Below are 72,089 nucleotides of genomic sequence, written 5' to 3'. Positions count from 1 at the left end.
TACGACTTAATAGCTGTCCTAGGGTGGTACTCAATGTCGAACTGGTTAAGTTCGATTGCCCACTAGACCATCCTTCCTGCAGCCTCGGGATTGTTCATAGACTTCTTAATAGGTTGGTCCGTTATTACCAAGATGGGGTTCGCCTGGAAGTAGGGACGCAACTTGCGTGAGGCTACAATCAATACGAATGTAATCTTCTCGATCTGTGGGCACTTAGCTTCTACCCCTTGGAAGGCTTGACTGACATAGTAAATTGGGAGCTACGTCTTGTCCTTTTCCCAAATCAAGGTTGCGCTCATAGTTGTAACTGACATTGCCAAATATAAATATAGGTTTTCTCCCTCCTTGGACGGACTCAAGAGAGGTGGATTGCTCAAGTAGTGCTTGAGTTCCTGGAAAGCTTTCTCACATTCGTCGATCCAGGCGAAGGCCTACTTCAGTGTCTTAAAGAAGGGCAAGCATTTGTCCATTGCTTTAGAGACCAACCTGTTGAGTGCTGCTATCCTTCCTGTGAGCTTCTGGACTTCCTTCACGGTCTTAGGCGACGTCATGTCTAGTATGGCTTGTAACTTCTCTGAGTTTGCTTCTAACACCATGAATCCTAAGAACTTTCTTGACGCCACTCCAAAAGCGCACTTGCTAGGGTTCAACTTCATTTGATATTGCCTAAGAGTTGTGAACATCTTGTGGAGGTCGTCCAAATGACCAGATTCCTCTTTGCTCTTGAAGAGCATGTCATCCACATACACCTCCATGTTCCTCCCTATCTGTTTACTGAACATTTTATTTACTAACCTCTAGTAGGTTGCTCTTGTGTTTTTCAGTCCGAAGGGTATCACCTTGTAGCAGTACAACCTTTAGCTTGTGATGAAGGTAGTTTTCTCTTGGTCTTTTTTAGCCATTTTTATCTAATTGTACCCCAGAATGCGTCCAAGAAAGTCAGGAGCTTGTGTCCGGCTGTGGAATCCACCAGCTGATCTATTCTTGGCAGGGGAAAGCTGTCTTTTGGGCAAGCCTTGTTTAGGTCTGTGAAATCTACACACATCCTCCATTTCCTATTTGCCTTCTTTAACCGGACGATGTTGGCGAGCCAGTTCGGGTAATAGTCTTCTCAGATGAAGGCTGCCGTCAGGAGTTTGTTGACCTCGTCTGTGACTGTCTGGTTTCATTCTAGAGGAAAGGCTCGTCATCTTTGCTAAACGGGCTTTTTCTTAGGATCCACATTCAGCTTGTGTTTGATAATTTCTATGGATATGCTTGGCATGTCCTCGTGGCTCCATGCGAAGATATCCAAGTTCTCTTTGAGGAATTGGATTAACTTCTTCTTCATTTCTGTACTCATTGTCGTCCCTACTCTTGTAGTCTTCGTTGGTTCTCCATCTACCAACTCTACAATTTCTAGGGCTTCCACCTTTTCTTCTTCTTTCTCTTCTATCATCCATGTATGGTTTTCCTTCATGGCTAACACTGTTTGGTAACATTCCCTAGCCAGCACTTGATCTCCTTTTACTTCACCTACACCATTTTCTGTTGGGAATTTTACCTTCAAGTAATAGGTGGACGTGGTTGCCCTCCAACGATTGAGTATAGACCTTCCAATGATCACGTTGTATGAAAAAGGACAATCTACCACCAGGAAGTCCAACTGACGAGTCAATTGTCGCGGATATGATCCCACTATGACCGTCAGTGTCAATATGCCTTTGGGATACACTCTGTCCCCACTAAAGCTACCGAGAGGGGACTCAAAAGGACTTAACCTACTTGGATCCAACTTTGGCTATTGAAAAGTAGAGAGGTAGATGATGTCTGCAGAGCGACTATTATCCACGAGGATTCTTCTTGTATTGAACCCTTCTATCATGAGCATTTTAACCAGGGGGTTATCATGTGGCTGCTTCACTCTTCTGGTGTCTTCTTCCGAGAAAAACATGTCCTTGTCCGTCCGTTTCTACTTCAAGGATGGTATCCTGTGGATGTTGTTCACCTGCCTCTGATGTGATTTCTTGAGGGGTCTGAATGATCCTTCTGTGGATAGTCCTCTTGCGATCGTCTTGATCTCCCTGATCGAGCTTTGTGGATGATGTAATGCATGATCTCGTCACTGGGTGAGGCTTTGTGTTTGTCTTTGTTGTTGTCTCTGGATCTCTTTACAAATCTCTACAACTTCCCTTTTCGTATAAGTTCCTCTATCTGCTCCTTCAGGTCCCTACAATCTTCTGTGTAGTGGCCCTGATTCTTGTGGAAACGGTTATATTTCTTTTTGTCATGCACATTGGGTGACGGGTGTAATGGCCTTAGCCATTTGAGGTAGAGCTCATCTTTAATCTGCGCCAAAATTTTATTAACAGGCATAACTAAAGGAGTGAATTTTACCGTCCGAGAAGTTTAATAGTCTTTCCGTTTGTTCCCGTCAGCATTCTGACGATCTGTGCGCTCCATTTTTCATCCTCTCCGACCGTCTTCCTTTCTTTCCCTCTCATTGGACTTCTCCACATCTTTTATCGCCACTAGGGCATCTTCGACATTCATGTACTTCTACGCATTTAGGAGCATCTCTGCCATTATCTTTGGGGGATTCTTTGCGAATGAGACCACGAACTCCCTAGACTTCAATCCAGCTTTAAAGGTTGTTAACTGCACCTTGTCATCAGCTTTAACTGCACCTTGTCATCAGCTTCGTCAATCTCTAAAGTTTATTGAGTGAAATGCTTCACGTATGACCTCAGGATTTCCTTTTCTCCTTGCTTGATGGTGAGTAAGTGGTTTGCTAGCCTCCTCTAGCGTTGTCCCCCGAAGAAGTGGCGTAAGATGGAATTGCCTAACTACTCAAAGCTATCGATGGACGATGTTGATAACTTCGTGAACCACTCCCTCGCAGCCCCTTTAAGAGTGGTGGGGAAAGAACAGCACAGTATTTCATCCAGAGGTTGCTGAAGGCCTAGAGTCGTCTTAAAAGTGTTGAGGTGATCCAGAAGGTCTTTCAATCTGTTGAACGGTTTGAGTTGAGGCAAGCGAAATTTCGACGGTGCTTGGCATTCCAGGACTGCTATCGTGAAAGGTGAATATGTCGTCCTGACCACTCTATCCAGGCTTCAATCCATTTTTCCCTTAATGGCGCTTCTTAGTTCGTGCATCTCCTTTCTCATTTCCCGAAGAAGGTTTGAGCTCAGTCCGTCTGAAGTAGCTGCTTGCCAGCGGTCACTTTTTCTTTGGATGTCTCCCTCGTCGTCCCGGTTGGTCCCAGAACGATTGTCTTCTTATTGAAGTCGCAGCCTCATCTCCTAGTTCTACCTAGTAAGCTCTTCCACACTAGCTGTAAGTGCCTGGATTTGTAGAGCCAATGCTGCTGAATCTTGGTTGGACTTCATCTGAACTTGGGAATTTGAGTGGAACTACACTCTCGAGCCTAAGTGCAAAAATGTTGTCCCCACAAATGGCGACAAACTGATGATGCGAGAATTGCCAGTAATGTAGGTTCGTCTAGATGAAGTAGGGACCTCGTCGCTGTACCTGCAAGTGAAGTGGAAGACTTTCTTTAGGTGGTTACTGGTGTGGTGCCTGCCACAGAGCCCCTGATGATAAAGTCAGTGTATAGAAACCATTTTAGGAAGTAAGAAAACTTGGAATATCAGAGTTACGTGCACTAGTAAATTCTTGGGTGTGTATCTATGTATCTTGTCTGGTTCTGATGAGTGTGTATATATAGCTTCATAGTTTCTAGCCGTTGGGCCCTTAATTGTGGCTTTAGTGCTCTTTTCATAACGCCTCAAGGCTTATTAATACAGGTTTTGATGAGCTTCCAATAGTCTAACAACTAATTGGTAATTGTCCAAGGCATTGAAACTTTTTATTAATGACTTGCTTGCCCTCGTCCATGTCATGGCAAGGTGGACGAATGTGCTTGATGAGGTTGTCTGGGCAAGAGAGTTCGTCGGTCCCATCAGATAACATACTCAACAAATGCTACTTTTAGGTAATACATAACCAACTAAAAAATACTCCACATCAGACTCAACAAACTATCAAAAAACAATTAACAATATTATTGAAATATTATTCATCAAAAAGTCTTAAATTTTTTTTTTTTTGGGCTCTTATCGATCCTAGTATCTTTACTCTCACATCTCTCTCATGTCACAGATAGGAGCTTTAGAGACTTCAAAGCTTTCAAAGCAAATCAAACCATTATGATGCATACCATGGTGGCTTGATGGTATGTTCTTGGAAATTGCGTCCATGATGGCTTGATGCACTAAAAAAGAGTTGAGAGGGTGGCTAGAGAGAGAGAAAAAATATAATATACAGAAAATGATTTAAATAATTAAATGATATAAGAGTATTCACATGGTGCTAAAAATTTTAACTTTTAGAAACTCAAAAAATTATTTTATCTATTTTAATACCTTACTTGACAATACATCCTACATCACATCTCTTACTTTAGCAAATCACCCGTTAAAATAATATAAACACCCATTAAAATAAGATAAACAAATCCACAAAAATTCAAGCAACCATCGATTGCCATAACCAACCATCACAACAACAACCATAACTAGTTAACACAACCCAACAACCACCATCGCAAAGCCTATTAAAATAACCATCAAAATAACTACCAGCCACCATAACCCAAACCCACAACCACATCACCACCATGGGCAAAAGAAAAAAAAAAAAAAAAAAAAAAACACAAACACTAGCCACCGAGACTTACAAAACTCATGATAATTGGACCCTTGCAAATTGGAACCACCATGACCCACGACCCTACAATCCAAATCGAACTCACAAACAATCGCCATTGAACCACTGCCATCAAAAACTAGATCAGAACAACAAACCACAGAGAGAGAGAGAGGAGAAAGAGCAAGTGTGAGAGTAGAGAGATGGAGTGATGAGAGAGATTTGTGTGAATATTTTATTGGAGGAGAGAGAGAGAGAGAGAGAGATAATAAAAAATTGATTTTTATTTTTAAGTAATTGCTACAGTAGATGCTATAAATAGTAATATACTATAGTATGTTACTGAAAAAATATAGATTTAGCAACTCGAATAAAGTGTGGTTTTTTGTGTTTAGAGAGTTAAAATAACTTATTTGCTAAAATAGAACCCCCAATGTGAATGCACTAGAATATTAAGTCTAGTGTATATGTATTGAAAATGCACATGATAACCTAGGAAAAAAAGAAGAAGTTTTTGATTAATTTAGCAAAAAGTGTGTACAGTCTAATGTAAATGCTCTAAGAGCACTCGCATTGGGGGTTGTAAGAACCACCCGCCCCCCTCCCCCCTAGTTCCTATTTTAGCAACCAATAATCCAACAATCAGTCACATCTGGGGTATAGGTTGCTAAATATTTTCAGCACCTATGAACAGATGGTTCTTATATTTAAAACCTATTGTAGCTGAGGATGTAAACTAAAAAAATATTATTTTATTAAAAGATCTCATCTTTCTCTCTCTTTCAATCACACGGTACTCCTCTCCTCTCCTCTCAATCTCATTTCTCATCTTCCTTTCTCTCTCCCCTCTCTGTTTCAGTGTCTCTCTCTTAGATCAGTGTCGACGACGTGGACTAGAGATCGACGTTGACGGATTGGAGATTAGCCTCACTCCAATTCTCTCTCTTTCTCTCACTCTAATTCTCTCTCTCTTAGATTGTGTTTGGGTTTTGCTTTTTTGTTATGTGTATCGGTGCACCTGCAGGTTCATGGTGGTGGCAATGGGGGGTTACTCTGGTGGTGGTGGAGATGGGTTCACTGTGGGTTTACAGAGATGGTTGGGTTTTGTTCAGGTTGGTAGTGGCGGTGCCTTTGGGTTTTGTTTGGGTGTTTGGAGATTTTTAGTTTAGGTGTTTAGTGAGTTAGGTATTGGGTTTAGGTTAGAATTGCTCAGCGGTGGTGGTGGGTGGTGCGATTTGGTTAATCGGTGGTGGTGGTGGGTGGTGCTATTGGGTTGCTCTACGGTGGCAATGGGTGGTTTGGGTTTTGGGTTTGAGTTTGGATTTGGGTATTGGCTTTTGTTTGGGTATTAAGTATTGGTATTGGGTTTGAATTGCTCGGCGGTGGTGGTGGGTGGTGGGAGGTGCAATTTGGTTTATCAACAATGGTGGTGGGTGGTGCTATTGAGTTACTCTATGGTGGTAGTAGGTGGCTAAGAGAGAGATAGGAAGAGAGGCCGAAATTAGTAAGAGTCAATTTTTTATATTATTTTATTGTATAGTTATATTATTTTACTAAGTTGTATGTAAAAGTAAAAACTATGACGTATAATGTATTATAAAGTGAGTTATTGTGGCAATTCGTGTTCACGTGTCGGGTTCATGTCATGTCAATTCATAAGTATTTGACTATACGGATCAACACTAACCCGACATGTTTATTAAACGGGTCAAGATTTCTCAACCCTAACATGACTCATTTATTATACGGGTCAGTTGTGTTGTCCTGTTTGTTAGATTTTATCGAAATGAAAAAAAAAATTATGAAAAAAACAAACAAATAAGTATGCGTTTGGATAGCTGATTGCATTTTAGCGTCTTACGTTTTTGCCTTTTTTTTTTTTTTACCAGTGCCTCTTGCACTGTTCATGGGACATGAATAGTGCATTAAGGCAAATGAACAATATTTTTCATTTGTGAATAGTAACCAAAAATTATTTTTTTATTGTTTTCAGTTTTCAGTAAAAAAAGCGGTATCCAAATGCACCCTAAATATTTTTAATATAAAATTCAGAACTAACAAATAATTACATCACCAATAATCATTCAAAATTAAAGTATATCTCAATATCACAAAAAATCAATCACATTATGTCAAAGAAAGTAAACCAAAACAACTAATAAGTTTATATACCTAAGGTATGAAGGATATATTAGTAAAATATCATTTAATTAAACGGGTCAGGTGGGTCAAACGGGTTCTATAAGTTGAACATTAACCCAACACATTTATTAAACGGGTTAGTCGTATCAACCCAAATATGATACGAACTCATTAAGTCTCAACTCATAATTTGTTTATTTCGTATCGTGTTGTGTCGTATTGGGTTCATGGGTGGTGTCTAATTTTGCCACCCCTACTCTCACTATCTTATTATTTTAAGAAAAAAGGACAATAAATACGAGATAATTAATTACAAAAATTGTTCTGTTCCAGGCCGGTTGATATGGCCAGCACATGAAAAACAAACATGAGTCACAGGCTAAGGCCTGGACCAAAATATTGAAAGGCCTCTAAAGAAGTAAACTTTACAATCTCAAGGACATGTTACCATCAATCAAACCGTTCCACGTCCATAGCCGTAGCCAAATCTCTGTACCCCCAAAAGACTTCAACAACCAAAAAATGCTGACAAGGACTCACTTTTTAAACTTTGGTTTACCAAAATCTGTGTGCAACACAAAAGAGAATAAAAAAAAAAATTGGGAAAGAAAAAGTAGGAAAAGAAAATCTAATTGAGGCCACAAGAACTTGTGGCTGAGAATCACACTCTATTGCTGACGTGGCATCCACCTTTTGGTTTAAACGAGATCAAAAACATAAACGACGTACGTCCTATGCCAACTGAGACACCAACACCCAACACCCGTTTTTTTCTCTCTTAACGAAAAAACCGAATTTTCTACGCGCGTTTTTTAGCTTTTTTGGGTCTTCCCTTTCTCCTGTTTGGTTACCAAGAAAAAATGCAAGAAAATAAAGACCCCACCATCAAGCTCTTTGGCAAGAAGATCCCCTTGACTGCTGAAATTGATGAGGTGTTGTTGCTGAGTGATTTGGAGAAGGAAAAGTGTGGCAGAGTTGAAGTAGAAGAAGAAGAAGAAGAAGAAGAAGAAGAGGAAGATGATGATGATGAAGAACTAGAAGAAGATGATAAAGCAGAAAAGGTACAGTGACTGAAAATTCAATTACAGGGTTTTATGAAATTTTGAGGATCACCCATTTGTTAGAATGTTAAAAGAATTGGTGGGTCGGTTTTACTTTTTCTCACTTTCATCTTTAATGACCATAGAATAGTGGTTATGGTATAATTGTTACTGGTACTTCTTCTTCTTCTTCTTCTTCTTTTCTCTCTCTTTTTTTTTTTTTTTTTTTTCCTTTTTTTGGTGGTTTTGAGTGTTAATTGAATTTTGAGATTTGCTTTTCAAAGTTTGTTTGTTTGTTTTTTTTTTTTTTTTTTTTTTAAATTTTAGACTTTACTGTTTAGAAGCTGAGAAATGTAATTGCGTGTTTGATTATTCGAAAATGGGGACTAGGGAAAGCTAAATTCCTACTCAGTTGAGCTTGGGTGAGTTCTACTGTTTTTTTTTAAAGCTAAAAACTTTATGGCATAAGAATCTAAAACTTTGATTTTCTTTCTCAATTCCTATTCAACCACTAGTTTTTAACCATGATTATTACGTACTTCATACGAAGTCTTTTTTCTTTCTTCAAAAGTTTGGTACTGTTCTTGATAATTATTCAAACTTTTGTAATGACTTTTTAAACCATTTTATGGATAATTTGAATTCACTTTTTCATAGAGCATAAATTCTATTTCCTATTAATCAATTTATAAGGATTTAACATAATTCTAGTTTCCAGATTCCCTGGTTTGATTTAGTACTTTTCCCATTTTGTGCTTATTAGCCAGTCAAGTTCTTCTAGAGCCAGGGAGATCCTTTTGTTATAACTAATAAGGAATTAACATTTATTGTTAACACAACCATTTTAAAATCCACTAACTGGGTCTGTTTCTTAGGTTTATTTGTTTGACAGTTGATTGGTAGTGTTTCCCTGTTGAGTTTCTGACAACCCCCCACCCAAAAAAAAAAAAAAAAACTGTAGTTAGTCTTTTAAGCAATTGGTGCCTTCCATAAAATAAATAAATAAAAGATAGATTGCGGGTTCGAGTTCAAAAGATTTGGAATAAGGTAGTCTATCAATCATCTCCCCCAAACTCTACAAAAGTAAGGACTTTTTTGCGTAGTAGCGATGTGAAACTTGACTTTTCTCTAAATTTCTAGAATTTACCCACCATACTTTGACTCTAGGGAGGTGATTGGCTACTCTAAATTTACAACAAGAGAGTTACAAAGAAAAGGTTTTAAATAGTCAAAGAAACACCATTGTGAATTCCTAAGTTCATCTTGCTTCTATTTTGTTGCATGTCCTCTGATGTTGGTACTATAATATTGATCAGGCTCATCTTTGGAAAATAGTCATAATGTTTTATAGTGCTTGTATTTAGTTACTTATAAAAAGGAAAACTATGTTCTACTTGCAGGATCCACCAACAGCAGAAGGCACTGAGACTAGAGAACAAGACGATGATTCTCCTTCAAATGCAGAAGAGCCAACCGATTTGGAAGGATTGCCGGATGCAAATGTGAATCCTAAAACACCCTCTATAGAGGAAGAACATGGAAAATCAAAAATCGCCAAGACCGAGAAAGATCAGAGTGAAACAGCCAACTCACAAGAGAAAACCCTGAAGAAGCCGGATAAAATTCTTCCCTGCCCTCGCTGCAATAGCATGGACACAAAATTCTGTTATTATAACAATTACAATGTTAATCAGCCACGCCATTTCTGCAAAGCTTGTCAAAGATACTGGACTGCAGGTGGTACCATGAGGAATGTGCCAGTGGGAGCTGGACGCCGCAAGAACAAGAACTCTACCTCACATTATCGCCAAATCACCATCTCGGAGGCTCTCCAAGCAGCTAGAGTTGATGCTCCAAATGGAACTCACCAGCCCTCATATAAAAGCAATGGTAGAGTCCTCAGCTTTGGCATAGATGCACCCATTTGTGATTCCATGGCTTCTGTCTTAAATCTTGCAGACAATAAGGTTTTGAATGGTACCCGGAATGGGCTAAATAGTTTTGAAGAACAAAGAATTCCAGTTCCTGGCAAACGTGGAGAAAACGGTGATGATAGCACAAGCGGATCGACTATTACAGTTTCAAATTCAATGGAGGAAGGAGGAAAACATTTCCCTCGAGAACCATTTGCCCAAAGCATTAATGGCTTCCCTCATCAAATTCCATGCCTTCCTGGTGTTCCATGGCCTTATCCATGGAATTCTGCAGTATCCCCACCAGCTTTCTGCCCTCCAGGATTTCCTATGTCCTTCTATCCGGCTGCTTATTGGAACTGTGGTGTCCCAGGCACTTGGAGCATTCCTTGGCTGTCCCCTCAATCTCCTTCAAACCAAAAGTCTCCAAGCTCCAATCCAAATTCTCCAACACTAGGGAAGCACTCAAGAGAAGGAGACATGCTTAAACCAGACAATTTGGAGAAAGAGGAGTCGCCAAAACAGAAAAACGGCTGTGTTTTGGTACCAAAAACGTTGAGGATTGATGACCCAAGTGAAGCTGCAAAGAGTTCTATATGGACAACACTTGGAATCAAGAATGAATCAATCAGTAAGGGAGGAATGTTTAAGGCCTTTCAATCAAAAGTTGAGGAGAAGAATCACATATCCGAACATTCTCCGGCGTTGCTGGCAAACCCTGCAGCTTTGTCTAGATCCCTCAACTTTCACGAGAGCTCATGAAGCAGTAGCTTATGATGTAATTTTCGTTTAGGTTGGAAGCGTGAGACTAAATTCAACATAGTTTGGAGTGAGTTTGAAACACTAACAGCCAATCCAGCATAAGCCATTTTGGTTCATCAGCCTCATTGCAAACAAAATTGGTGAAGCTAATCAGTTTCGGACCAAGAACATTGAGACTTTTTCTCACAATGGTAGCTAATTAATCTAGAAGTTCTAGTAGGTAGTGGGAGCTAATTTTGTTTTCTTGTAGCTATATGAGCTTGTACCTGTTGATGTACTTAGTTTGTTGAGTTCATGTTCATGTACATATTTATATATATGTGAGATAATGGGATAGAGTTGGAGAAAGATCATCCATGTGTATAAAAATCCAGATCTTCTGGCTAAGATTTTAATACTGCCTGAAAATGGATCTTTTCCCTCCATTTTCCTTGCTTCTTTGTACAATAAAGCAATGTTTTTGTCATTGATGAAACTATCCGTATAATCCAATCCAAATAATAAAAAGTTATTTGGGATTCTTCTATTATAGAATAGGACTGACTAAATTGCGAAAAAGAAATACCTACTTTCCCAATAATAAGAAATAAGATTGAAGAATAAATATCAAATTACGGGTAAAGAGCATTGTAACTCGACTGATTAGCACACTTGACGTTTATAAAAGAGCATTCAGACTTTAAATCCGCATCTCCCCGCTATTGAATTATCAAAAAATAATAATAATAATAATAATAATAATAATAACAATAACAAACAAGGGAAGTTGAAAGGACTGAAGGCTACACTTGTAGAAAGATAGTGGATGCAATTATATACTCTTGGATGATGCCATGGCAGTGGTAGCTATTCCTTACAGCTATGCAAGAAATAAATACTTGAGGGGTCTAGTGGGGCTACAGTAAAGACTGTGACAGAAACAACAAAATTGAAAGTCCTTTTTAGACCCTCCTTGTGAGTTGTGAGGATCAACTTTATTTAAGTTCACATTAAGGCCAGGTTTCTATCCTTTTACGAGCTCAAAAGGGACCAAAAGTTCCCTAACAACTTGCACAAAAAGGTGGAAATGCTGGACCAGAGTTCCCTCGATATTTCCCATCCCCTCTCTTCCTCTAAGACTCTAACCCTCCATTGGTTTCATTCTTCCTTTTGAAATTTTATGATCTTCCATAGAAATAGGAACAACATGGTTGCAAATTTTGTATGCTCCATATGATTTTAGGGAATAACAACAACAAAGTTATAGTCTCAAAATTTTGAGATCAGTCTAAATTCTCGATAAACTAAATTGGCGTGTATTCTTTTATGCAATGCATCACAATTAGGGAATGCCAAATTTGGGTACAAAGGTTTCATTCATAATGAAGTATATAAATTTTACATTTTTTGTTAATCTATTACAAATTTACAACCTTCCTTTCTCTTTTAGGCTTGGAACCAACTATGAATAAAATATATAACAGTAAACATTGATATTGAATAGTTGCATGGTTTTTAGAGAGAAAAAAAGAAAAAAAAAAAATATTTATGCTCCACACCTTACAATATTATTAGAATATTTACATCCAATAGCTGATGGAAGACATGGTTGTGTTGTAATTACAGAGATCAACTGTGATGCCCCAATTTAATTGATTGTGTGATGTGTGTAAGTGTGTGATGAGTTCCACATCGGGTATTTACTGGGTTGAACTGGGCTTTATTAACAACTGCAAGGAGTCTCAATTGTGACTAGTCCTTTTGAGTTATAGCGCAGATGTAGCTAGCGCTTTTCTTTGGGTTGTTACATATGGTATCAAAGCTGGTCCGATAATCCCATGTGGCCTCAGAGACACTACCCCACAAAGTGGGCCCTAACGAGGACGTTAGGGATTTAAGTGGGGGAGATTGTGATGCCCCAATTTGATTGATTGTGTGATGTGTGTGGGTGTGTGATAAGTCCCACATCGGGTATTTACTGAGCTGAACTGGGCTTTATTAACAACTGCAAGGAGTCTCAATTGTGACTAGTCCTTTTGAGGTATAGCGCAGATGTGGTTAGCGTTTTTCCTTAAGTTGCTACATCAACCCATCAGTAGTGACAAAAACGCGGAATGGATTTTTCTCTATTTGACAAAAAGTTATGGATATTTGGATTACTCACTAGATGCATATACCCAAATTTCTTCAAAACACATGATGAATACATCAAAATCAACTTAATATGTGTCCCTAAGCAATATGCAAGAAAAAAACAACCAGATATTTTTTCTGCTACCAGCAAATACAGGCCACATTTTTTGTATAAAATGAGTTGTTATGGGACCCAAATGCACATAATGCCATACATCCTTTTGTCATTCTCTCTTGCTTTTGCTTTCTTTTCTTTTTACTCTTTTCAATTTTTTATGTGAAAGCAATTGGCCATTACACTTCATCCATATGGCTAGATTCAGCTTTATGGGCTTGCTAAAATATTCATGACATATTGAGTCATCATCAATTTGCAGCCATTAGGTTGAATAATGTGATTGTGAATTTAATGATACGTCTACCCTCATATTTGGGGAACCAATGAGTCAATGACAACCCTAATAACGTAAAATTGATGGAAATATGTGAGAAGGGGAAAAGATAAAAATGATGGAAAAACATAGGAAATAAAGGCATTAGTATTATTTTCTATTATACTCTTTTTATTTTTTTATTAATTTGATGGTTAAAATGAGAAGGAATTTGAACCTTAAACATTTCATTGAAAATATGAGGAAGTATCAGTTAACCTACAAAACACTTGACTCCACTTATAGCTATTTGGTAGAAAGAATGGCAAAATAAGAAAGATGAAAAATATCTTGTTCTAAGTTTCTACCATGTACTTGTTTATTTTTTATTTTTAATTAATAAAACGTGTAAAATTGCCTAATTACTCAACTTCACCAACTTACCTACCTCACTTACCTCTCCTCACTTAATATCTCTATTAGGCAAAAAGTCACAAGAAACAAAATATGTTTGTCTCAAGAAAATAACTATTAAATCCATAGACCATAAAAGGTTCCTTGAAGCTGAATCCATATCCCAAATAAACTGTAGGGTCCCGATTTTTGGCCCAAACCCAAAGTATATGGGATCTCGGCCCAATGAGCCCAATGCGATAAATTTGTAAAGAGTGGGTCAAAGAACTAGATTTTAATGAATTGAACAACGGTTAATATGGAATTAAATGACAATCAGGTACTAATAAGATGTATTGATATCAATAGACTTTAAATCCGAGGAGGCCATAATTATGTATATTGATCACAGTTAAATACAAAAACAATTTTGATTACTACAGTGTTCTCTTTCTCCTTTTCTTCGATCCCCCTTTTACGAAGAATCCTTCACACTATATATCCTCCTCTGGACCATCCTCATCCTACACCTTGTTGATCATCAGAGCCTTTACTTGAGTACCTGTCCAATCAGACACCCTCTCTAGTTCTCTGTGAGTTGCGGTAGCCAAGGTAGCACTGTTCAAAGGTCTTCTCCACATAAATGCGGCCAGAAAATAGCTGCAGTGCATTTAATGCGGTGGTGGCAACTTTCTCTTAGATATTTTTAAGTCTCCTTCCTTCTCGTATGTTCATGAGGCACATCCCTATCATTGAAACTTCTTGGAGGGTCACTTTAATTGCTGGATTACATACTTTGAACCATATTCATTAAGTCCGAGGAGGAGTTACTCCTCAGACAACCTTTCATTTGCTCCCTACTTATGAGACTTGGTATAGGAATATCTAATAAATATTTGTTCCTCCTCGGACTCATCTATATCTTCGGATAAAGATCAAGGCCCAATATACGATCTTGGGCCCTTGCCCCTACATAAACATATATATTTAAACATATTTAAAGAAATCCTAGAATGGCAATGATACCCTTAGGAAACCCTAGAAAACTTGATTATGTTGTTAGCCTCTATAATTTTTACTAGTACTTTTCTACTTTCCAAACTTATTGTAATTTGACTTTTGATCGTCTTTTGTTCAAGGAAAGTCAACGTGGTTCATTCTACATCATTATAATATAAATTTTAGATCAAGTCACTTCTTTGCCAAGAGATTATGACGAAGGAAGAAAATTTTGAAAACAAGTGCTGAAGATAATAAAGGAGTTTGTGAGCACTTGATGAAGGAATCACAGAAATTTATGTCCCCAAATATTGAAGCCTAGTGTTCCACCACTTGTTTTAGGGTTTTTTAGTTTACCAATTGCTATCTTCTTGTTGCAAACACAACTCACCACATTGAATTTGGATAAAAACACTTGGATCCAATCAACCCACTAACCCAATTTTTGGGTTTCTGGTTTTTTATTTTTGGTTCCTAAGATTTAATTCTGCTATATAATCCTATCCAAAAAAAAAATGTTATATTTATTGTAAATCTCCAGGGGAAGTGTTGTTTTGTCTTAAGTTTGTGTGTTACCATGTTACTTTTTGAAATTTCAAAAAAGGTTGGTCTAATTTGCCCTAAATTGTATTCTAAAAAACTGGAGTTTTTATAACAAAAGCAAGTGTTTCAATTTTTCTCTCTTAAAATATTATTTTATTTAGTGTAAATTAAATTTAGATTAAAAAATGTATTTTAGATACTCAATTTTAGATTAATTCGATCCATTCGACCGGATAAACAAAAAAGTCTAAGGTGAATTTTGGTTTTTCAAATATAAATATTAGTTTAAGTTGGAAATAGGCTTGGCATGTAAAATAGATTTGGTAACGGTTTGGCACGTAAAATATTTATAAGATTTAAGTTTTTTTTTTTTTTTAAAGGACTATTTTCCTCCCAAACACCTATTGGCAATCCTATTTAGTTGATCTTTTTTCTCCCAATTGGGAATATGATGATAAATGGTGGGGACAAATGGAAAATTTCCATCCTTAGCATTTTCTCTCTATCTCCTTTTTTTTTTTTTTTTTTTTTTTTTTTTTACAAAATAGAAATTCTACTCTAACATAGTCTAAATATATATATATATATATATATATGTGTGTGTGTGTGTGTGTGTGTGTGTGTGTGAAACTTCCACCTGAAGAATTGAACTCCGGCCATTTCCACTCACACTCCACAAGCACTTATTTGTGAAGTGACCACCCCACCAAGAATGCGCAGTCGTTCTCTTCTTTTTTTTTCCCCTTATACCAAATGCACAATAATGTTCTACACCCCATTTTGGATGCAACTGCTAATTGCCATCATTCTCAAGAAGAATTTGTCGAGTTTCTATTATAACTAAGTTGGTAATGATACTTTTAGAACAAATGAATAAAGCCACTAGTAACAAACTCAAGAATAAAGGTAAAGAGCCATATCATACAATGCAAGGAGTCAAAAGTAATCAAGTGTATTGCTTCCACTATAATGTGGATTTCTTGTAGTTGTAAATGTTTTTTCTTTTTTTTTGTTAGTAGGGAGTTGTATGCAAATTCAACATTTTTTGAATTGAGGTGAGGGAATTGAAACTTGAAAGCCTGAGAAACAATTACATCAATGCAAATGCAACCTCTAAGGTCTGGACAGCAACTTCTAGCACCCATTAAGACCCCCAAAAAGACTATTTTTTCACCGCAAATAGCCTTATACTTACCAAAAAAGATATATGCTTGATATCACTTTTTTGAAAAATATAAAAGTTGTCATAAAAATAATTGTTTTGTTCATTTCTTATCAAATGTTTTTAAAAATGTTTTTTGAACTAATATCTTTAGAGTATTTGTTAACTTTTCTCTACTTTATTTTTGCCAAAAGACAACAAAATTAAATAATAGTATTATTTAATTTCATATCATTTTCTTCATTTGAAATCTATTTTTCAAACAGGCTTATAATATATTACATAACCAAAGTATCACTACAAAATGGTCTAACCTTTGTAGTAGTAGCCTAGGGTTATAAGGACTGAAACTCTAACACATACAACCAATGTGGGATAAACATCCCTATTTTTTTTTTTTTAGGAAATAGTAATACTACTTTCATGTTTGTGTGTTCTAATAAGTATTATAATTTCCTAAAAAAAGAAATCTATTTTTCTTACTTTTTTAGAGGAAAACAGGTCTAAGCATTTAAGGATAGGATAATTATTTTAAAATAATTTTTTACTGATTAAACTTTGGGGCTTTAATTAAAACTTTTTGTACTATGAGATAAATAGACAATGCATTGTTGCTATTATTAGAGATCCTTCTTATTCTAACCGGGTTGTTATGCCTACTGTTGATGATTGTAGATAGTTGATATCCCAATTTGGCCAAGTCCGGATTGGGCATTGCTATTGTGAGACTAATTTTTGTGCTAATTTTTTAGCTAGGAAAGGGGCGCTCCAAGATTGTTGTTTTTGTGTGTATCAAGATCCTCCTGTGGACTTGCTAGATCTTATTAGTGCGGACAAGGAGAGTGTGTTTTGTAATAGAGCTAATCTTGCTATTGCTGGTAGCCGTTAGTTTGTTTTAATGAAATTTCCAGTTTACCCAAAAAAAAAAAAAAAAATAGACAATGCATTATATTGACCATTAGATTTTTTTTTTTTTTTTTTTGGTTTTTAGGTGGGGGGCCTTAATTAAAATGTCTAGCGGCAAGACAGATGATATAAAATTATTTATATGGGTCCTTCTTTCATTTAGAATCTTAGGTCATTACCTGAGTAACCAAATGGTTTAATCAGTCCTACTGGGCAACAATTATACTGGTCTGAAAACAAAAACAAAAACAAAAATAGTTGGACCAATATATATAAATATATATATATATATATATATTAATAAGTAAAACTTAGGAAAAATCCAATTAAATTCTATAATTGAAGTTCAATTTTGCGCTATATATCCTAAATTACTTATTTTTAGAGAGTTTTATTTCTTAATTTTTGAGCCAATTGTAGGACCACATAAAAACTATTTATTCAAGTGAGTTATTGAATACAAAAACCAAAGAATCTAGAATTAATAAATTGTAAAAATATAAGGAAAAAAAAAGTGCTTCACAATATCAAAAATTAAGAATTCATAAAAAAAAATAAATAAATAAATGGACAATTTACATTTTCTACCTAATAATATTCTTACTTGATTTTCTAAAGAGTTAACAAAATATAAGAATGATTATATATCAATAGTATTTAAATTATATATATATAGGAATTATACTATGCATCTTAATGTATATCTTTTAAGTATATCCATCTATATGCATGGAGTTACAAGCTAGTCTATATATATAGTTAAAGATAAAACTTAGAGAAAGTCCAATTAGATTCTAAATTGGAGTTCAATTTTGCGTCACATGTCCCATCTAATTTTAAATTTTTTTTGTCAAGTGAATTATTAGGTGCAAAAGTTGAAGAGCCTAAATTCTATTAGATTCTAAATTGCATTTTAATTAATGTTCAATTTTGCGTCACATGTCCTATCTAATTTTCTAATTTTTGTGGCAAACGAATTATTAATTGGGTGCAAAAACCAAAGAATCCAAATTCAATTAAATTCTAAATCATATATATATATATATATATATAATAAGAAACCATTACATATTTTAGAAATTCACGACTTAAAAAATGTTTAAGTTGTAACTCTAATATCAGTATAATTTGAACTCATATATGTATATAATTGTGATTGTTTTTTAAATGTATATGTGTCTATACACAGGGTTATACACTAATTGAAAAAAAGAAGTAAGGGTCGAAGTGATAAATCAGTTTTGTCAATGATAGAAAGTGATGTTATTTGTTTTAATCAAATCGACATAGATTACAATGAAAACGATAACAATAACTGGATCACGATCTCAAGGCTCTAACTTTGACATTGCTATATAAATCTCCCTTAGAAGTTACTACCATGGGTGATGCGGAAAGGTATTCATTATCATGCTTTATCTAAATCTCCCTTAAAAGTTACTACCGATGTGGAACGGTATTCATCATCGTCTATTTGATTTTCATTATGTGAATGAAGTGTCTTCACCCTTCGAGAACTTCATCATTTGATGGGATGGTACCTTCACAAAAAGCAGGGGCCATATAGGGTGGGTGATGATGCCCGAAAGGGCTAAGTTTCATAAAGGCTTTTTGACTTCTTCTTTTTAGGAATTCAAAAAATAAAAAATAAATTCAAATTGACTCTCATTTCAAATACTTGCCAATTGGTATTATGTTTGATGCAACTTGTATTAGTTTCTTTCAATATTTTAATAATTTTGTCAAAAACTTTGTAGGTTAATTGGTTGGTACCACTTAGTGTTTCCAACTAAGACATCTATGATTTAAATCCCACACTCCTAACTATCCATGTAAAAAAAAAAAAAAATCAATAATTTCCCTTATAAAAAATTATAATATTTAGTATTCTATTTTATAAACAAAAATAGAAAGACAATAAGAGTAATATAGTGATTTGATCATACTATATTTGTTTACTAATTTGAAAATTGCATGATATAATGACTCATATATATATAGAATTTTTTTTAAAAAAAAATTATAGACATGTTTCATGCGTAGTCAAAAATGCAAATATTGTTTGATTAATAAAAATGCAAACATCCTTTAATTTTTTTATTTTTTTTACATCTTGATTGTGTATTTTTTTTTTTCCTTTTGTTAGACTTTTTTTCAATTTTTGCTCTAAATTTGAGCAAGAATACCATATTTTAAATCAATTATTTTTCATATGAATTTTAGAAAAATGACATTAAAATTTTATTATACTTAAATAATTAATGCACCACTTAAAAAATAATATAAAAAATAAATGCATTTATCCTATTAGTAATCTTTTTAATTACATATAATAAACATTACTACAATGTTGAAGGAGTTAGGAAATCTAATTGTTAAGATTAATTTTAGTGAATTCACAAATATTAAATTTTTGATAGTTTTTATGTCAATTGTTGTCAAAACAAGTAAATATGAGGAAGAATTTCAAATTCTAAATCTATTATTATTATTATTATTATTATTATTATTATTATTATTCAAAACAAAAATTGTTTTTCATATAGAATTTATAAAAAGATCATAGAAATTCTTTTAGTATAAATAATTAATATATGCTGTAGGGACGCGTTTGGATCTTAGGCCCAAGGTATGATTGAATCCAAGCCCAATAAGCCCAATACAATGAATTTGTAAAGAATAGGTTGGAAAACTAGATTCTAATGAATAGGACAACAGTTAGAATGGAGTTTAAAGGATAATCAAACAGAAATGGACTGGATTTTTCAAAGTAAATTGGTCCTCGGCACAATCCGAAGAGGTATGTTCTAGTATATATTAATTGGAAACAGTTACAAATATGGTTCAAGTTGTTACAGTGCTCTACCACAAATTTCTGATCCCTTCTCCATGGAGCGTCTCTTACATTATATAGTTCCCTTTTGATGATCTTGACACTACACTTGTTGATCATTTAAGCTACTACTTGAGTGCTTGTCCCATCGGACACCCCCTCAGGCCTTTTGTGAGTTGAGGTAGTCAAGGCAGCACTGTTTCAAGGGTCTTCTCCAAATTAATGCAACCAAAAAATTAGCTGCAGAGCATTCAATGCGGTGGTAGCAGCTTTCCCTTAGATATTTCTAAGTTCCTATCCCTCTTGTACATTCGTGATGAACATCCTTATCATTGAAACTCCCTAGAAGTTCACCTTGACATTATGATGTACATTTAACCTATGCTTGGCTTATCCGAGGAGATATTCCTTCTCGGCTTACCTTCCCATTTGTAACCTACTCATGGGACTCTGAACTTAAATCATCCCCTACTATTTATTCGTCCTCGGACAAGGCCTAATATATAATTTGGACCTTTATCCCTACATATGCATTTACTCTATTGACTATAAACTAATACTTGGATATAAATGCAAATTTTATTGAGATAAAACCTAAATAAAAAGAATCTCAAGAAATGTGTTACATGCAAAACCTCATACTCTTTCACATGAAATCTCTGCAGATAGCTCATAAGTATTAGTTTGTGACTTTGCTCTTCTCCTTTTTTCTTTTTTTATTTATGTGTGTGTGTGTGTGGGGGGGGGGGGGGGGGGGGGGGGGGGGTGGTGGGGGGTTGTGGTGTATGGGGGAAGAAGTAGAAGATTTTGTGTTTAAGCCAATTGCATCTACTTTCATATCCTTTTATCTTAAAGTAAGTCTCAACAAGAAAGATCTATCAACCCTATTAATTTTTGAAGAGTTAAACTAAATCATTTTATTATCAATTACATTGTAAAAAAATGATAAAGAAAAAAAAAAGTTATATAAGAATCATTATTTTTGTACTTTTAATTTGATTATTATTTATATGTTTTTAAAATTCTTAAAATTATAAGATATGAATTTCGCTTAAAACTGTTTATATCTTTTATATAATTTTGTAGTAAAACTTATTAATTATCATACATTTATTTTTATCATTATATAATTTTTAATTAAATTATTTTTTAAATTATTAATTAAATTATTTATAATATCATCAATTTGACTACCGGTTCAGTCTAGATTGGCCCAACAAACCGAGAACTAATCTCCCATTTGGTTCTCCATCCAATCTGATTTTTAAATCCATAATCCTAATCCAAAACACTTTCCTTGTTAGTTCTTAACATAATCCAATATTCACAAATTCAAATCTTTCATTCCTCTCTCTTTAGGGATCAAAACTTATATATTAAAAAAAAAAAAAAAATCAACATCAAAGTACATATACTGAAGTTGCCATTGGATTATGAGTTGATTAATTTTATGAACTTGATCAGTTTTTTTCTTTAGCCTTTTTCTTTTTTTAATCCTCCCATTACCTCCATTATAAATTAAAGGGTCATTTGGATAAGGTGCACTTAGAAGAAAAATGGCCACTTATGAAAATTGACTTTATTAAGAAAAGTAGCACTTTGAATCATTGGGACAAAAACTCAACCTCCCACCAATCTAGTGCTTTTTATGTTATTCAAATTGTAGACAACAAGTGCTAGATAATAAAGAAAAGAGAAATAATGGATCATAAGCATGTCGTTTTCCACAAGCATATTCCTTAGATGCCTAGTGGAATGTGGACTAGACTACTGATCTCAAGCATTGTTCCATCAAAACCCAGGGAATGTTTGGATTAGGTTTTTTTTTTTTTTTTTTTTTTTTTTTGACAATGTAGAAAAAAACTACACTTACTCTTTAAAATAAATAAATAAAACCTTTACATATACAAATAAACTTCATTATAAAAATGAAAATAAAAATAGAAACCCCGAAACCACACAAGTTTTATGTTTTTCCCCTCTCATCTTTCTGTAGCATTTTAATACAAAACAACCATTGATATTTTATAGTAATTATTAATTATTCTTAGAGTACAGTGAGTTTTTTTTTTTTCGATTCGATATTAATAAAGGCTAACATTGATATCAGTTGTTTGACAATTCTTGTCCAAATCTCTATAGAATAGATTTGATTGTTACTAAGATTTGAGACATTTAGATAGATAATTAAATGACATTTATTGATCATTACATACAATTCAATTAAATGGATAATTTTTTAAATATCATATTCATTGGTTCATAAGAGTATGCATCAAATTCATCAAATACTTAGAAAAAAGTTAGGCCTGTCTTCATAAGAATAAGAAGGATTTTGATTAATCCATTGCACTACATGAAAAAAAATTATTGAAAATATAGATAAAAATTAGTATAATTTGCTTGTTCCTGAAAAACATTTTATCCCCACAGCATCGTAGAGAATTGAGAATTTCAATTTGTTTAAATTCAAGGAATAAAAACAGTAAACACAAAAATACAGCATTTTGCAAGGAAAATAAGTTAAAAAATTGCAATTGCAATTGCAATTGCAATCAAGTTTTGAATAATAAAAAGGATCCTAAATGTGGTGTCACTCTTTTCAAATTCACGATGAAGCTTAATGATGAAGTATATTGTTACCCCGAAACAAGTAAACACCGCACCCTATACTCCAAAATAACGAATAATTTTCCAAACCTGACTTTAAAAAAAAGCTTGAGTTCCTGTTGAAAGGTCAAAGAAACGTGTCCCAGTGACCAACTTTAGATTAGAAATAGCTTCGTACGAACAAAGACAAAAGGCAAACCTTTGATTTGATGTCTTGTAAAAAAAATTCACAATCATGTCTTCCTTCTTCCACACATGCATGGCTCAGTTGGGACACGTGTATGGCAGCAAATCAGCTTCGGATGAATATGACCCAAAATCATTGGACACTGGACAGTATATGAACAAAAAAGTGAATGGTGCCTCAAAAAGAAAGAAATAAGAGAAAATGTTCACAAAAAATAAAAAGTCGAAGCTCTACTTTTCCATAGGCCATAACCAAAGACACACAAAAAGGAAAGAAGAATTCAAGAAAAGTAAAGGAAGAACACTTTTCTATGCAAAGCAATGAAAAATAGAAAAATATAATCAAGATTCAAACATTTCCTATTTAATTTCTCTATCTTTACCCTCTCATAATGCCAAGTGGAAACTGGTCAAAGAAGAAATTTTTAACTTTAAACCCCCAAGAGTCCACATGCTTTGGCAATTCAGGGTCTTGTAAATCCATGTTTCTCATTTAAAGAAAATCTTACATTGACAGAAACCAGTGAATTATAGGTTTCTTTCTACACAGTAGAGACTATTACATCCGCCAGCATTTTTCTCTAAATAGGCCTCACAGGTGAAGAAGGAATAACTCTTACAAAATCAAAGTTCTGCAGCTTTGTTGGGCCAACATTCATATACCAGTATATTCACCACAACATGTTACCGAGCATTGCTTAGTTATCTCACTAAGCACCAAATTGCAAGCAAATAGACCAAAATTGTAACAGTGAATTAAGCACTTGTGATGAAGCTGAATTTCCTTTGCTCAGTGTGCTAGAGCAGGCAACATGGAAGTACATTCAATGAAGACACCAAACCTAACAAAAACATATTTTGCAAGATTGAGAAGAGAGAGAGCTCATGCAGATTACTCCAATACTCTGCAAGACAACAGGAGATAGTTGGCACATTTTGTGCAGTTGTATATAAATGCTAGTGCATACAATGAGCTCAAGGCTACTGATGGATCAACACTTACACATCTATGCAGATCCTACTCCATGTACGAATCAAAATCATAAGAAATAATACAGCTATAGGATCTATTGAATTCTACATCCACCAGAGTCTTGCCCACGGCGGACATTGCCATAGGCAGACAGTTCAAAGAGATCCATGTCACGATCTGCAATCATTTGAAAACCCATTAAGAATTTTCAATTAGTAATTCTAGTACATTATTTGAGGGCTTCTATAGGTTTTATGGGAGTTGAGAATACCTGAAACCCGGCAATAAGAACTTTTCTGCATGAGATCAGCTTTGGACAATCCAGTCCGATTTCCTTTTGATCGATTAACAGTTGCCTGTATTTAATACACAAAAGTTGGCTTCCTTAAATAAGTAAGATGCATATTATAAAGTAAAGCAAATATGAACACCAATCTTGGTGCTAAAAAAAGGGCATCCAATCCATTTACACACTCAACATGAAATTTGTTTGGAAATAAATTAAAAGGCATATCAAAGAGCAAGCCATCACAATTTGTTCACTATCTGATCAGAAACAATTGCCAGAAACCACCCCTGCCACTGCAAAAGGAAGTGTAACAAACTAACATGAGAGAGAGAGAGTTCTTGTATAAAAGTGTGGATTTCCTAATTGGTTTGATCAATAAAATAAGCATTGTCAGGTATCAACCCTTTTACTACTCTCCATGCACATGGTACTCATCTGTTGATTGAACTTCACAAAAACGGCATTCGATTTCAATAGCATGAAGTTATTATGGTAACTGAACTAAACGAAAATGACATTTCCCTATATACCATACAAATTATTAATCTAAATTCTTAAAGTGGTTCTAATTCTTTCCTTTCAACCTTTTTTCATACGTTTTGGTATGCCAGAGGAACACATTATAAATTTATAACTCATAACAAAATATTTGGATAAATGAAAACTTTAATTAGAAGCAGTGTACAATATTGACCAGTATATTGGCTAGAGTATGGCTCAGAGAGGAAGACTCTGTCCGGCTTGAACTAATAACATTTACAAACTTACATAAAAGCTTACTCCAGGGACATAACTGATTCTTTTGAGTGTTCACTTTAATTATTAGATTTGTGTACAGATATGTACATCTCAACTCAATTTTCATAAAACACGCGAAGACAAAGAAACTGAGATATCCTGATCTATTAACTTTGAAGAACTGGAAAATATTTTATTATGTAATATTTCTTCAGCACAAACATGTAAAAACAAAATGCCAAACTTGCACAATGTGAACATTCAGATACCTGCAAAACCTGACAATTTTCAAGTGTGCTTTGTCCTCCCTGAAATTTGTAAATATTCAAATCAAGCATCATGAAGCAGTTGAAAAAAAATATTAAAAAAACAATCAATATGGTAGGTACTAGGAAAAGTATTTCAGTATAAATTTTCACAAATGACCATTTCAAACAAAGACATTAAAAGAAATCATGAACAGAAAGGCAACATTTAGACTTATTGCAACTTTTGGGTACTCAAGTTGGCCAAAGATAAGTCTCACTTAAATCTTTAATGACTCTTCATGTCATTGACAAGTACAAAATAGAAAAATTTAACTCAAGAAAACAAAAAATTGTTGACCAGACTCTCGTAAGCCCTGTCAAAATTCAAATCAATTCAATTTTCATAATCTAGACCAGTGGAATCAAACAACATTAAGACAGCGTCCACATCAACTATCTTGGGGTGAGGGAAACTTAGCCCTGTTGAGTATAGCTCATCGTAACACTAGATGGATCATAGACCTTGGATGGGAATGGAAGGGCTTAAGGGAGCAGGGCTTGAGGGCTTTTTTTGTTGGGCTTTAATAGGCCAGGTCAAATGAGAAGCTTTGGTTTGTTTTTAGAGTTGTAAAGGTTTGGATTTTTTTTTTTTTTTTTTTTTACTTTCTTTGCTTTTTTAATGGATTGGGTGAATCATTAGAGGTTGGGCCTTGATGTGATGACAAGTGTCTTCCACCCAAAAAAGCGACCATTCAAGTCCAAAAATCAGCCTCTCCAAAAAAAAAATTGGGGGTAAGGTTGTCCACCACAACCTCTCCAAAACCTTGCAAAAGTGGGAGCTTTGTGCACTAGGTACGACCTTTTATTGGGTGAAATATTGGGCTAACCATAACCAGATTAGACTGGAGTTTTCCTAAATGGGACAGCTAAACATAAGGATGGAGTGGTGGTACCCTAAGTTTTAACAAATTCTAGAACCGGGGCTTGCAAAGGCCAGCAAAGCAGTCTAGTGACACCTCAGCAACGGCTTGGCACACATGGACTAGAGATGATGACCGCAGCACATCAGAATCAGGAAAGTTTAATCACTGGCGCATGGAGTGTTCATGATCTACTATCAGGGCTTTCAGTTGCTGGTGGCAGCTTGATGGGTGGTACAAACTGTTGGGGTTTATGTCCTAAAATTCAATTTATTGGTATGACATAAATAATTAAATTGTTTAATTATATGATACTATCTATAAATGAACTAATGGGACATTATTTTAGTCTATGAGATGCATAGTATGTGATTTATGTGAAAAGTCACAGAAGATATAAATCACAAGTTTTTTGTAAACTTAGAATTTTAGTTCGTAGTCGGTGATGAAATTGGGCATTTTATCTGCGAAAACTATAACATATCAACTAAGATGATTTGTTTTGATCATGGAAGTGGAGACTTCTAGTTAATATGTTAATATGTTTTAAGAATTAAAACATGTTAAACTGAACCGCTATGAGATTTATTATTCTCCTAACGACTGTCAAATGAATAATAAATCTCACGACTTCTATTTACATCAACTCTAAATCCTGAGAGAATAATGGACCCGATCATGAGATGTAGGTTGCTTTGATATATCAGAAGTGAGATCTATAAGATAAGATCAAAATCTCAGTATGTTGGGCAGCCGCATTTAGTGTTGATGGAACATATATTTTCAAGATGGAATTCATAATCTCTTAACGGAAATATAAAATATTCCCTTGAGATAAGTTTAACGAGTTTGGTTATTCAGAGCATTGGGCCCAACCACTTTAGTAAGAAGTTACTAAAGTATATATTTATGAAATTGAACTTCATAAATATATGATGAATAACATAAAGGATTAAACCGGGTATACAAGAATTAAGATGTAGTAATCTTCAAAGTAGCAGTCAACATTCATGACTTTATATTACTATGAATATTTTAATGAAGGGTTGCATGTATAATAAAGTCTTGGGATATAATTTATTAATAAGACCTAGAGTGCAATTATATTTATATAGAAGTATTAAATATAATTAATGGTAACTTTGGACTTGTCAAGAGTTGACAAAAAAGCCCAAGACCCATTGGAGCTATAGTCTTATTTGTTCCCTTTGGTCCCATCTCAAGCCATAAACTAAAGCTCAATTGGGTAGGCCCAAAAGGCTAACCCAATTAGATAATCAGTTTTTATTTAATAAGAGTTATTAAATAAAGTAACTACCAAGGTAGTTAGAATGTGCGTATGATGAAAAGAAAAAAAAAAAAAAAAAAGTTTTTTCTCTACAAGGAGAAGGATTTTTTTTTGAGAATCAATGTACAAAAGGACTGATTAAGAGACCACACTTCTTGGGCACCATGTGGAATTTGAGATGAAGATTAAAGGTATTCTCAAGTCTTGGTTTTGAATTTCCCTGCATCAAGGTACGCTTTCTATTCTTTGTTCTAGAATTCAAAGTTACATGTTATCTCTCATGAATGAAGTAGATCCGTGATTATTGCTTTCGCTGTGTGTTTTGTATGAGATGCAAAATCAGATTTTCCAACACGAACAATGTTATTGATAGTTATGGTGGACTTGCGGCTGTTTGTTTCAACCATCAATGATTGGGCTTATGAATGGCGAGTGGGAATGTTTCAGTGCTAGATTTGTTGTGGCATGTGGAATTTGAAGGCAGTAAGGACGGCTTGCAGCGGACCTATGGCTGGTACGGGCTTCAAGTTGGCGCTCATGCAGTTTTTCTTATTTTGGGAGGGGTCTTGATGGTGGGTGAAGGGTGATGCTGTTTTGTATGGTGTTGGTGAGGAGTTTGACAGGTTGTGGGTGGGGTTTGTAATGAGGTTGTGCAGCTGTGAAGGATGAGAATGGTTCACTAAGGAAGGTAGCAGTTATGGCTTTCCTGAACTGAATAAGAGTAGAAAATAGAAATAAGGGAAAAGAAGATAAGGACAGGAAAATTCCTAGGCTTCACTGCCTAAAGGTGCTTAAATCACCACCAAGATAGAGAGAGAAAATCTCTATTCTATATTATTAATCAAATTCAACATAAAAATAATGTTTTACTTCAGAGCTAAATAGGGTACCACATTATATCAAATAAGGGAAATCAGATCATAATTAAGATAGTAATCAAATCCATTAGAACTCTCAAAATAAAAATCAAATCAATTCTAAACCCATAATTTCATATTCTATAATTTGGACCAATGGAATCAATCAGCTTTAATATATTATCCACATCAAATACACAAAAAACTAAAGCCTTAAGAACTGAATGGTTATAGAACCTTAAAGGGCCCTTGAACATAACTTCTTCTCTTAAGAAAGATTAATATGCAAAATATTGTCTAGGCAATATAACTGGATAGTTGAAAATTGCATTTCCAGTATGTCATCCTCTCAGAATATTGCATCACACTCGACATACATCCACCCTCGTTTCGGCATTAGAAATCTGGTGAATGAATATTATACAGCAATATCTTCCTTTTTAATTATGTAATAATGGCTTCAGGATCTTTCTAGTCTCATCTTGCTTAAGTTTGCATATAATGTCATTAAGCTCTTCAATTGTTCTCCTCCCCCCCCTCAAAGCAGCACAACCACCTCAAAAGAAGAAAATGGCACAATCCCTCCTTCACAATCAGGGTCCTAGCTTGCTCAAGAGGATCTTTGAAAATGAGCTTCTTCCTCAAACCATACTAAACACAAGAACCGGAACAAGAACAATAATCCATCTATATCACTACATGAATCAATCCTTAGCAGCAACATCCTCTTACACTAACACTCTCTAGTTGAGCTCTAACCAGTATCTTTTGGAATATGTTTTGACTCTTTAATGAAAAAGGTCCCAAGCCAGGCACTAAGGGGAGAATCCAAGGCCTGAAACTTAATGTCTAACTTAGCATTATATCACAGGCCCATCAAGGTCCTCACTAATGGTGCAGCAAAAGAGCTATGCAAAAGTTCAAAATTTACCTCAAGGTTTTTTTCAGAGACTTTGAAATGTAATTTAGGCAAGGAAAAATATTCCCCAAATAGTCAGCAAGGACTTCAATTCTGATTGCCAAAATTACCGCATTGGGATCAGAAACAAATCTTGTAAGCAAAATACTCCTAGAATAAGCCTTAAGATACTAAAAGAAAAAAATCAGAGCTCCATATTCGCTAAATAGACAGACTCTTCAATGTCTAATAAACACACGAATCAAAACAACCCATTTCACAAAATATCACACACAAACCAATCAAAAAACACCCATAAAAATTATGATACAAAATTTAAAATTTAGACATTTATACAAACAATGACTCCTGAATTTCCAAAACCAAAGCAAACCCACTTCACAAAATCCAAACCACAAACGAAAACAAACGGAAAGATTTTTTTTTTTTTTTTTTTTTTCAAAGTAAAACCAAAAACAGAAATGTGAGTTACCTTAGAGTAAGGCACAATGTGATCATAATCATGACAGAGACAACCGGGACAACCCACGAGCTTCCGAAAGACGAGGTTCCCAAGAGCGTCACGTCGCCAACGATCGGGGTCTCGACCTCGGACCTTCTCGGCCTTGTTCCAGCATTGCTGCTTCACGTTGTACGGGAAGCTCCGAGGGTTGTTAGAATCCGACGAAACTCGGAGCTCTTCGAAGAGAGTGGCAGTGTCTTCTTCGGTGACAACAAGCTCACGGTCAAGGAGCGAGGTCTTGGGAGGAGTGAGTCCATTTGGGCGCGACCCAGTTGGAGTTGGGTCGAGCCCAGGTGAGGAAAGTGGGGTTCGAGTCCGGTCCTTGATGGGTGAGGGAGAGCGACGTTGGGTTTGGTTTCGGTCTCGCCTTGGACTTGGTCCTTTGTTGTTGGTTGGTCTCATTTTGTTGTTGTGATGAGAGGGGAAAGAAGAAGTGAGTGGATCGAGGATCTCAAGCAACAATAGTGTTCTTCTACTCAACACAACAGTGTTCATTTTGGGTTAAGATTGCTGTGGATTTATTTAGCTCACAATCTAATCTGATTCTTGCCATTACCTTTTTGCCATGTGTCTATCTGGATTGTTATGTCAATGCCCCTGGTATGGATAATTTAGTGTTTATTAGGCATAAACGGTTACGCATATTCTATTTTTGAATTGAATTTTGAATTCAAAATCGTGACTTCAAGGCTCGGTACTAGTTCAAAAACATAGTGTGTAAAATTATGTGTGACAGCATATGTGAAACAAGTGTCACCCTACTCTTATTAAGAGAGTTAACTTAAATGATGTGTTTTTTATTAAATTCAACCTATGGTATGTAATATAACTTAAGAGAAAAGATATGTTTACATCATTTTTACAACATTCTTACAACAAATCCTAAATGGCAGGTTGTTACTGGTTGTTATTGTTAATGCAAAAAAGTAATCTTAGTGTTAGTTTCAAATTTAAACCAATAACAATTAATCACCTGTGATTTGTTGTAAAAATGTTGTAAACGTAGCATCTCTCATAACTTTAATATACTTTTGGATCTTAATGTTTAAGATTGTTTTTATTTTAGCCATTTAAGTTTCAAAATTTCTATTTTAGTCATTTATGTTTGAACCCGTTTTCATATTGGTCTTGTTGTCCATATCCTTTAGTAATCTGATTGTTAAATGCTATTCCATGAAAAACTAGCTCTAGAATCTGGATCTTGTAGAATGCATAAATATCATATTTGTAGGCTGGATAACATATTATGAGCGATTAGATTGCTAACATAAATGGACAATGGGGTGGGCTAATATGAAATTTTAATAAATCATGAAGGGTCAAAATGAAAACTACCTTAAATTTAAGAAATAAAAATGTACCTTAGTCTTGAATTTAATTGAAATTTTGAATAGAATTTAAGGAACTGTACATAATTTTTACCTTGTATTAAAAAATCTTACGAATTGAGATCTCGTGCAATAAATTGCTTCAATCCTAACCATTGAGACAATCTAATGGCTCATGAATTGATACTTCTACCACCTGTGTTTCAACTTTTTTGAATTTGGACATTAGATTAATCCAAAGACCGAGAATTTACTACTTGTTTAAGAACAACCAAATCCCCACTTTTAACCTCTTTTAGGATCTTCACATGAACTAGGACATATAAATCCCTAGGTTGCGTCTCTCTAACCAGTCGCTGCCTTTGCTATAAGAGCATCTCCAATAGAGTAGGTAAAGCCAAAATATAGAGAATGAAACCAGAAAAAAGAGGAAAAAAGGGCTCCAACAGTCTCTCTAAAACTAAAAAAAAAAAAAAAAAAAAAAAAAAAAAAAAAAAAAAAAAAAAATTGCTTATGAACAGTAGCTCATCAAGTTTGAGGGGTTATTGTAGATTAGCAACTGATTTTTTTTCATTAAAAATTTCCAGCACTTAATATTTTATCACTTCTTTCTCTTTCTTCTTTGATTTGTTTTTGGGTCTCACACTCTCTTTCTTTGTTTCTTCTTACAAAACAGTTCTTGTTCTCATAAAACCAATTTAATTTAAACAACAAATCTAAAATCAGAACAACAACAACAAATCAAGAACAGACAAAAAAAAAAAATTAGAACAACAATAAAAGATCAAGAAAAAAAAATAGAAGCCGAGCTGACAAATCTAAAATTAGAAACAAAAACTAATCAAGAACAAGGAAAAAAAATAGAAGCCAATATGACCCCTAGCTGCATGCACCCCGCAGTGAGGAGAAGGAGTGGCGGTGGCAGTGTGGTGGAGCAAGGGTGATTTGTCCTTTCTCTCCATGCGTGTCTATGTGTGTTTGAAGATAATGAAACCAAAAGGCAAGCAAGATTATGTGAGAAGTATCACAGAGAGAGCTAGAGAATGTTCTGGAATTAAGTAGAAAAAGAGAGCTGGGGAATGTGTTCTGAAATTAAGTAGAAAAGGAAGAATGGAGTATAGAGATAAGAGTGGGTATACATGTGTGAAGGATAAAAAACAAGAAGAAAAAAAAAAGAAGAAAAAATGTAGGATGAAAGAAAGGAAAAATAATATAAAGAATAAGAAATCACAATTGAGAAATGCTACCACAATATTTCACAATAAATCTTAAGTAACAGATTATTATTAGCTAATATTGGTAAGTAAAAAAATAATTTCAGAAGTAGGTTCAAATTAAAACTAGTAACAATTTTTCACATAAGATTTTGTAGTGAAAGTATTGTGAAAAATGTTCTGAACATAACACTTCTCATTGAAAAATATAGCCATTGAGAATGAAGAGAGGAAGAATAAATGAACATTTAAAAAAAAAAAAGAATAAAGAATGAACGAAGAATAATATTTAAATAAGATGGATAAAAAATAGAGAATCTATTGAAATGTTTATTTAAAAAAGTAGATAGGTAAAAGGTAAATATCACTGTTTATTATCCAAACAGTACAAAAATTTAGAGAAACTGTTGAAGATGTTCTAACAAACCTAGCCTTGTCAAACACCACTTGAGCCATAAGCATAAAGTTCAACAAATTAGTAGCTTTTGGATTAGGTAAGGCTGGGCCTTTTGCAATATCACACAATTTGTCAATGTGAATTGTATGAGGTGTCAATTTTCTAATCATTAGATTAAATTAATCGTTACGATTAAAAGGTTTTTTTTTTTTTTTTTTTTTTTGAGATAGTTTCAACCTATGGCATCCACTTTTGATGGTATCTCTTTATCATTAAACCAAGACATCAATCAGTTTTTGGTTAGTGTAGGCGGGGATTGAACCTAAATATCTTATTCAGCCATTAAAGACTTTACTAGTTGAATTAACTGGACTCTACTTAAAAGAATTGCTTGTTTTGCAATAAACTAGCTGTAGGGTTAAGGGCCTAGAATCATGCATTGGGCCTTGGGCTTTGTCCGAGGACGTTGGATGGTCCAAGGAGGAACAAATAGTTATTAGAAATTCCAATTTAAAGTCTCATGAGTAAGGAATGAATGAAAGGTGGTCCGAGGAGGAACTCCTCCTTGGATATGATGAATGCAGCTCAAATATGTACTCCAGCAATTAGAGTGACCCTCCAAGAAGCTTCAATGATAGGGACATGCTCATGAACATACGAGAAGGAATGAAACCTAAAATAATCTATGGGAAGGCTGCTACCACCACATTAAATGCACTGCAGCTACTTTTCTGGTCGCACTTATGTAAAAAAGACCTCTGAACATTACTGTCTTGGCTACCACAACTCACAAAAAACCAAAAAGGGTGTCTGATGGGACAGGTACTCAAGTGAGAGCTCAGATGATCAACAAGTGTAGGATGAAGATGGTCTAGAGGGAGATATATAATGTGAAAGACCCTCCATGAGAAGAGGATCGGAAAATAGAGAGAGAGAGAGAGAGAGAGAGAGAGAGAGAGAGAGAGAGAACACTGTAACAATCTAAGTTGTTCTTGTATTCAATTGTAATCAATTTATATATGTTGGACATCCTCAAACAGTGAAGTCGTTCAGCTTTACCTTCTTTATTCTTGCTTGATAATCTTCCAAACTCATACTAGCCGTTGTCAAATTCATTAGAACCTAGTTTTTTGACCCACTCTCTACAAATTTATTGTATTGGGCTCATTGGGCCAAGATCCCACACATTTAGGGCTTGGGTTGTAAACCGTGTCCCTACACTAGCTATTAAGTCGAATTTCAATCCAAAACTTACAAACCAATATTATAATTATATTTAGGTGGAAACACTATTTTGGTTCATATATTTTGGTGTCATAGTCAATTTGGTCCCTACTATTTTTAAGTCACAATCAATTTAGTCTTTGCCGTTAGATGGCTAACGGAATTTGCTTAGGTGATAGACGGAATGCAGATGTGACATAAATTAAATTAAAATATAAATAGTCCTTCCACATCAGTCCTTCCACGTCAGCCCTTCCACATCAACTTCCATTGCTATTAATCCCATATTACTCTCACATGACCTGCTTATCATCAACACTCTCATAGTCTCCCTCACTGACAAACACGATTGAATTCAAAATGCCCAAATTAAAATTCCAAATCCCTAACCCACAATAAACATGAACTCCTTCACAGCCAAATCTCTTCTCGCTTTTCTGAGTGGACGTCAAACTTATAAAAACATTGATATGGGTATACAAACTGCAGATAAATTACTTCATCTAGAATCCACAAATCCTAGAATTTTTATGTTGTGTTATCAAATATTTATGTTGAAGCAAGGAGAAGGGATTCTGTAAATTAAATTCAAGGCTTGATGAGGACATGGGGCATAAGAAAACACCTAGATATAGTTTAATTGAATTCGAAAACTAGGTCTACACTTTTTTTGCTGGATATGATTCTCGTACAAATTAGGTTCATATTCATTGATTTTTGGAACTCTTGAGGCTAGAGGCTGAGGCTTCTGGTTATGTACCAAATACCAGTTGTGTTCTCCATGATGTAGATGAGCCTATAAAGGTTAAGTTGCTTTTAAAAGGGGCTGTCGATGCTGATGTTAATGAGGTTTTTTGTCTGTTTTTTGATATGTATCGTTTGGGGAGTAGGCTTGTGAAGAAGGAGTTCATGTTCATCGTGGGATAGGGATTTGGAATTTTAATTTGGGTATTTTGAATTCAATCGCATATGGTAATGAGTGAGACTGTGAGAGTGTTGACAATAATTGAGTCATGTGAGAGTAACGTGGGATTAATAGTAGTGGAAGCTTATGTGGAAAGGCTGATGTGGAATGACTATTTATATTTTAATTTAATTTATGTCACGTGTGCATTCCATCTGCCACCTAAGCATATTCCATTAATCATCTAACGGCAAGGATTAAATTAACTGTGACTTGAAAATAGTAGGAACCAAATTGTCCGCTTCGAAAATGTAGAGACCCAATTGACTGTGACACCAAAATGTAAGGATTAAAATGATGTTTCCGCCTTATATTTATTGTAATTGGTGTCACATCAATAATATGATAAATATAAATCTAGACATCAATTTATAAAATCTATATGATAAAATTGCAATTTCTTTAATCATCATTCAATTACTAATTCTAATTTGGAAATGTCCCAATTGAACTGTCAATGGTTCATAAGCTACTTCATTTAAACAGCAGTAGAATGGGTTTTAAGATTGTGATAAGAATTTGCAGTCCATATTCCAAGAGATTATCCCCGGCCTTGTTAGATGGGTCTATCATCTACCCACTTCTTGCTTTTGTCACTGTTAAACTACGAGTCTAATGTTATGTTTTGGTTGAGATAATTTTGATGAGGATGGAAAAATGAGAGAGAAAAATAAGAGCGAAAATGGTTGAGACATGTGTTTGGTCGAGAGGGCGGGGGAGGGCGAGCTCACCAAATTACAATCTCTCCAAAATGGAGAAAAAACTTATGTACATGTGAAAATACTATTTGGTACCCGTTTGGATTCAAATGATTTTGGCGTTTGCGTTTTTGTACTGCGTTTTTCTCTTTTTTTTTTTTTTTTTTTGTTTGTTCAGCCCGCAATAGTTGACTTGTCAACTGTGAACAGTGCACTCATGCACTGTTCACGGATCCCATGAATTACACTTTTCAGCAACTTTTTCATTAAAAATATGTCCCACAGTACTATTTACATATTTTAAAATAATTTCGTTACAATGTTTTCAGTTTCAATTTTCAGTTTCAGCAAAAATAAGCTGTATCCAAACGGACCATTGGTCCTTGATGCTTCTTTGTTCTTTTTTTCCTCTCTTCTTCTTCTTTTTTCCCCCCTTTCTACGCTCCTCTGCTTGCTTTCTTCACTTTTGACTTCTTTTCTTCTTCTTTTTCTTCTTTATTGTTTTTTACTCGGCTCCTGATTCCTTTCTTCGCTTCTAAGTTCTAACTCTTTTTATTTTCTTTTTTCTTTTTTCTTTTTTTACTTTTTGTTTTTGTTTTTGAATCTGGATGCTTTTTTTTTTTTTTTTTTTTTTTTTTTTTTTTTTGAATTGAAAGATATGTTTCAATTTTTTGGAATATGGTTGTAGTTAAATAATATTTGATAATCATACTTATCTTTGTCTTCTTCTTCATTGTTTTTTTTTTTTTTGTGTTTATCCAGAAATTTTAAAATAAAGTGTGTATCTATTTTATATACATTAATTAAAAAAAATTAATGTTATCTCAACAAAAAAAAAAATGCAATAGGGATATAAGTGTAAATATATACAAACTCGGTTTTCTATTATCATATTTTTCTTCTTAACCAAACAAAAAAGTTTTTCATCCCTCTATCTTTTCACCCTCCAAATCAAATATAAATGAAGGAAACTAAATTTTTTTCTATCCTCTTACTTTCCTATCCTCCAACCAAAAGGGCCCTAAAAAGCATGCACATTGGTGGAGCCACAAATTTAGTTATTTGACACTACAAAAAGTTATTTTATTTATTTTACCTTTTCACTTTACAAAATACCCAACATAAATGGTTTTGTTTTAACTTTCAACATAATAAAATAATATAAACAACACAATAAAACAATATATCCACTACAATAAACAACTATTACAACCACTATTGCAATAGACGTGGCCTTCTATTTTTCTTCCTATTTTTTTTTTTTTTTGAGAAAGGAACACTGTAACTTTATTCAAAAGATGCCAACTCGGCTTGAATTACAGTAGAAAGATGTGGAGGAACATCCTCCATCCACACCGTATACTCGCTAACATGTCTTGCATGTCTAGCACAGTTATGCGCGGCACTATTGCCCTGTCTCCTTACATGATTAAAACTCACGTCCCCAAACTGACTTGCCAACCACTTAGCTTCCTCAAACAGATTACCAAACTCCGCATGCTCCACGATATTTTCTGCTAAAGCATCAATAGTGATCTTGGAATCCCCCTCTAGGATGAAAGACTCAAGACCAATGTCCCCAGCCAATCTCAGAGCCCTTATTTTTCTTCCTATTTGAATACACTGACACACAACTTTGCAGTGGAAAGTTGACTTGACTAAAGTAGTCAACACGGGAGCCAAACTTGCTTTCAAACCACGGCAAAGGACAATAATCCAACCACTACTCATTTGGCAGAAAAAAAAAATATACATCCAACAATTTCTCCACTAAACCACTCTTCAATAACAAGAAGGTATTGTATGGTTCAGGAATCTTCTAACTCTCCTAGCAGCTTCGTTAAGCTATATGCCTATATATGGTTACTTAGATCACGACACCAGTTAATCCTTTTTTTAATTATTTATTTATTTAAAGAAACTATTTATTACGTGGTTTAAAATATAAATGTCTTTTATTTTTTGAGGGTTCCTTTCGTGAATCACGTATGTCTCATTAGAAGTGTGATATCAAAAGATTAATGCGATCCACATTTTAATAATGTGACTTAAGAACCCTTTTAAGGGACCATTATCCCTGTCGTTTTGATGGCTACAAGAAATTTTGTTCACAGTTCACAGTTCACACTTGGAACTTCCTCTGCAATTTAAACTTGTTTTTAACACGTCCTGCACGCGAGTCATGCTATACAAGCTTTGTTCTTCACGTCAAGACAATAACCAGGAAATTCCTAGGACAATTACGACCCAACCTAATTCTACTTATAGCACTCATGTATTCATTGACTAGTAGGGGTCAATGTTTTGCATATTCAACTCTAAAAATTACCCGCATCATTGTACGTAAAATTGTGTAAATTTGCATTGTTGCTATATTAATTGTGTAAATATATATGATTACTATTCACATGCAAATTTATTTTTTAATACATCTTTATTCAGAGAGAGAGAGAGATGATTTGAGAGAGTAATAAAAAATTGATAAAGAAATTATAGTTTAATAAAATATAGTGTAAAATAGATAATTTAATATTGATATTTTTGAAAAGTAGTTGTGTAAAATAAAAAAAATAGATTCTTCAAGATTTGCACTGATGTGAGTAATAGTAACAATTCCCAAAAGCCAAAAAAGGAAAGGAGAAGGAAAAAGACAGTTAATTCAATTGTAAAAACAAAACATATGCACACTTTGACACTTCCATGTTCTCTCTAGACAGAAAATTGTTAAGTACTTCTTAGTACATCTCTATGATATTTTTTTCTTCTCACATGAATGATGAGTCAAACCATAAATATATCTAATGGGGAAAAATTATTAAGTACTCTCGGAATATCATAAATGCGTAATCCCTCCTCTCACATGAATGGTGAGCCCCACTATAAATTTAATTAGTAAGACCTATCATTTTTGTGAGAGGAGGGAGTATATATTTATGGTACTCCGAGAGTACACAATAATTTCCCTATAATGGGACTCACTATTATGTTAGAAGAAAGAGTTATACTCACTGAATATTGAGTAATTACTAGCAAAAAACGTTGGACTCACCTAAAAAAAAGTGTGTAGAACCTGCAGCATTCCGTAAAAGTTTTGGTGAGTGTGTGAACTCTTAAAAGCAGCTGGGTTTTTTTTTTTTTTTTTTTTATTATTTTGAGGTAGCTTGAACTTTAACTAATATGTCAGCTAATTTTTAGAGATGTGAACAATGACTGGGAAAAGCAAAGAACACCTACAAATTTGAAGGGTGAAGCAGACATCTCAAGTCATATGTTTCTTTTTCTTTTTCCCCCCAAAAGTTGAGGGACCCTCGTACCCGGATAGAACCCGAGCTCTCTCCTCTAAGGAGAGGGAAAAAAAATGCCATTGAGCCCAAAAAATAAGGAAAAAAAAAAAAAAAAACACTCTTGGCTAGCCATATGTTTGATCATGAATGATCAACTATCAATTCATCAAATAAAATGAACCATGTGTAACACATTCATCTTATTTATTTATTTATTTTAATTTAAAGAGAGAGAGAGAATCAAATGTGGCACAAATTAGTAAAGCTTCTGGAGAGAAACATATTAGTGCATAAGCAACTTTGTTTAGTTCTATTTTTATTTATCATGACTGAATTATGTAATTACTTCCTTGAAATACTGAAAAACATGTCCAATGTACAACTTTCACCATAAGTAAGTTTCTAAGCATCCCATATTAAGATCAACAACATTCCTCTTCCAAATGTTGCTATTAAGTTCTTGTTTTTATTGTTGTTTTTTTTTTTTTTGGGTGCCAAATTCACTTGTAATTCTGCTTAATTTTCATGTATGTTTGGATTACACTGAAATTGGGTAGAGTGCTTAAGCGCTAGTCACTATTACTAAGAAGACCATTTCACTCTTGTGAAATGCAAGGCTTGCCAGCAAGTTCAACATGTGTTTAGAAATATTTTCTAAACCAACCAAGGGTTGTATTGGTTTAGAAAATATTTTTAAGAACTTTTTATGAGAAAATAAAAAAGTAGCTGTTTTTCTTTTACAACTTTTTATATTTCTCATAAAAATAATATAAAAAGTTTCATAAAATAGTCCATTAATAAACGTCTTAAGAACACCCGTTAATCATCAATAGTAAAAAGAAAATATATGCAAAAGTACCTTTATATGTTTACATTATACTTGCAATATAAATTTATATTATAGACACACAAAAGTAACAAATATTGTACATACTTGAAAAAATGTAAAATATTTACAATTTTTTGCAAATGCATACAACACTGTTTACATTGTACCAGAAAGAAGAATATCCTATGCAAAAACCACAAACTTTTCACGTCATTGTGTGGAAACTGTGGGGCTCTTCACATTCAATTTCTCCACCCTTTCCCTTCCCAGAAGGACTCTATTACTTACTAATCTTGCTTCTACATATATTGGGAACACATAGTCACACCCTTCACTAAACCCAAATAGAACAACCCTTTTTAATATCTCTGCCTCTAAAGTCTAGTCATATTTTTCCACTTTTCTAGAATATGGATAAGACAGAGAAGGATGAATCTCTCAGCCCTATCTCACTTCTTGTAGTTCTTTCACTTCTCATAATACTTAGTTGGGTCACTATACTCCGAGACTTATACTCAAGTTTTCGGCTTATACCTCAATTCTTCAGAGACTTCTTTTATGGTGCGTGGAAGGTTTGGAATGAAAGAAAGGCCACAATTCAGGAAGCTTCAATCCACAAACTTTGCACCCATGAAAATGTGCATAATGAGAAGCTTTCTGAAGAGGTGGAAATGGTGCTTAAAGAGGAGGGTGATGACAATAAGCTATCTGTGGGAGAGGTGAAGATAGTGATGGAGAAACTTGGAACATTATGTGATGACCACCCTGATGCTGAAAACTATGAAGAGGGGATGGGTCCAGATGAGATTGCAGGGCTGTTTGAGGAAGAGCCAAGTCCAGAGGAAGTGAAAGAAGCATTTGATATTTTCGACGAGAACAATGATGGGTTCATTGATGCAGGGGAGTTAGGAAGAGTGCTCTGTTCATTGGGGCTCATGAAACCTTTGGAAGTGGAATGCCAAAGGATGATCAGAGTCTTTGATGACAATGGAGATGGACGAATTGATTTCAAAGAATTTGTCAAACTTGTGGAGCACAGCTTCTGCTAAAATGACACTCCCAACTCTCAAGCCCTCTTCTTCTCCCATTAATGGTGAATCCCACTGTAAATTTAAATAACGGGACTCACTATTATGTTAGAAAAAGCAAGTTTTACTCCTGGAATATTGAATAATTACTCACAAAAAAAGGCTGGACTCACATCAAACAAAAAATAGAAGTCTGTAGAACACCCTGCAGGCTGCAGCATTCCATGAGAGTTTTGGTAAGTGTGAACCCTTAAAAGCAGCTGGAATTTTTTTTTTTTTTTTTTTTAATTTCTTTTTTGAGGGAGCTGGAATTTTAACTAATATGTCAACTAATTTTAAGAGACATTAACAATGACTTGGGAAAATCAAAGAACACCTACAAATGAAGGGTGAAGCAGACATCTCAAGCCATTATGTTTCTTTTTCTTTTTCCCCACTTCAAGTTGAGGGAACCATGTACCGGAATAGAACTCGAGCTCTCCTCTATGAAGTAGAGTTAAAAAAAAATGCCATTAATCCTAAAAAAAATTCACTCTTGGCAAGCCATATGTTTGATCATGAATGATTAAGTATTATTTCATCAAATAAAACGAACCAAGTGCAGCACATTAATCTTTTTAAATAAAAAATAAAGAGAGAGAGCTTAATTTCGTGTCGGCTCGAGAAAATTTTTTTAGCTCGTTTTGTAATCCATTGTGAATCCTGTACGCAAGATGTAGAAAAACGCAATTTTGTGATTAGGGTTTGTTGTTGTCGTGTTTATTGAGTGAGAAATGAACTGTAGCTGCACTTTGTATTTTTCCTTGATAATAGTGAAATCTCTGCAACTTCGTGAACGTAGGTAAACTGTCGAATCATGTAAATATTGTCTTGTGCGTGTGATTGTTTTTTTCTTTGACATGTGTTTTTCTCTATTTTTGGTTTCTCATAGGTTGGAAATTTGGGTTAATTCCCTACAAAGGGTAGAACACAGCTGTTTATGCGAAAAGTTTTGATATTCTTGGTACCGTTGGTTGTCAGTTGCCTATATTAATTTCAAGACAATGTTCTGTCTCTTGGGTAGTAGTTACAAAATATCAAACAAACACTTCTTTCTTATCTCTTTCTTACTCTATACTCTTCGCTCACCCTCTCTCTCCTTCTCTCTAAAATCTATTTCTTGTGGACAACTTTGAATCAATTTCTCCAAACAAGTGTTCCTCTGTTTGCTAACCAATCTTAGAACCAGGACTTCTCTTGTCAAGTGCCAAATCAAGTTCAAAGGTTAAATACATTTTCTCATTCTCATTTTACAACGATTTTTACCCTTTTTGATTCTTCCAGAATAAATCTCTCATAAAATAAAATGTCAGATTATACACATTCAAATCCAAACCAACAGATATAATATATGGGTAGAATTTTGTAAAATCTTTACTTGTATATATAGCTATATATGCATGAATATTAATAAATTTTATGTTTTGCACATATTTTCTGTATAAATAATTAAATGATTTATTTTGTATATTCTTTTTAAATGATGATAAAGAATTGCCATTTACTTAAATAGTACTTCATTTTCTTATTGTCCTTCTTTTTTTAAAGTTATATAGTGTACCTATTTATGATTATAATTTTTCTTTTTTAAAAGATTGCAAAGTCTACGGGATAGTATTCAAATTTGTGTTTCAAATAATTACAATTTTTTTTTTTACTTTTTTTAAATAATATTAGTAATTTTCAAATGGTATTACATAATTGTATTATTAATGTCATCATTTATTTACATGTATTTCATGCATTTTAGCTAAGAGCATTAGCATTCGCTATCTTCAAATTATTCTATTTTACCATCTTAAAAGTTATTTTATCTAATGTTTCATACCATTTTACAACACACCCATTTTAGTTACTGTTGACTTGTGTGTGTAAATATATAAATAAATAAATATATATATATATATATATATATTTTTTAAAGCACATCATAATATGATGTTCCATAATGATCACATCATATTTATATAAAAGCATCACATTCACAAAGTATAAGCTATCCAAATTTATAAATATTGAAAAATAATTAAAATTGAAAGAAGAAATTACCACAATATTTTGGGAATAATTTTTTTTAATTTTCTATTTCAATAATTATTCTATGATGGGTACTTATTATTACTTCATGCCTATAATAGTAAGGACAAAAGATAGCTACAAAATTGGTTGTAGCTTAAAGTTATAACCTTACTCAATAATATAAAAATTACTATATATTTTGAAAATCTAACTGTTAAATTGCATTTTTTTACACTCTTAATACACATGTCAAATTTTGTGTCAATCAGATATTATTTACTATATGATTTAGAAACTTATATTTTATGCAAAATTTTAAACTACAAAAACTTACAATTTAAATAATTTATTGATGACATAACTATTAATATTTAATCTTCTAGAAAAATTGCAAACATGGAGGATATAAGGAAATGTAATCCAATGGTGGATTTGTCAAAATTCACCTCTAATAAAAAAATATTGAGTAAGATTATAGCCTTATACTACAGCTAATTTTGTAACTAAACTTTGACCTAATAATTATTATTATTTTAATAAAAATTATAGAATGAGTCATACAAAAAGTTAATCCAAAATCTATACGACTATAGGGTCTGTTTGGATATCACTTATTTTGCTGAAACTGAAAACTTATTGCTGAAAGTACCGTAGATAAAGGAAAAAATTAGTTGAAATAGTATAATAGGACCCATGAATAATACCAAAAAGTGAGTGGGACTCATGATTAGTAGCAAAAATAAACTGAATAATAAAATAATTTATAATTTTCATCCAAATCCAAACGCACACATAATTGAACTTTCAAATGGTTGATAAAGAATCTACAAAGATCCCACTCAGATTCTTCTTTCTAGTGTGTGTCCATATATATATATATATATATATATATATATATATATAATAGCTAGGAAATATTATTAAAAATAAAATGGCAACGGTTTTGAGGGTCCGCTGATCACCATAGGAACCTCATTAATTCTATGAAATTCTTCATCTCTGTAAACTTGTCACAATTCATTCTGTAATATGGATCGGATCAGAGAAAGAACCCACTTTAGCAAGGAAACTGAAGCATACTAAATCTTCAATAGCAAAATAATTCACACACTTGCCTATGCTCAAATCTGTGAAGATTGAACAACAATTTGAAAAAAACCTATCCTATCTAATTTTGTTTGCAAATTCAGGACATACATACCTATGATGAAAAAATAAACAAATAAACTTCTTTTTTAAATAGTGTAATTTTTAATGAATAAACTATTGGAAGGGTACATCAGCTGCAAGAAAAAAATCATGGTTTGAGACATCCACGTATTGTTTTTTTAGAATTGATCAATATATGATCAATGATTAACATTATAAAATTGTGGGGTGTTGGAATATTTATTCAAACCATAACATCACTTTGGGCTTTAAAAATATCCAATCAACATCGTAGCAAGACTCAGTCATACTATAATATAAAACCGACTAATACAATGTCCCTAAATAATATTATTACATGACTCAAACGATAAAATTTAAAATGAAAGACATTTGATATAGAAGTCTTGCCCTTGAACCAGCCTTAAGATTCCTCCAGTTGCATCTGAAACCATAGCATACAAAAAATAGGAAATACAGCTCGATAATAAAGTAGAACCTAGAAGAATATGCTTGCAGTAAAAAATGTTTGTGGTCAATTGTATACAAATAAAGTTTAATGTAAAAAAAAGAATGTAAGAAAATATAAAAGTTTATTATGTTTGTGGCATAGCTAAGCATGCTTATAGAATAGCCACGACATCAAGTAATCTTGATCCAAAAAAAAAGCAAGTAATTATGTGTATCGAGTAGTTTTCCACTATATCATATAACCATGGTTTTAAAAATCAGATTGAACTGACCAGTTTGACCAGTTCAACTGGGAATTGAGCACCAGTTCGGTTCCTCAAAATCGGCCAAAATCGATCAAAAACTAGGTTGAACCGAGAATCGGAGGCAAAAACAATTTTTTTCGTGGTCCAGTTTTTAAAACCATGCATATAACTAATAAAATGGCTATATACTAAATCAAAAAATGTATCAAAATAATTCTACGGCCACATATTTAGGTTGCGTTGGATCAGCTCACCCAACATGGCAAATACATTCAAACTATTTCCCACAATGTAGGAACTTTCTACCTACAAGTTTTCACAAACCATCCTGGGAAATTGGGAATGATGCAAAAGTCCCAAAGCAACATGAATTGTGGGGGTGTTGGAATATTTTAAAGCAGAAGCTTGCTAGCTTGGTTGATAGTATCCAACATGACAATCTATAAAATATATAGAAATACCAAATAAAAGACAAATCATCATATTCTGGTGATTCTGGTATAAAATTCAACTTCCACGAAACATCACTTTGGGCCCTCAAAGGCTCCAATCAACATTGTAGCAAGACTCAGTTATACTAAAATATAAAACCAACTAATACAATGTCCCTAAATAATATTATTACACGACTCAAACGATACAATTTAAAATGAAAGACATTTGATATAGAAGTCTTGCTCTTATGCTAGGAAAAAGAATAATAAAAAATAGGGGCATTGTGGAAACACTCTTATGCTACCCACTTTATTCACAATTTCTTGTCAAAATAAATTCTTATAATTTACCTCCCTCAATTTTTAAAAATTAACCATAGAACTCTATGTCTTGGAATATTGATATGAAATTGTTATTATTTTTATTTAATCTAACAATAGATTTGCACTCGTGAAACATATGACCCAGGATCCAACAAAATGAACAAACAACATGTATATTTACCAATATTATTAAACATTTTTACTCCTTTCTCATAATTTAAAGAAGAAAAAAATAATAATAAATAAAGCAAATCTTAAACAGAACCATTGTATAAGATAGAGAAAAGTTAAAGAGCAACAAATGAGTTAGGTTGCCCAAAAAAAAAGAAGTATAAAAATTACCAGGAGAGAGTATGGTGCTAAATAAGGAAGAGCAAAAGTGAGAAATTTGTATTGAGGTATATAACATGAATTTAGTCAATTTACTAAATTGTATTGGTTGCTTATACAGAGAGAGAGAGAGAGAGAGTTCTGAACATACTTACCAAATTTGAATGTTAGTCAAACATCCCCTTTTTTTTTAATTTTTTAGTTTTGCTCCTCCAACCCAGTTGGGGCAGAAATGATACCGGAACAAAAAATTTTGTTTTTATCTTTTTCTGTCTGTCCTTGCCCGGTTCGGCTAGAGAGAGAGAGAGAGAGTAGTTATTGGATTTTGTTTATAAACGTTTCAATGCCTTTTGAAATGCAGTTAGACCCGTTCATATAAGCAAGTCGCAAAACCATAGGCATTCTCTATTTTTTCATTTTTTACAAATTTCTTTAAGCATCCATTTCGGCCTTCTGCAGCCTTCTTATATATATTGGGTCATCTTTGTTACTTTACTTTGACATGCAGTGGTCAAACCTTCTTATAAAACAAACAACTCGGTACTTTTTCTTTCGCTTTACTTCACAAACTGCAATCGCTTCATCAAGGCAAATATGAAAATCGGTTTTCGCAGGATGAGGAAACATGATTCGATGTGAAGAAGGATGGAACTGTATTGATTTAGAAAATATTTTTAGAAACTTTTTATGCAAAAATTAAAAAGCAATTTTTTTTTTTACTACTTTTTATATTTCTCATAAAAATGATATAAAAAGAAAGTTTCATAAAATAGTCCATTAATAAATGTCCTAAAAACGCTTGTTATCATTAATAGCAAAAAGAAAACACATGCAAAAGTATCTTTATATGTTTACATTATACTTGTAATGTAAATTTATATTGTAAACACACAAAAAGACAAATGTTGTAGATACTTGAAAAAATGCACAATATTTACCATATTTTGCAAATGTATACAACACTTGTCTACCATGTAAATTTACATCAAACCATATACAATGTGAAAGAAGAATATCCTGTGTAAAAACCAAAAAATTTTCACATCATTGTGTGGAAACTATGGGGCTCTTGACGTCCAATTTCTCCACACTTACCCAGGAGAAGATTGACTTTGTCACTAGCTAGTATTGCTACTACATATATTGGGAACACATAGTCACACGACTCACACCCTTCACTAAACCCAAATAAAACGGCCCTTTTTAATTGCTCTGCCTCTTAAGTCTATACTCATATTTTCCACATTCTAGAATATGGATAAGACAGAGAAGGATGAATCTCTCAGCCCTATCTCACTTCTTGTAGTTCTTTCACTTCTCATAATACTTAGTTGGGTCACTATACTCCGAGACTAGTACTTAAGTTTTCGGCTTATACCTCAAATCTTCATAGACTTCTTTTGTGGTGTATGGAAGGTTTGGAATGAAAGAAAGGCCACAATTCAGGAAGCTTCAATCCACAAACTTTGCACCCATGAAAATGTGGATAATGAGAAGCTTTCTGAAGAAGTGGAAATGGTGCTTAAAGAGGAGGGTGATGAGAATAAGCTATCTGTGGGAGAGGTGAAGATAGTGATGGAGAAACTTGGAACATTATGTGATGGCCACCCTGATGCTGAAAATTATGAAGAGGTGATGGGTCCAGATGAGATTGCAGGGCTGTTTGAGGAGGAGCCAAGTCCAGAGGAAGTGAAAGAAGTATTTGATATTTTCGACGAGAACAATGATGGGTTCATTGATGCAGGGGAGTTAGGAAGAGTGCTCTGTTCATTGGGGCTCATGGAACCTTTGGAAGTGGAATGCCAAAGGATGATCAGAGTCTTTGATGACAATGGAGATGGACGAATTGATTTCAAAGAATTCGTCAAACTTGTGGAGCACAGCTTCTGCTAAATGACACTCCCAAGTCCCAACTCTCAAGCCCTCTTCTTCTCCCATTAATAGTGAATCCCACGGTAAATTTAAATAATGGGACTCACTATTATGTTAGAAAAGCAAGTTTTACTTCTGAAATACTGAATAATTACTCTAAATAAAAAAAGGCTGGACTCACATCAAACAAAATATAGGAGTATGTAGAACACCCTGCAGGCTGCAGCATTCCATGAGAGTTTTGTTAAGTGTAAACCCTTAAAAGCAGCTGGAATTTTTTTTTTTTTTTTTAATTTCTTTTTTGAGAGAGCTGGAATTTTAACTATGATGTCAACTAATTTTAAGAGACATTAACAATGACTTGGGAAAATAAAAGAACACCTACAAATGAAGGGTGAAGCAGACAACTCAAGCCATTATGTTTCTTTTTCTTTTTCCCCACTTCAAGTTGAGGGAACGATGTACCGGAATAGAACTCGAGCTCTCCTCTATGAAGGAGAGTTTAAAAAAATGCCATTAATCCCAAAAAAAAAAAAAAAAAAAAAATCACTTTTGGCAAGCCATATGTTTGATCATGAAAGATTAACTATTATTTCATCAAATAAAATGAACCAAGTGCAGCACATTCATCTTTTTAAATAAAAAAGAGAGAGAGAGAGAGTAATTTCATGTCAAATTTATTTGTAATTCTACTTAATTTTCATATATTTTTGGATTTCATTATAATTGGATAAAGTGTTTGAACCCCAGTCACTATTGCTAAGAAGACCATTTTGCTCTTATGAGAATTATTGAGAAAATGAATTTATTGATCTTCATATAATTTGGGTAATTACATATATTTATAGTAACACTTAAGCAGCTAAACAAACCCAAAACTAACTTGTCTGATCTAACAAACTTCCTAACTAACTAACAGAAAAGTACAGCTAAGCAAAACACGTGCAAGGCATATGTCCACTAACTAACATTAAACTACATGTAGCTTTTACATTCAAAACTACATGTCGTTGATCTCTGCTTCTGGACAGCTACTTGGACTTCTGGCTACTTGGACTTCTGGACTGCTACTTGGACTTCTGGCTTCATGTCATTCATTTTGCTCTTCTAGTTTCTTTGAATTCTGATACTCCCCCTCAGGATGGACATCATGAGAATGAATATTGGAGATGCCCATCCTGGTAAGAAGACCAGAAAATTGACTCCAGCTCAAAGCTTTTGTCAACAAATCAGCTATCTGACATTGGGTACGAATGTCCATCAGCTTTATAACTCCTGCCTGCACTTTGTCTCTAACAATATGACAGTCTATTTCAATGTGTTTGGTACGCTCATGAAACACTGGATTAGTTCCTATGTGAATAGCAGCTTGAGAATCACTGAACAATAAGGCAGCCTAACTATGTTTTACATCCAGATCCTTAAGTAAATACAAAATCCATGTCACTTCACATACGGCAACAGCCATGGCCCTGTACTCTGCTTCTGCCGTGGATCTTGAAACTGTGTTCTGCTTCTTAGACTTCCAAGAAATGAGAGAGTCACCAAGAAAGACACAGTAACCTGTGATGGACCTTCTAGAATCAGTACATGCAACCCAATCAGCATCTGCAAATGCTTTGATATGCAGAGAGGATTGAGAGGAGAAGAACAAGCCTTGTCCTGAAGTACCCTTAAGATATTGAACCACTCTATAGGCTGCCCTGAGATGAGGCTCTCTAGGCTTAGACATAAATTGGCTCAACCTGTGTACTGAGTAGGTGATATCAGGCCTAGAAATGGTAAGATACAGCAGCCTGCCTATCAGTCTTCTGTACATACCAGCATCAGCTAATAACTTGCCTTTATTTTTGCTTAACTTGAGATTTATCTCCATGGGAGTTTTAACAGGTTTACACCCAAGCATTCCCACATCATTGATCACTTCAAGGGCATACTTTCTCTGGCATAAAGAGATGCCTTTCTCAGATCTAGCCACTTCCAAACCCAAGAAGTATTTCAAACTGCCCAGATCCTTCAACTTGAACTCCTTATTTAAGAGAACCTTAAGGTCTGCTACAGATTGAGGATCATTGCTAGCAACAAGTATATCATCAACATATACCAAAAGTGCCATAAAAGAAGCCCCTGAGTGCTTGGTGAACAAAGAGTAGTCTGCCTTAGACTGCAGAAAACCATGTTGCAGTAGAGTTGTTGAAAACTTTGAATACCATTGTCTTGAGGCTTGTTTAAGGCCATACAATGACTTATTCAACTTGCACACAAGCTCCCCCTTGCTGGGCAGGCCTGGAGGAGGAGACATATACACCTCTTCATACAAATCACCATGCAGAAATGCATTGTTAACATCTAATTGATGAAGAGTCCAGCCTTGCACAGCAGCCAAAGAGAGAAGAAGTTTAACAGTCACCATCTTGGCAACAGGAGAGAATGTCTCAGTATAATCTAATCCCTCTTGTTGAGTATAACCTTTGGCCACTAACCGTGCTTTGTACCTCTCTACACTACCATCTGACTTGTATTTGATTTTGAATACCCACTTACATCCAACAGCCCTTTTATGTGGAGGCAAAGGAACAAGAGACCAAGTGTTATTAAGTTCTAAAGCCTGAATTTCAGCTGCCATGGCAGCATCCCAATTAGGATCACCAACTGCCTGATGGTAAAACTGAGGTTCTGGAATTTGGGAGATACTATTGCAAAAATGAGAATAAGAAGGGGAAAGTTTATGACTAGAAACATAATTGGCAATAGGGTATTTGGTGGAAATAGCATGGCACTTGTAAGCTTGAAGATAAGCAGGTGGTTTAGAGATTCTAGTAGATTTCCTAGGACCAAGAGTGGCTGGAACAGAACCAGCTGGAAGGGAGTGAAGAACATGGACAGATTCAGTGGACAAAGAAGAAGAGGGAAGGTCAGAAATAGGAGTAGTAATGTCATTAGGAACATAAACATGCAACTCCTCAGGAAGATCAACAAAATGTTCTTCAAGAATAGTGGAATCAACATGAACAGAGGTATCTAATATAGGAGTAGAGTGGTGAATAGAATCAGTGATAGGAAGAGGTGGAGCATCAGGAAAGCAATCATGATAAAGAGGGTCAGATTGAGATAAAGGAACAGAAGCAGGAAGAGACTGAAATGGAAACACAGATTCATGGAATAGAACATCTCTAGAAATGAAACAAGATCTGGTCTGCAAATTTAAAAGTTTATAACCCTTAACCCCAAAAGGATACCCCAAGAAGACACACTTAAGAGCCCTAGGATCAAATTTACCTCTATTGTGAGAGAGAGTAGAAGCAAAACATAAACAACCAAACACTTTGAGATGGGAATAATCTGGAAATTTATTATAAAGAAGCTCAAAAGGAGATTTGTGGTTCAAAAGAGGATAAGGGAGTCTGTTGATGAGGTGAACAGCAGTGAGGATACAATCACCCCAATAAGCAATAGGGATATTTGATTGAAGTCTTAAGGCTCTAGCAACACAGAGTATGTGCTGATGTTTTCTCTCAACAATAGAGTTTTGTTGTGGAGTAGCAACACAGCTGTGCTGATGAATGATGCCATGAAGTTTAAAGAATTCATTCATTTGAAATTCAAGTCCATTGTCAGTCCTAAAGACTTTAATAGACTTACCAAATTGATTCTTAATCATCGTATAAAAGGATTGTAATAAGGACCTGGTTTCAGACTTAGATTTCAGACTTAGCTAAAGGAAAAATTTCACAGATTTCATTAGAGACAGAATTGAGATCAGGAAGTACATTTTTCAAAACAGAAATCTTAGCATCAGAGGGATGCCCAAGTCTAGAATGCCATACAGAAAAAGGAACTTTGACATTATTGACAACATGAGATTTATTTGGACTAAAAATGGAGTGAAAAACAGAATTGAAAACAGAATGAAAACTTTGAATAGCCTTGGACTGAGTTGGAATGGCACAAGTATCAGAGGGGCTATGTTGAAGAAGATACAACCCATCATGAACTTCACCCACACCAATCGTCCTCTAGCAATTGAGGTCCTGAATGAAACAGAAAGTGGACAAGAAAATGAGACAACAATGTATTTTCTTGGTGAGCTGGCTAACTGATAAAAGATTGAACGAGAAGGATGGGACACAAAGCACATTGGTTAAGACAATATTTTCAGAGAGACATATAGAACCAATATGAGTTACCAAGGCAGTTTCACCATTAGGAAGAGCAACTACACAATTAACAGTAGTAAAATCAGTCAATAGATTAACAGAATACACTATATGGTCTGTTGCTCCAGTATCAATAACCCAAACATTACTACCAAACGCAGTTCTATGTGTGATTTGGGCAGAAAAAACTGAATGCCTCAAATTAGGACAAGTATGATTAAATGTACCTGCCATGGTGAGAGCATCTATGCCACTGGAAGAAGAAGATACAAATGGATTAGGCTTGATCACACTGTTAGCCATGTGTGTTTCCTTGTTCCCCATATTGAACTGAGTTTCCTTGCCACCAGAATTAAGATGAGCAGCTTGCATTTGAGTCCCCAACATAGTCAAAAATTGCTGACATTGCTCTTGAGTGAAAGAAAAATTAGCAGAGGTATGATCATCATCTGCACAAGCCTCAAGAACATTGACTTGATTCACCCTAAAGTTCTTGCCTTTAGGCTTAAATCCTGGAGGAAAGCCATGCAGTTTGAAGCATTTCTCCATGACATGCCCAAGCTTCCCACAGTGAGTGCATATAGGTCTGTCTCTACCTTTGGAATTCTTTCCTCCAAAAACACCAGAATTGGCAAAGAAAGCAGGAAAATTAGGATTGGAATTAGCATCAGATCCCTTCACTGCAAGAGTAGTAGACTCTATGTGGACAGAATTGCCAATCCCTACACTCCTCTGCCTCTCTTCTTGAATCAACAAAGAGTATGCTTTGTTGACGGTTGGCAATGGTTCCATCAATAAGATCTGACCTTTGATCTGAGAGTATGACTCGTTGAGTCCCATTAGAAATTGCATGACTGAGTCTTGAAGACGAAGATCTTCAATCTTCTGAGGCAGATTGCAGGTACACTTCCCACAAGAACAAGTAGGAGTAGGCCTAAAATTCTGGAGTTGATCCCAGAAAAACTTCAATTGAGTGAAATAGTTGGTGATTGAAGAATCGCCTTGACACATTGAAGCTATATCTTTCTGAAGCTGGAAAATCCTAGGTCCATTCCCTTGAGAATGTGTATCCCTGAGGTCATTCCAGATTTCCAGAGCAGTATCCTTGTAGGTGATGCTCACTTGAATTTGAGGTGACACAGCCTTCATCAACCAAGAACCTACCATGTTATCACATCGGATCCAAGCATCAATAGCTGCTGGAGTTTTTATCAATGGCGAAGAAAGAGTAATACTACCATTGACAAAACCAAACTTATTCTTAGCAACCAATGCTTTCCTCATTGATCGAACCCAAGCATGATAATTTTCGCCAATCAGCGGTTCGGACACAAGCATGGCTCCAGGACTCTCAGCGTGATGAAGAAACAGAGGATTTGAGATATCCTCTACAAGTGCAGGATCTTGCACAGAGGAAGAAGACGAAGTATTCGTTGCTTCCGCCATTGACGAAGCTTCAAGACTCTCAAGAACAAACCCTAGAAATTTTGGGAGAAAATAGAGCAAGAAGGCTCTGATACCATATGAGAATTATTGAGAAAATGAATTTATTGATCTTCATATAATTTGGGTAATTACATATATTTATAGTAACACTTAAGCAGCTAAACAAACCCAAAACTAACTTATCTGATCTAACAAACTTGCTAACTAACTAACAGAAAAGTACAGCTAAGCAAAACACGTACAAGGCATATGTCCACTAACTAACATTAAACTACATGTAGCTTTTACATTCAAAACTACATGTCGTTGATCTCTGCTTCTGGACTGCTACTTGGACTTCTGGCTACTTGGACTTCTGGACTGCTACTTGGACTTCTGGCTTCATGTGATTCATTTTGCTCTTCTAGTTTCTTTGAATTCTGATAGCTCTTGTGAAATGCAAGACTTGCCAGCAAGTTCAACACGTGTCTGAAAAAGGAAAAGCCTTTTCCATTGCAATTCATGAGCTCTTCGCTCTATTGACTTGCTTAAGGGTAGAACATAGCTGTTTATGCGTAACGTTTGGATATTCTTAGTGCCGTTGGTTGTCAGTTGCCTATATTAATTTCAGGACACAATGTTCTGTCTAGTTACAAAATATCAAACAAACACTTTTTCTTATCTCTTTCTTACTCTATACTCTTCGCTCACCTTCTCTCTCCTTCTCTCTAAAATCTATTTCTTGTGGACAACTTTGAATCAATTTCTCCAAACAAGTGTTCCTCTATTTGCTAACCAATCTTAGAACCAGCACTTCTCTTGTCAAGTGCCAAATCAAGTTCAAAGGTTAAATACGTTTTCTCATTCTCATTTTACAACGTTTTTTACCCTTTTTGATTTTTTCAGAATAAATCTCTCATAAAATAAAATGTCAGATTATATACATTCAAAATCCAAACCAACAGATACAATGAAGAGGCAATAAAACAGACGATAATACTACAGTTGCAACGTCTCACTTACATGAGTAGTTACCAATTTTTCATTGTTACGGCTTAAAAATAAAAAAAAAATTGCACTGTATTCATTCAGCAAAAACTACAGTTCATTCTTCATCCTCTTTTTGTACATATCTTCTCTCTCTCTCTCTCTCTCATTTCCTATAATTAACACTAGAAAAGAGCATGGCCAAGTTAACAGCAACAATACACAACAAAGCACAAAAGAATGCAAATATAAGGGGAAAAAAGACCTCAGTTTAAATAGGGGAACAAGGCTCCCAATTTCACAAAACTTTCCCTCTTTTTGTCCAATTTATCTCCCGAATGCTTTCTTTGAAAGCAAAAACAAAAGAACTTCACCAGTGATGAAGGCTGGTAATCTAGAAATTCTACTTTAAAATAATCTAAATGTATATATGTATGAAATTTCTTCTTGAAAATTTGAATCTCAATCCTTTCTTCCATACCTCACAAGCAATTATATTTGTGGAGTAATTATCGCGCAAAGGGTGCACAGCAATGCCGCCAATTACTTCTTAAATCTTAAACCCGTGACCACTGTTTTTAAATCTATTGCTATTCAGGCCTAAATAAGATTCAAATCCACGCTAACAAGGGCGTAGCCAGAAATTTTTGTTTGGGGGGCTAACTTATGATACTAATTTATTAGTTTATACAAATTTTCATAAACACATACATCTATAAAATTTAGTATCTTTCTTAGTATCTTTCATTTTAAAATTTGGGGGGGGGCCTTCAAATTCATCTGTCCAATACCTTTCTCTGCATTGAAACTTGATTTAGGAAACTTTCTGGAAGTGCATCATTAAAAGTATAGTCCCTAGATACTTGTATATTTACCAAAATGCCACAAGTGATTTTTAAAAACAATAAGGATTTATTTGTTTGTGGTGTTTAAATAACAAAACACGTATTTTCATAACATTTTTCATCTACATATATTTTTATAACACTTTTCATACACACGTATTTCCACAACATTTAAATAACGTTACTAAAACAATATTACCAAACGAACCCTAATTGTAAACTCTTTACTTGTATATATAGCTATATATGTATAAATAATAATAAATTTTATGTTTTGCACAAATTTTATGTATAAATAATTAAATGATTTATTTTGTATATTCTTTTTAAATGATGATAAAGAATTGCCAATTACTTAAATAGTAATTCATTTTCTTATTGTCCATTCTTTTCTTTTCTTTTTTTAAGTTATACAGTGTAACTATTTATGATTACAATTTCACTTTTTTAAAAGATTGCAATATCTACTGGATAGTATTCAATTTTGTGTTTCAAATAATTACAATTTTTCTTACTTTTTTAAATAATATTAATAATTTTCAAATGATATTACATAATTGTATTATCAAATGTCATCACTTATTTACAAATATATCATGCACTTTAGCTAAGAGCATTAACATCTGCTATCTTCAAACTATCATATTGTACCTTCTTATATAAAAGTTACTTTATCTATTATTTCATACCATTTTACAACACACCCATTTTAGTTACTATTGACTACTGTGTATAAAAAAAAAATATATATATATATATATATATATTTTAAAGCACATCATAATATGATGTTCCATAATGATCACATCATATTTATATAAAAGCATCACATTCACAAAGTATAAGCTATCCAAATTTATAAATATTAAAAAATAATTAAAATTGAAAGAAGAAATTACTACAATATTTTGGGAATAAATTTTTTTTTGGAAGAAATTACCCCTTATACCATTAATTATAGTTGTCACTTTTCTAATTTGATAATGTATAAGAGAACATTTCTTGGTTAAAGTATGTCTGCAATCCTAAAGCTTTGCAGACTTCTTGTTTCCCTTGGCTTGTAGTTCTATATTTTTGTAATGGACATGAGCAACTCATAGATATATGAGGGTCTAAATCATTCTAATATAATTGTAGGGGCCTTTTTTGTGTATTGTGTGTTGGGCTGGGCTGCCTCCTGCGATAATGGGCCCGAGTGTTTTCTAAGTAAGGGGATTGGGGCCGGTCCAATTGTAACTCAACTTGGGTCGATTTGTGCACAAACTTATGCCTTGTCTGCCAGGAGTAGGCTTACGGCAAGCAGAACTGTTTCAGATGAGTTACGACATGCAGATATAATAATGATAACCAAAACAGAGTATTCTGACTATTTAAATAAATGGCTATGTAATCCCTACTTATAAAGCATAAAGCATAATTACAGTTGTGATAATGTCATTCACAGAGAAAGTAAAGGAGGAAGAAAATAATATGAACTAAGCAAAAATGGGCATAAATCAAGTTTTAAATTTAGTATGCTGAAGCAAAGCCAAAGAGGGGAGAATGCCTCTTCTCAATGCAAATAATCTCCCAGGAAAAGATCCTGCCGTGGGGATTAATGGCTTTGAAGGAGTCGGACCTGAATGGTTATTGCCCACAAAGAATCCTTGTTACGTTTTGGAAGAGAACAGGATTTGAAGGGGGAGAGAGGAAAACCGATCTACTGGTGCATGCCCATTGAACTATTTTCCTTAGTTTCCTCTCTTTTCTTCTCTGTTTTCTTTCTTATCTTTTTTCATTTCTTTTTACTCTGCTTTTCTTTCTTACTCCGTGAATACTCTGTTTTTCGGTCCTTTTTTCAGGGCACGGCAAGGCCCCTTTTATAGTGCCTGCCGTGACCAATGTTTTACCACTTTGCCCCTTAACCGCCTTTGTCTGGTCTGGGCGTACTTGCTGACCACCAAGTCTGTGCGACATTCACCCTTGCCAGACAAAGGCAGGTTTGTTTCGTTCCTCAGTCTACTGTAACACTTCTTTCCTGCCACGGTATAAATGCTCTCTCTCTCTACTCTCAAGGCATGCACCCAACGGTTCCCCCTCAAACTTGCCTCTTTTGGGTGGTCTGTCATCCCAGCAGGACGTACCTCCCAAAAGGGCTTGAGCAGAGCCGCAAAATAGATCTTTTCCTCTCTCCCCACCACCAAACCATACCCCCCCTTTACCTCCTACCTCTGGCCCATGGCCCCACCATGTCCTATATTGGCTGGGTACGGGCTGATGGTGCCTGGGCCTTGCGCGTGCTCTCCTTTCAGATATGTCCAAGAGTCTGCCTGCTACTTATGCGTCTGCCATGATCTGGAGGCTCTCCGTCCGTGTTTTCTGACCTTTTATGTGGGCTTTTCTTTGGTTTCCCGCTCCATTCAAGAGCTGGGCTTTGTCTGATGATGGGCCTTACATTTCTTTGGTCCACTCTTGATTTTCTTTATTTTTTGCAACGTTAGACTACTATTCCTGCTGTAATAACTTAATTCTGTTGGACCTATTTTGGGCCAGCCATTTATCCCTTTTCTCAGTGGCCTGTCATGGGCACTATTTTGCTTTTACTTATGGGCTCCTATGTCCCTTTGGGCTTTCCTTTAGGCATCCACAGCCCGATTGCTTTCTTTGGGTTTCCTCGGCCCGTTTGCTAATTCCACACTCCCATGGGCTTTTTACTAACTTCATCGGGCTTCCCCGGCCTAATAACCTTATTCTTATCCTTGGGGTTCATGGGCCTGCCATAAACCCCTTACTTTCTTAGTTTGCATTGCCTTGGGCTTGCGGTGGCCCTTTCTCACTTTTCTACCTCATACATTGCCCATGGGATGCTATTTCTTTCTTTCCTGGCTTCTTTGAGCCTGCTTGCCTCTTCCAGACCCATTTATTTATTTGTTGGGCCTGTAATTCATTATTCCTACCGCTTGGGCCTAATGGGTTTTTGCTATCTATTTTGTCAATTCTTTGTTGCCCTCATTATTGGGCTTTCTTTCTGTCTGCCTGGGCTTCCACAAATGACCCTCAACAATAATTAATATGAAAAGAAAATTATCAAAACAATATTAATGAAAAGATAACATATATAGGAGAAGCAAAGAGTTACCCCCTACAATAAACACCTACCCCTTATATTAGTTAAACATCCCATTTCCATGTTTGAAGAGCCACAATTCCTCTCTCTCTCTCTCTCTCTCTCTCTCTCTCTCTCTCTCTCTCTCTCTCTCTCTCTCTCTCTCTCTCTCTCTATATATATATATATATATATATATATATTTATATATATATAGGTAAAACTAAAAGAAAATCCAATTACATTTCAAATTGGACTTCAATTAGAGTTTAATTTTGCACCATGTGTCTCATCTAATCTAAACTTTTAAATTTTTGTGCCAAAGGAGTTGATTTAGTGTGTGTTTGGTTCTGCGTCTGCGTTGCTGCGTCTGCATTTTCACACCCTTTTTTTTTTTTTTTTTTTTTTACATTTCACGCATTTTGCTGAAAAGGGAGACAAACGGCACTGTAGCAGTACTGTTTATGGGACCCACAGCCACTTTATTCATTAAAAAATATTAAAAATGGGTCCCACGGTATTATTTACATATTTAAAAATTATTTTGCTACAGTGTTTTCAATTTTCAGTTTTCAGTTTCAGCAACAATAAGTTCAATCCAAACACACCCTTAGTGTAAAAATTGGATATCAATTAGAATTTAATTTTGCATCATATGTCCCATTTAATTTAAAATATTTTAATTTTTGTACAAGTGAGTTAATTCAATGTTAAAACGAGGAGTCCAATATATATATATATATATATATATAACCAAAGCTTAGAAAAAATTTGATTAGATTTAAAATTAGATTCTGTCTTTATTAGCTTTTCATACAAATTAAATTGTTTAGATTTTTGCTTTTTTTTTTTTTTTTTTAACCATTGAGTATTTTTTTTTTTTTTATACTGTTTCTATTTACATATTTTGTATGTGAAAATCTTGAACTTAACAAACTATAATTGAGCTAAACGATCTCATGCACCTATCTTCATTCAATTTAGGAGATATTATTAAACCAATTTATTCTTTTATTTTGTGTTGTATTTAGTAGAATTTCATGGACAATGATAGTGAATTGATTTTTAAAATTATATATGTACCAACAGTGTATTGAGAAATTTGGCGCAACCAATATCATTAAAATTGCAAGGGAAAATCATTTTAGTACCTCCAAATATTCTGGTCAAACTAATGTTTTATATATTTAATAACCTAAGCTAACATCAATAATAAGTACCATTATAATTTATCATTTATGTGCATAAGTATGGGTTACATACTAGTAATACTAATTCATGTAATTGGTTTTAGAAATTACTGCTCTCCCACTAACCAAATCCAATAAATAATTCTACCACATTTTATATATTTGGGGTCCAACCCACATTTAAGGGCTTGATGAAAAAATTTGCACTTATTCTTCATATTTTTTTCACCTGTTTTTTATAAAGACAAGACTTAAGTACAGTATTTAGATGTTGTTCTTTAGGTTCTCATCTTAAAATTTTACCACGTGGTTTTTTTCTCATGGGATGGAAATGTATGTTTTAATTTAGTTACCACAATGCAGAATCTAAAGAGGGGAAACCCAAGAAACAACACATAAGATTGTACATAAGTTTTGTCCTTTTAAAAGTTACACTTCTCCCATCTGTAATGGGGCATTTATTTGTTAAGTCTACTTGTAAAAATGCAATTAATTGTAAATGAATGTATAAGAATAAATGATCTAATGGTTATAGTTTATTAGATCATTGTACTTTTTTTTTAAGGACTTTTGAAGGAAGATATTGATTTGAAAGAATTATAAACAAGTGATTTTATTTCCACATCAAACGGTGGGGTTGAAAGATATCACAAGATCGAGGTTTAACGATCTATATGCATTCATTTCGGTGGAACTAATCACACATGATTCATTGAAATTAATTTTTATTGGTTAACAATTAAAATTAATTAAATGAGTTATTGTGATTGGTGGTTTATTTTTGTTAAAATAGGATTGGTTGCATTGGAATAAAAGAAATAATATGATAATGTTAAAATTAATCTAATTATGTTTAAACTCCCAAAAGGAGTCCAGAATGTGTAAAAAACGAAAGTTGGACGAAATTGCTGAAAGTTCCAATCAGCACTTCAACGGTGTCGATTAGCATAAATGGAAGAATGAGCCTAGATACATTTTGTTCAGGTCAAAATTCATCAAGTGTCCGTTTGGCATGATTAATTTTGTCAACTTATTTTACTATTCAGCTTATTTTTACTACTATTCATAGGTTCCATTACACTTTTTGATACTATTCATAGGCCCCATTATACTTTCTCAGTTAACTTTTACCTTTATCTACAATACTTTCAGCAAAATGTTTTTAATTTCAGCAAAATGAGCAAATTCCAAACAGACCCAAGTCCAATTTTTTTGGGATAAAATTTGACCAACTCATGTCTGCTGACTTTTAAAGAAACCTTAGCTTATTTTTTAAGCAGATACACCTCTATAAATAGAGGAGAAAACTCAAAATTCGGCACCCCTCTTCCCCTTAATGTTAAAGAAACTTTGAAACTTTTACTTTAAGATTTTATTTTTTTGTTAAGTGACAATTCTTTAGATCTAAGAGAGATCCATTCTCTCGAATTTCTAATGTAATTGCCCCTTGTTTTAATCACTCATGCAAGTAAGTAGTTAGTTTATGAATTTATTTCTTTTTATATCATGATGGTTTATTTGTTTATTTTGCATGGTTGTTTAAGTTTGTTCATGTCATTCCTTTATTCTTAGCAAAAAAAAAAAAATGGCATTCCTTTATATGTTCATTATTAACTTGTTCGTATGATAATTACATGATTCATGCATTACATAGATCTAAGATGGGTACCACCGCGCACCCTTAGTGCGGTGGTCACTCCACAAATATAAGTACTTGTGGGGTGTGGGGGGTAAGGGTCGGGGTTCAAATCTCCAGGAGGGAGCTTCACACATATATACACTTAGATTAGGCTAGAGTAGAAATTCTATCTTGTATAAAAAAAATATGGGTTTTAGAAGTTTTCTTTATGAATCTATAGTTCTTTTTTTTTTTTTTTTTGTCAAATCTCTTGTTTTCTTTCAAATAAAAAACAAATCTGGAATTTTCTCTACAAATCTCTTGTTTTCTTTTCACAAAAAACAGATCTGGAGTTTTTCTCTAAAAATCTCCTGTTTCTTTTCATAAAAACAGATTTGGAATTTTTCTCTCAAACCTATTATTTTCCTTTACTAATAAAACAAATCTGAAATGTTTTCTTTAATCTATTATTTTCCCTCTAATCTAAAAAATAGATCTATAATATTTTTCAAAACCTCATGTTTTAAAAAGAATGGATTCATAAAATCTATTTCCTAACTTTATTTTAGATCTATCATTCAAACGCATGTTGCATTCAAAATCATAATTGTATGTTTAATGGGTACTTAGTTGATTGTTTAGAGTCTAGAAGAACGAACTTTGTTCGGGCAAGATGGGTATCTAATACATTTCCATCCCGTAATCTAGCCCATGTCTAGATCCTACGTTCGTAGATAGTGTCTTGTCTTTTCTATTTTTAGTAGATTGTAATTAGGAAACAAAGCCTTGTAACTTTTTTACTAGATTGTGATAGGCCAAGAATGTATTGACCTCTTGTGATAAATTAATTGATTAATTAGCCAAATTTCTTAATTAATCAATTTAACATACAAAATGTGTGGCAGCATAAACAAATCATCAATTAAACTAAATGCAACGGAAAATAAATTGACATGGTGATTTGTTTACGAATGGGAAAAACCTACACAGCAAAAACCCCACCAAGTGATTTTAAGGTCACCACTCCTGAGAATCTACTATTATCAAAATAAGCAGTTACAAGTAAAGGAATCACAGTACCTTATACCAACCTACAGTTGAACCCTTACCTCAATACCCAATTGACTTGTTCTATAGTGACAATCTCTCCTTATAATGCACGGTTCCCAATACGTGACTAATCAATTATGCGGATCCCAGTACGCGACTTCAATCACCAACTAGAGAAGGTCGTTGGCTGCAAAGTTCTTCAGTTCATCACACGATGAAAATCGAGAAGCTCCTTAGTTACAAAACCCTACGGTACACAAACACAGCAACTTTTTCACAAGAAAGATGAACTAGGATAAATTCTGTCTCCGGTCACAATTTGCTTAACACTTGTGCAACTTACTCCACCTTTGACAACCTTTAAAATAATCATTTTATATGTCTAGAGTTGTGAGAAAAGAAAGCTCAAACATACATTCACGAATTAGAGTCAAAACAGACCTAAAACTCTGTTTTTCATAAACCTCGACAGATGCCTATCTGTCAAGTTGCTGTCGAGCCATGGGCTAGAACAGCTTTTCAAGGCTCGATAGATGACTAGCTATTGAATTTTAATGAACATCACTTTCTGTACTTGAATCTTGGACAGACTTTCATGGCTTTAACACTTGAACTTGAAATGAGATTTCTTGAAGCATTAAACACATTCTAGATCTACCCAAATACAAGTAAAGTGTGTTTTGTCAAAGAATTAGCCAATTACATAAAATAGTGACATATGTTCCTAACAAGTGAATCACATATGTTCTAACAGATTGTAAACTAGGAAACAAAGCTATGTATGTTTATTTTTATCAAATTGTAATCATTAAAATTAATAAGAATTCATATTATTCATGCATTCTATACTCTTTAATATAATTTTCTTATTTTTCATATAAAATAAGTGGCGACTTCATAGAATCACAGAAGAGAGGTATCGATACCTTCTCTCTTTTTTGAGAGCCAGTCTCTCATAGCTATTATCAAAAAAATATTAATGAAAAGACAGCATATATTGGAGAAGCAAGCAAAGAGGTATCCCCCTCTAATAAACAAATACCCCTTATATTAGTCTAAAATCCCCTTTCCAAGTTTAGAGAGCCACAATTCCTTCACTCCTATTCTTTTTTAGCCACCTTCCTATTAATAATACTAATTCATGTAATTGGGTTTTAGAAATTACTCCTCTCCCACTAACCAAATCCAATAAATAATTTTGCTACATTTTATATATTTGGGGTGAAACCACATATGATGGCTTGATGAAAATATTTTAACTTATTCTTCTTCTTTTTTTCACCTTTTTTTTTAATAAAAAATAAAAAAAGTTACACTTCTCCCATTTGTAATGGGCATTTATTTGTTCTTTTAAAAAACAAAAGGTGGCATAGATGAAATGTCGATTATTGAGAAACATTATCTTTTTTCTTTTTACAATACTACGACATTTTATTTTGAGTTTTATGTTACATACAAAATTTAAATAATTGAAATTAAAGTTATTGTAGAAGAAAGAAAAATTGGGAATTTTACAATTTATTAAAGAAAAGCTTATATAGAACATCTTGAAAAAATTTAGTGGGCATGACCCGGGTTGTCAATTTGGCCCTGTTAATGGGATCTTTTTTTTTTTTTTTTGGGTAACATACACGATACATGGAAGTGGGTTACAAAATGACAATGACAAAGTCAAGATTTCAATTCAAGGAGCAAGTTTAAAATACAAAATTGAATGGAAGATCAATCTAGCTACAATCTATATTGATTTTAATAAAAATTTAATTAATAAACAAATATATACTAATTTAATTGTAATACAAATTTAATATAATAATTAAGGGTTTGTTTGGTAAGAGTACTGTGGTTTTGGGTTTTTTTTTTTTTTTTTTTTTTTTTAAATTAAAAAATGTGAAATTGTGATCTAAAAAGCATACTGAAAACATGTATTTTGAGTGTTCATGATGCAAAAAAAAAGTGTTTGGTAATATATTTTTATAACTTTTTTTTAAAACCAAAAACATAATTGGGTATTTGATATGTGTGTATATATATATATGTATTTTTTTAGAAAAAGTGTGTTATTTTCTACATAATATAAAGAAAACAATAACAATTAATTTATTGTTATTAAAAATCAAATTAAGATATTAATCAAACTACATACAATATAAACATGTAATTTGACCACCGCACACCCTTGGTGCGATGGTCACTTCACAAGTATAAGTGCTTGTGGGGTGTGGGGGGCAAGGGTCGGGGTTCAAGTCTCCAGGAGGGAGCTTCACACACATATACACTTAGATTATGCTAGAGTAGAATTCTATCTTGTATCAAAAAAAAAAAAAAAAAAAAAAATGTAATTTGATTCCTTAAACATAAATTCAGAGAATAAGTTAATATGAAAGTGTCAAGGACAATGTAGGACTAAGATTGGGTCGGATCGGGTCGGGTTTATTGTGACCCGAAACCCGACCCGATAGAAATCGGGTTTGGTTGCCTGAAACCCGACCCGACCCAGAAAATCGGGTCTGAAATTGGGTCGGTTTTCCAGGTCTCGGGTCGGGTCTCGGGTGTTTTTTTTTTTTTTTTTTTTTTTTTTTTTTTTTTTTTTTTTTCAGGAGCCTTTATACTAAATGTTATTATATTCTTTTTTTTTTCTCTACTGCTTGTTTTCCAGGAGCCTTTATACTAAATGTTACTATATTCTTTTTTACAATAATAATCTCTCATTAAAAAAAAAAAATCCAATATCAAATCATTAAAAAAAAAAAAAAGCTTTCTCAAAAAAAAAAATCATACTATTTAACTATTTGAACCTGCTATTAACAATAGAAAATAAAAGCTAAAATCTCCTCAGCAAGCCACATTTAACAGTTCTCAAATCCTCAATAGTTCCCAATATTCTCTCATATGCAACTTTCAACAGAACCAACAATAGCACTCCCACCAAAGAAAGAACTAGTCAGCCTTGTTTTCACTGTTTATAAGATCCAATACCCAACAAATCCCAGATAAAGCATTGAAAAACTCTATGTACAACTTCATTAACTCAACTTTTGACCAAACAATTAATGTGGAAATCGCATCACCTAAATTAAAGAATGAAAAACTTGCTAAGATATCTCCAGATCATTGAACATCAGAATTACAAGCTAAAGTAATTACAAAAGAGCTTCCATTTCCAAACTCCAAGTGAAAGTTGCTCCAATATTTTCCATCTACAGCACCAAGGGGGAAAAATCAATAATAAACAAGTCATTTAACAGAAGTCAAATTTCTAAGATATACTCATATCCCATTCAACATAACTTAGATCAAAACACAGGATCTAATATTTTAGCTGCAATGAGCTGCCCAAGTCAAGCCAAAGTCCTCATTTAACACCAGAAGAACCGCAAAAATCAATTAAGTAAATGACAAAGCCTAATATTTTAATCCTTTTGAATCTAATCACAGGATCCTACATAAAATTTCTTAACAATCACACCATAGAATAATCATCATAAACTTGAGGAAAAGTTAACAAAGTCATCTAATCGGATACCTTAAGTGCAGTAACAAGTTTTTCAGGTTCAATGAGTGCAATTTTCAACGAGAAAGCACAAAAGCGTTTCTTTGTATCACAATTGGCAAGTTTTTGGAGAAACCCATTCATGAAATTGAACCCATTAAAAGAAGCTAACATCAAGTAGTACAAATGCCCCAAAACTCCAAAACGTTTTCTCTTTTCCTTCAGGTTTTTCTTGGCAACCAAAAAATTCACAAATTTGTAACTCCAACACCCAGAAAAAGAATGAATAAATAAAGCAATACTAGTTAGTCTATAACAAAATTAAAACAGAACCCCAGAAAAAGTTAAGACAAAAGGCTCAGAAACCCAGAAAGTGAAAACAAAACAGAAAACCAAAGAAACAAGAAGGAAGCAGAAAAGAAAAAGAAGTTTGAGAAAGAACACGTGTGCAAAGACAAGAAGTCCAGGTAGTTACGAGTCACAATGACCAACTAATCCTATTCCTATATCATAGATGATCAAGCAACTAACCAATGATAAACAACAACAAAAACCCACATACCCCATCAGATCAGAGCTCAAACTGAATAGAAAAACACAATAAAAAAAAATTAAAAACAAAGAAAACCCATTAAAATTATAAGAAATTAAGAACGACCCAGATCAAGAAACATGATCATAAATCAAAAATCATTTTTAAAAAATGACAAAAACCCAGAAACAGAAGCAAACCCAGTTCCTAAAAACTGAAACAGAAGCAAACCCAGAAAGCACAAACACACAGATAAAAATATTAGACACACACAAACACAATAACGCTATCACACACACACAAACACAACAACACGGGAAGGATGACTTACACAGAGATAACTGAGGCCCTGAGGAAGGCGGAGAGCTGAGGGAGGCGGAGAGAGAACCACAACAGACAACAGAGTAGGGTTTGATTCAAAAGAAAAAATCGGGTTCAGACTAGTATTTTTATCTGACCCGACGACCGACCCGAACCCGAAAATAACCCGAAAATAAGACCCGAAACCCGACTCGATTATTCTCAGATCCACCCAAACCCTTCCGGGTCGGGTCGGGTCGGGTTTTCGGGTGGGCCGGGTCCTTGCTCAGTCCTAGGACAATGTACCTACAAAGTTGTATCTTCCCTAACTTGAATGTTCTTAAAATGTTATATTGAATTCAATTTAACTAAAACTACAAATGAATGACCATTTTAATTGCGACATAGTTTTTTTTTTTGAGAAAGTAATTGCGACATAGTTGGTTGGAGTTATAAACATGTTTGAAACTAAAAAAAGTGAACATTTCACACATTTTTATAATAAATTTTAAGTGGTAAGTTGTTAGTTTTAAATTGAATCTACTACTTAATTTACTTTTTTACCCACTTGTCGTAACTAGTAACAACTTTACATTTAGGATTTATTATGAAAGTTGAAAATGTTATAGACATAATATTTATCTAAAATTAAAAGATTCATTTTTTTTTTCCTTTTCTTTTTTATAGATACTAAGAATCTCAACTTATGATGTTAATTTATTCAATCGTAATTATTTTTATTATCAGGTTAATATACCAATTAGTTTTTAATATATACAGAATTTTTTTTTTTTTTTAATAAGACACAATTTTTTTGACCGAGAAAACATGTCTAGGTTACCATTTCAGTTAAAAAAAGAAATTGAAAAAAAATCGTGGCATGATCTGATTGGGTGCCAAACTCTCTCTGGGTTTAACTTTGTACTACTCACTTCTGGTTCTCGCTCAACCCAAACCCTTCCCTTCTCTCTGACCGAACCCAAAAACCCAAGCTTGAAACCCATCTGCCAAAAACCCAAGCTTGAAACCCATCTGCTCTCCGTTTTCATCTCAAAAACCGAAGCTTCAAGGGAGTTCTTGAGTAGGCGTTCAGATCGGGTTGAGTCGGCGTTCTTGGGCGTCATTCTTGAGTCGGTGTGGTCGGTGTTCTTGGCTGGGCCGCTGGGGTGGTGGTCATCGGAGAGGCTGTGGTGGGTTTTGGGTGGTGGATGCTGTTGTGGTTTTGGGCTTGTGATTTTGATTTTAAAAAAACTTTGAACCAGAAAATTTAAACCAAAAAAAAAAAAAAAATCAAAGAATTTGTGAGATAGAGAGAGAGAGAGGAAATTCTGTGAGACTGTTGTGGAGTTTGCAAGAGAAGTAGAGAGAAGGGTGGCAAAATGGGAATTCCTGGTAAAATTGGGGTTCCAATGATGAATCTGGTTAGGCTGAAAGGGGTGCCAATTCTGCAGCAATTACATCTAGAGGAGCGTTTGCTTCGGACATCGTCCCACAATTGGTGCATCATTAACGATGGTACCAATCAACCTACTATTGTCATGGGCGTTTCTGGGTATTTCCTTAAACTTTGTTTTATCAACTCCTGTGTTTTTTTTCTTCTTCTTCATATTAGTGTTTTGTTAAAGTTTAAAAATTGGGTTGAATCTTGTATTAGCTTAAGCTTGTGGCATTTGACATGTTTTGAATAATTGTTTTGTGACTGTATGAAGTTGAGGAATTCACATGTAAAAGTTATGAATAAAAATTTATTGCATTGATTTCTAGTATTGAAATAATCGGATGGACTTTAGGTTTTTCTAGAAATTCAATGAACTATTGATTACCAGATCCTGGTTGGGTTTGAGGTCAAGCTATGGCTTAGTCACCAGTGAGGGTTGTGGGCTAGTGGTCATTGGGTTTACTCCAAGTGGTTTGGGTGGTGGAGGTCCTAGGGTCAAATCTTGCAATGGGAAGTGCTTGGGGAAAAAATCTCCACGCTCTTGGCTCAATGCCCACTAGTGCCGAATAACATCTATGTCTCATGAGGTCCAATCCCAGTGAGTAGGATGCTACTATAGTCACGCTGAGGTAGGGAAGCCACTTTGGTCTCCACCTCCTGCCCATTTCTTAGAAGAAGAAAAAAAAACTATGGCTCAATCAACCTAGGAAGAGTCTAGGGCCCCCTATCAATTGGGTTCTTTAGCAGGTGGAGAGCTACTATGGTAATGCCTAGGTAGGGTTGGCATGGTAGTCATCCCACCTTGCCATTTTTTATCCAGTTGAATGGTGGTGTCCAAAACATATGTTAGTTTTTTTTTTTTTTTTTTTTTCCTTGTCCTTTATAAAGTTCTAAAATTGGGTTAACAATCTACCTTAACACATTATTTTGCGAGTTGACATATTGATTTCTATAACGTGGGTAGAAATATTAAGGATATGAAAAACAGAGAGATGGAGTTTGTGGGTATATGATCTTCTATGTGACATTAGAATCATGAAAAAATATATCATGGAGCTGACCCTGATTTAGTTGGGATTAAGGCTTAGTTGAGTGGAGTTTATGGGATTTGAATTTTTAACAACTGGCCATAAAGAAATAAATTGCTCAAAAATGAATGTGGTTGCTTGATCAGGGTGCACTAAATTGGATTAACCTCTGAGTTATATCATTTGTTATAGCTGTCACTTTCCTAATTTGATAATGTATGAGAGAGTATTTCTTGGTTAAAGTATGTCTGCAATCCTAAAGCTTTTCAGATTTGTTCTTTCCCTTGGCTTGTGGTTCTATATTTTTGTGTTGGACATGAGTAACTCATAAGGATTATATGAATAATCTGTTTAGGAAGCCTGCAGAACTTCTCGAAATTGAATCTGTGTTATGTGATCAGATTCCGGTTGTGAGAAGATTTACCGGGGGAGGTACTGTCCTTGTTGATCCTGGCACAATATTTGTCACTTTCATATGCAACAAAGATGCTGTTGCTGGCGTACAACCATATCCTCAGCCTATTATGTCTTGGAGTGGCGCATTGTACAACAAAGTTTTCCAAGGAATTGGGGATTTCCACCTTCGTGAAAATGGTAACTGTGTTTAACCCTTGACTTAATGATACTATTTTCACTAATAGAGAGCTTCTGGTTTATGATATTACAAGTGGATATTCCAATTTGATTCTTCTTTTCTTCTGATGATCTTATTGGGATATACCATTTTGAACTGCATTTTCATTTATCTTATTTCCATGAAATGGAACTGCTTTCTCTTTTCTATGGCACTTATTGGACAACTGGTTATTCACAAAGGGCCTGGCTTGATCCATTTTGAGGGCATGGTATAGTGTCAGCTATCAAATGTGGTATTCTCTTGCTGACTATTTAGTATTTACATAAGAATTCATCCCTATTATAGATATTGTTTGATGTATGAGTATCCCAATCCCATATCAAAAGGGACCAGTATAATGAATAAACTCTATATCTATGCTTTAAGGTGGGTATGTGTGGGATGTGTGCACGAGCATGTGTGAATATGTCAAATTATATTTAAGATAATTTCCTACTTTCAAGACCAAACATAAACTTGTCTTAACTGGGACTCAAATTCAGAGTCTCTCAATGAATATGGTTACTTAATTTTTTTGTTTAAAATGGGTGGGGGTGGGGGGATGGCACTCCCTCCTCACTTCCCTAGGAAGGCATCCCTGAGAAGGGTCTGGCTACCGCACCCAATAGTAGGTACCACTCCACTGCAACATGAGTGTAGTGGGAATTTGAACTTGGCAATGGGTGAGGTAAAAGATCGTACCCACCGCTCATCCACCTGCTGCGGTGGCACTTGGTTGTGTGTTTGAAATCTGAACAGTTGGTTAAAATGTTTTTGCACTGGTTTACTGTGTGAAAACAATGTTTCAGTGTTAATACTTCCTGATTTGTTAAAATGGACATATGAATGGGCAGCACAAATGTGGAAATGGGACATGAATAAAAAAATATATATATCTCAATCATGAAATTGTACCCTACTGAGTGTGGCACACATTTTGTAAGCAGAAGTTCCTATTTGCTGTTGTTAAACCGTTTGCTAGTTACATAATAGATTTGAAATGAGACAGTCCATCAGTTCCCAAGGTCCAGCAATTTAGGGATTAGATGCATGGCCACACTCGATAAGTATTATTATCACCAGTCCAAAAGCACAATGCCATGCTTCTAACTTTAATGATAGAACTCTTGGGGGAAAAAAAACCTTAAATGAAGGAATGAACCTTTCTGTGCATGTAAAGTGTTGATTTTAACTACCATACTTTTTTCCTGAGTTTTTGTTTTAACAACTATTCCGTGGTCAAAATGTGACAACTTTGTTATGGATAGCAATTTCTTTAACTATAATTGCATCCCTCATATCTCTCTGAATGCTTGTTTGTTTACCTTTTTGAAACTATTTGACACTTACCACATATTCTTCTTTTTGGTTTTATATGTGACCTGAGATTCTAATGGAGGAATAAGTAAAGCTGTAAATTAATACCGTTTGTTCTCATCTGGTTTCAGATTATGTATTTGGTGACCGCAAATTTGGTGGGAATGCTCAGTCAATTACTAAAAACCGGTGGATCCACCACACATCTTTTTTATGGGACTATGAGGTCCGGAACATGGCTAACCTGAAACTTCCTGCAAGAGTTCCTGAATATCGACTGGTATGTTAATGACTTCTCCAATTATATATATTTTGTCCTTTCTTTTGATACATCCATTCTCAAAGCAGTATCTGCTTCATCATTGATTTTAGATATAAACACATGGTGTTTCCAATTAATGTAAACATAGCCAGTGGTGAGTCAAATGAACAGTTAAAAGTAAAACATGTGATGTTGACACATATAGTTTGGTTTGTAATAGATCTTTAACATCCATCTTTTCAAATAGGGATTTATCTATTTATCTCATTCAATATAAAAATTGTTTGCATATATGGTGCTACTAATATAGCACTATTTTGAAAAGTCAATACCAATACATGGGGGACAATGGGGAAGGAACTCTTCATGATGGTCCTGTTGTCTCTAATGTTGTGGATATTTTGGCGTTTCCTTTACTCCTATTCCTTCCTCCCTTTAATAACCCCCCCAAAAAAAACCCCCCTTCTCTTTTCTCTCTTATTAGCCACCTGTTATGATGATTATGCCTATCTATTTTTGGTTTAGGCAAGGGGTCATTTGGAATTCATATGCCGTATGAAGGATTACCTGCCAAGATCAGTATTTATTGACAGAACCATAGAGGCTACTAAAACCCACTTTTCCTTAAGATCAACAGACTTAGAAGCCATTGAGACTTCTGCAAATACAAAATTTTGCCCCTCAACCAGGCTATTGACTATGCAGGAACTGGAGACAGCAGCAAAATTTGCTTCTCAGTCTAAGGTTTCTCTCTCTCAGTCATTTTCATTGTGATAACAAGTGCTAACATTGCAGGAAGTCCTAATGGAATGTCACCTTCGAGTTTTGTAACAGTTGTAATTCCCCCCCTTTTTTTCTCCCATAATTCATTGGAATAATCATAATACTTGGCATGAGCCATTGCCATTATTTAGTGAAATGAGAAAATTTAGCTACAAAATTAATTATAGACTAAGCACCCTTATTTAATAAAATAAACATTACTACATATTTTAAAAATCTAACCGTTGAATTGTATATTCTTTACACTCTTAATACACATGTCAAATTATGTCAATTGGATATTATATACTGTATGATCTATAAGTTTATATTTTATGCATAATTTTAAACTACAAAAACTAGCAATTTAAACAATTTATTGATAGCATGGTTAATGATCTTTAATTTTTTAAAAATTTTGTAAGCATGTAAAATATAAGAAGAAGATGTAATCTAATGGTGAAATTCTCAAAATTCACCTCCAATAAAAAGATGTTGAGTGAAATTTTGATGAAAATTTGTCAGAAATTCTGTGTTAAATTTAGGCACAACTCAAGTGATCATCCAATAATTTCATGTGAGAGGAGTCTTGAATAACTTTCCTTCAAACAAAAGCTACCCATTTGGGCTGAGTCAAACGGAGTGATCCTCTACATGGAAAAGCCAACTCAGGTTGTCAATTCCTTCAGTCCAGACTAAGATTTCTTTCATGTGCTTTGGGCATCTGAATTGGTTTTTTT

General features: G+C 34.2%; 6 protein-coding genes and 1 long non-coding RNA gene across 8 annotated transcripts; 4 read left to right on the top strand and 3 right to left on the bottom strand.

The window, feature by feature from the left end:
- The first annotated feature begins 7,544 nt into the window (after positions 1-7,544).
- On the top strand, positions 7,545-10,899 carry LOC126701569 (cyclic dof factor 3). The gene is made up of 2 exons (XM_050399768.1): positions 7,545-7,892; positions 9,272-10,899. The coding sequence occupies exons 1-2, from the start codon at positions 7,692-7,694 to the stop codon at positions 10,544-10,546; spliced, it is 1,476 nt and encodes a 491-aa protein (XP_050255725.1). The 5' UTR covers positions 7,545-7,691; the 3' UTR covers positions 10,547-10,899.
- A 12,091-nt stretch (positions 10,900-22,990) lies between these two features.
- LOC126701812 (uncharacterized) lies at positions 22,991-29,976 on the bottom strand. 2 transcript variants are annotated; one of them, XR_007647503.1, is made up of 5 exons: positions 29,366-29,976; positions 24,931-24,969; positions 23,906-23,990; positions 23,665-23,811; positions 22,991-23,566 (listed from the first exon to the last, which is right to left on the bottom strand). XR_007647503.1 is itself a non-coding variant. In XM_050400190.1 (4 exons), exons 1-4 carry the CDS (start codon positions 29,888-29,890, stop codon positions 23,729-23,731), a joined length of 732 nt encoding a protein of 243 aa, XP_050256147.1. In that variant the 5' UTR covers positions 29,891-29,976; the 3' UTR covers positions 23,069-23,728. The 2 variants fall into 2 exon arrangements, 1 of the variants encoding a protein (XP_050256147.1); XM_050400190.1 differs by having other exon boundaries at positions 23,069-23,811.
- Positions 29,977-36,507: 6,531 nt separating this feature from the next.
- Positions 36,508-36,951, bottom strand: LOC126704154 (uncharacterized). Its single transcript, XM_050403181.1, has one exon. It carries the CDS (start codon positions 36,949-36,951, stop codon positions 36,508-36,510), a length of 444 nt encoding a protein of 147 aa, XP_050259138.1.
- Positions 36,952-39,684: 2,733 nt separating this feature from the next.
- On the top strand, positions 39,685-41,141 carry LOC126702184 (probable calcium-binding protein CML47). Its single transcript, XM_050400840.1, has one exon. The coding sequence runs from the start codon at positions 39,744-39,746 to the stop codon at positions 40,380-40,382; it is 639 nt and encodes a 212-aa protein (XP_050256797.1). The 5' UTR covers positions 39,685-39,743; the 3' UTR covers positions 40,383-41,141.
- Positions 41,142-46,614: 5,473 nt separating this feature from the next.
- Positions 46,615-47,467, top strand: LOC126702831 (probable calcium-binding protein CML46). The gene has a single exon (XM_050401689.1). It carries the CDS (start codon positions 46,888-46,890, stop codon positions 47,263-47,265), a length of 378 nt encoding a protein of 125 aa, XP_050257646.1. The 5' UTR covers positions 46,615-46,887; the 3' UTR covers positions 47,266-47,467.
- Positions 47,468-64,449: 16,982 nt separating this feature from the next.
- Positions 64,450-66,048, bottom strand: LOC126703486 (uncharacterized). The gene is made up of 2 exons (XR_007648096.1): positions 65,958-66,048; positions 64,450-64,801 (listed from the first exon to the last, which is right to left on the bottom strand). It is a non-coding gene; the product is annotated as an uncharacterized LOC126703486 (long non-coding RNA).
- Positions 66,049-66,813: 765 nt separating this feature from the next.
- On the top strand, positions 66,814-71,542 carry LOC126702372 (uncharacterized). The gene is made up of 4 exons (XM_050401064.1): positions 66,814-67,478; positions 68,748-68,986; positions 70,457-70,605; positions 71,113-71,542. Exons 1-4 carry the CDS (start codon positions 67,306-67,308, stop codon positions 71,359-71,361), a joined length of 810 nt encoding a protein of 269 aa, XP_050257021.1. The 5' UTR covers positions 66,814-67,305; the 3' UTR covers positions 71,362-71,542.
- Positions 71,543-72,089: the final 547 nt, after the last annotated feature.

Source organism: Quercus robur, chromosome 10 (genome assembly GCF_932294415.1).
Source record: "Quercus robur chromosome 10, dhQueRobu3.1, whole genome shotgun sequence".
In the NCBI taxonomy this organism is placed as follows: Eukaryota; Viridiplantae; Streptophyta; class Magnoliopsida; order Fagales; family Fagaceae; genus Quercus; species Quercus robur.
The sequence above is the reverse complement of the archived record's forward strand: the minus strand, read 5'-3'. Positions and strand labels throughout refer to the sequence as shown.

Bases quoted from the DNA above. Each gene is read 5' to 3' on its own strand.
- LOC126702184 (XM_050400840.1), top strand. From the start codon at position 39,744: ATGGATAAGACAGAGAAGGATGAATCTCTCAGCCCTATCTCACTTCTT.
- LOC126704154 (XM_050403181.1), bottom strand. From the start codon at position 36,951: ATGAGTAGTGGTTGGATTATTGTCCTTTGCCGTGGTTTGAAAGCAAGT.
- LOC126702831 (XM_050401689.1), top strand. From the start codon at position 46,888: ATGGTGCTTAAAGAGGAGGGTGATGAGAATAAGCTATCTGTGGGAGAG.
- LOC126702372 (XM_050401064.1), top strand. From the start codon at position 67,306: ATGGGAATTCCTGGTAAAATTGGGGTTCCAATGATGAATCTGGTTAGG. The intron at 67,479-68,747 runs GTATTTCCTTAA...TAATCTGTTTAG, and splicing joins ATTGTCATGGGCGTTTCTGG to GAAGCCTGCAGAACTTCTCG. The intron at 70,606-71,112 runs GTATGTTAATGA...TTTTTGGTTTAG, and splicing joins GAGTTCCTGAATATCGACTG to GCAAGGGGTCATTTGGAATT.
- LOC126701812 (XM_050400190.1), bottom strand. From the start codon at position 29,890: ATGAACACTGTTGTGTTGAGTAGAAGAACACTATTGTTGCTTGAGATC. The intron at 23,991-24,930 runs GTATCTGAATGT...TATTAAATACAG, and splicing joins AAAATTGTCAGGTTTTGCAG to GCAACTGTTAATCGATCAAA. The intron at 23,812-23,905 runs GTATTCTCAACT...AAATGATTGCAG, and splicing joins TTCTTATTGCCGGGTTTCAG to ATCGTGACATGGATCTCTTT.
- LOC126701569 (XM_050399768.1), top strand. From the start codon at position 7,692: ATGCAAGAAAATAAAGACCCCACCATCAAGCTCTTTGGCAAGAAGATC. The intron at 7,893-9,271 runs GTACAGTGACTG...TTCTACTTGCAG, and splicing joins AAGATGATAAAGCAGAAAAG to GATCCACCAACAGCAGAAGG.